Source organism: Eschscholzia californica, unplaced genomic scaffold (assembly GCF_041429995.1).
Source record: "Eschscholzia californica isolate CP2 unplaced genomic scaffold, dmEscCali1.0.p SCAF_4, whole genome shotgun sequence".
Lineage (NCBI taxonomy): Eukaryota > Viridiplantae > Streptophyta > Magnoliopsida > Ranunculales > Papaveraceae > Eschscholzia > Eschscholzia californica.
The window spans coordinates 19,293,877-19,363,715 of record NW_028238461.1 but is presented as its reverse complement, the minus strand read 5'-3'; the positions used below and the strand labels follow the sequence as shown (position 1 = coordinate 19,363,715).

The following is a 69,839-nucleotide window of genomic DNA, read 5'->3' as shown; positions in this document are numbered from 1 at the left end:
TCCTCATCGCGGCGTGTTGTGAAAGCACTAGCTGGTTTGGAGAAGAGCTTCCGAGAGAGGCTTTTCACCTTCTCCATATTCTCTCCGGCTGCTCTTTCCCTCTTAATAGACTCTACCTCCTCCTTAGGTTTGCAGAGGTCCTCCCAAAGGCTCCGCGTGTCTCCATCGCTGCAGATCTTTTCGGCTTTGAGGCGCTCAACCTCGCTATAAATTCCTCTAAAGGGGAACGTTCAGCCTCGTGCCGATTGGGAGTATCTTCTTGTGAAGACATTGTCAGAACAGAAAAATAGTAAAGGTAATTCTGAAAAGAATTAAGTAAGGGTCCGGGTTACAAAATTGATGATATTTACTGGAGTTCAGCCCCCTTCTTCTAGCGCCAATTACTGATGTCAAAAATGGCAATTCCGGTTATCATTTAGGGAATAGAGACTTTGATGTTGAATCGCATCTGGATGAATCTGACTGAATGATGCTCCGTCTGGATGAATAATACTTCTCCTTTAGCTCCCGCCCATGAAAACCTGAGGTAAAAAACTACAAAGAATTCAGAAACCTCTCCGACGCTCAATACAGTCAGATTGCCACTTGCAGTTAAAGTATTGAGTACTGATTGATCCTTAGGGATTAAGACTACTCTTTGGTAGATAGGGTTTTGTTTTGAGATTATCTCGTATCTAGGATAATTAGAAGTTCCTATGTTGAAGGATACTTCGTAGATATCATGCCGATACAGTAGATATTCTTGGAGATGTTTCCTCTTTTAAGACTCTTGAAGGCAAAGTTTACTCAAACACTTAAGGTCGTAGCCAACTAAGATCTTTAGAAAGATTCGGGATTAAGTCGGTAAGCGTATGATGCGGTTCTGCCTCCCCAGGTTTAGGGTGTGAGGGATCGACCTTGCTTACGTGGGCCCCTATAGTTCTTGCGAATCCGAGGGCATATCTGGTTGTGTTTTAGACGGAACATGGCTGAAACTCCTTAGATGATCTTGCCTCCCCTCCCGATTCTGGGCGTACGTGGCCCATATCTTTGGGCCCAACTATCATGTTTCTTGATGTCAAAAAATGGCCTTCCGTTTTATCAGCATGAAACAAGGAGTTGATGCATGACAACCTCCGTTATGATCGAATATTCTGTTATGTTAAGTCAGATTCTGTTGAATGTTCCTGTCTCAGCTCTGTTTCTCTGCCTCTGTACTCCTGCTCCTCGTTCCTAGCTCCTGCTCCTTGCTCCTGTTTCTTGCTCCTCACTCTTACTCCAGCTCCTGTCCGTCTATTCCCAAGGGGGAAAACCTGTAAAGGGTTCGAAAACCGCTCCGACGCTCAAGACAGTCAGGGTGCTCTTTGCAGTAAAAGAATGATATTGATCGATCGTTTTGGGGGCGAGTTGTGAGAACTCATAGTTTCTTGTGATCTTTTACGATTCAGAAATCGTGTCCTTTGAAGGACGATTTGGGGGTCTTTTATAAGCTTAAGAGGCGGCGGTGATTGTCGTGGAGGGAAGTTTTACCTTTGTCTTTATCTTGTATCCAGGATAGATGGAAGTTCTTAAGTCCAAGGATCTTTCGTAGATATCCTGCCGATGTGATAGATCTTTTGGGAGAAGTTTCCTCCCTTGGACGCGTGAAGTCCAAACTTGCTTAAACACTTAGAGATCTGTAACCGACTGAGATCTCTGTGGAGATTCTGGGATTAAGTCGATAGGTTGCTAGTGCGCTTTTGTCTTCCCAGTTCTGGGCGTAAGACATCGACTGAACCTACGTGTACCCCCCTCATTCCTTTAGAAACCCCAGGGCTGATCCGTTCATGCCAAGGGTGATACATGGCTGGTTTCCTCTAGCCGACCTCCCAGTTAGGGGAGTACGTGACAGATCGTTAAGAGTTCAACTGACCTGTTGCCTTAAGCCGGGTTGATCCGATGGACTTCAGGTCTGATCTTGACTCTTCAGACGTTAGTCAATGTCTGGGCATTTTATGCATCATCAATGTTGTCTTGAGACGGGTTGACCAGTTGGGCTTCTGGTCTTTTCTTGACTTCTTAACGTCAGTCAACGGTTGACCATTTTATGGTGTACACTGTGAAGAACGGATCAATCCCAGATGTTCGGTGTTAAATGTCTTAAACTCAAAAGATACTGAAATTAAAATTAAAGACACCACAATAATTAACTGACCGAGACTTATTTCTTGCACAAATTCGTGATTCTGTACGAACAAAACATTCTAGAAATAAAATAGCATACTATTATAGGGAGTAATATAACATATTATTATAGTATACATTAGGTTAATACCATATTATAAATTTTATTATAAATTTTACATAGAAAATATTTATTAGTTTTAAGTATATTAGCGTTAAAAAACTAGAATGAAGGTTAAATATGTATTAATATGTGACATTTATATATACTAGGGTGTTTCCCGTGCCCTAGGGCACGGACACTTGAGAGAGATTTTAATTAGGTATTATTTTATTGATGAAACAGAGATTTTATTAGTTATCACAATTTTCTTTTTAACCCTAGGGTATATCCCGTGCCCTAGGGCACAGACACTTGTATCAATTGAATGTTACGAAATTTATTGTCATATTTTATTGAGAGATAGAATTTTATTAGTTATTATTTTTTTGTTTCTTTTCTCTTAAATTAGTTATTATTTTATTGAGAGAGAGAAATATTTTAATTTCTTTTTTTAATCCTTGAAATTTATTTTGTTTCTTTTTTTCTTAAATTAGTTATTTTATTTCTAAGAAAGAAAGGATTATTGTTTTTTAAATATGTAACTTTATTTCTACGGAGGACTATATTTTAAATTTTGAGAAGGGCTTCTAGACAATATCTATTATATAAAACAGAAGGGAAAACGATGACTGGGACAAACATCCTTATTTAATTATGCATATTGTCTAGAAGTCCTTCTCAAAATTTAAAATATAGTCCTTCGTAGAGATAAAGTTACCTATTTAAAAAACAATAATCTTTTACTTCTTAGAAATAAAATAACTAATTTAAGAAAAAAAGAAACAAAATAAATTTCAAGGGTTAAAAGAAGAAATTAAAATCTCTCTCTCTCTCAATAAAATAATAATTAATTTAAGAGAAAAGAAATAAAAAAAATAATATAAAAAAATAATAACTAATAAAAATCACTCTCTCTCAATAAAATATATAATAAATATCGTAATATTTGTTTAGCAATCCTTCCTTAAATTTATAATATGGTCCTTCGATTTAGAATTGGAAACAAAATTAGAGAAAAACTTACCGAATATCAGGAAGAGTTATATTAGTCAATAAGATCTAACCTATTTAAGTAAAGAAAAAAAATAACTAATTCACAAAAAAAAATTATAAAGGTTAGAAAACAAATTAAAATCTATCTCTCTCACCAAAATAACTAATTTTTACAATACAATCCTTTTCTATTAATAAAAGATATTGTCTAGAGACCCTCAGATTTTTACAATACATCCTTTTCTATTAATTTGGACAAATCCATCATACAAAAAGATAGATACCAATTTCTCATACTTAGTACCAACCGATGGAAACTAATTTGGAAACAACTAATTAGGAAACAGATAAACTTAATACACATTGCCATATTATGGAACACAACAATTTGGAAACTATAGAATGATGTATATTGCCCGAGCAGTATTAAAAAGGGTTTTGGTATAGGAAGAGCATTTTTTTAGCAAAGACAGTGCATTAGATAGGGAGAGCACTCTTTTTAGAATAGGGAGGGATAAACATTTTTTTTTTAAATATCCCAAATTTATACTTTGGTCCCTCCCATAAAACTATTTTGGACCAAAAGAGAGAGAAGAGAGTATCCTCCTGTTCGACTAAAAACCTTCGAGAGAGAAGACAAAATCCTGTTCGACCTAAAACCTTCCATCAAATCAAAGAGAGAGAAGAGAGATGAACATCCTGAAAAGGAGAAAAGCCCTAAATCTTTTTGATTCTATCAAACAGAGAGATATAGAGATAGAAACCTAAACTCTAGAAACATCTATTTCCATAGAGAGTTTGTAATTCTTGTTATTGCTTGATTTCTTCGTAGATTTAGAGTTTTAACAGAAGTAACTTTTGAAGATTTCAAGTATCAATATTGCAATGAAGAATACAAACAAGGATGTAACTCGAAAAATATATAATCGACATATACATAAAAGAAATTTCGCTTAGCATAAATAAAAATTCATGAATACCAACTGAAAATTTTAAAAATTCGGCCAGAGCGGTTGAAAAAACAGACTAATTTCAGCAATATCAGCCGAAATTTATTACTATTTTCAGCGGGATCGCCCGAAATTTGTTATCTTTTTCAATCGACCCAACCGAAATTTGTCATCTTTTTTAGCCGTTACGACCGAAATTTGTTGTCTTTTTCGGCCGACCCTACCGAAATTCGTTGCCATTTTCCGTCGATCCAATAAAAAATTCTTTACGAAAAAAACGACCTAAAACCCTAAAACGTTTGTACAATCATAGAGGAAGACAAGAAAATGATACTCCGTTTAAGTCGATGCCCTTATTTAAGTCGATGTCTCCGTTTAAGTCAATGTCTCCGTTTAAGTCAAAGGAATCTTCTTTCTTGATGTAGGTTGCCTCCTTCATTAACGGTGGTTCCTCATCCATGAGATCTTGAGGCACCATTAAAAGCTCGAAACTAAGACTATGGTGATGGTAAACTTTGCAAGTTTTTTAATACTAATGGTGATGTTGATAGTAGTGACGATATTAGGGTTTTGGTTGTTTATGTGAGAGAAACTACAAGTGAATAAAATATTAGATTTATTATTAATTTTTGTCTAAGTCCTTCTATTTTGGCACTATTTATTAAATGATCCTTATAACGCCCTCCTTAAACTAATTTGGTAAAGGAAGAGCAAATACATAAATTGACCTTTCTAGCGCACTGTCTTTACTAAATAGTGCTCTTCCTATACCAAAAGCCTATTAAAAATCATACATTAAATATCTTCAATTTTGTTCTTTACACTTTATCATAATGGAAATTTCATATGGAAATATATCGTGGATGGAAACAATTAATTCGAAAACCAAATTTCAATTAATTTGGAAACCAAATGTCTACACATTAGGAAATAGCTAATAAGTAATTCGACAAATCTCTTTCTATTAATACTTATTTTCAATTTTGTTCTTTACACTTTATCTCTCTGTTAACTGGCGGAAACTAATTTGTAACCGTAAGTTCATGCTAGCTTAGTTTGTCCCTCAAATCAATTTCTCGACAAATTGTCATTCAAAAGTAGAGAAATTAATTAGATTTGTATGAATTACTTCCCTCTTAATATTGTTGTTTTCGAATGTGGTTGTTTAGCTTTCCCGAATTTCAAGACTTGCATGAGAATTCTTCTTTCTAACTTGATCGAGCACCATGCTTATTGTCCATAGATTGATCGTTTTATCGTTCGATTTGTTTTCTTACGTGATGATATTAGTTTTTTTCTTAGTTTTGTTAGTCACTCTGATTTGTTAATATTTTGTCTATAATAAGACTTTTTATATGTTTATATTACTGAGGATGATCAGGAGTTTGATTATTTTGTCTATAATTACCTTAATATAATGGATGAATTGAGTTTATATTTTATTTTTCTAGACCTTGCCTCTTTCTTTTAGAGAGGAAAATTATAAGGCCCAAAATCCGGGTCAAAATATCAAATGAAGCCCAACCCGGAATAATAATGCAAAAAAAACCCAAAATTTAAAATTACAAAACATTCATTAAAATTTCTGAACAAAACACAGATTGCTCTCAACAATTTTGTATTTGCTCTCAACAATTTTGTAAATGTATGAACAAATTTGTTTTTGTTCACACATAATTATATATGTTGTCACAGTTTCAAAAGTGTTGTAACAGTTTCAAAAGTATTGCCAACAGTTTAAAAATTGGGTTTTTTTTACATTATTATTCCTGAGTGGGTTTTTTTTTCGTATTTGGGCCCAAATCTTGGGCGTTTCTAACATAGTTCCTTTCTTATACTTCTTTTTCAATGATTGGGTTCTTTGTGTTCAATTTTGAATCAAAATTGATCCTGTGTTGGCTCTCTCTAACTTTCATGTTGATCGTTGTGGTCCTTATATTTTACGCTTCAGGTAATTGTTAAAGTATCTTCAGGATGGATTACAAGGTATTTTCTATTTAATTTACCTGACTAATAAATTGAACTCAAATTATTTTTCATAGATCTATATTTTAAGTTATTCGTTTTGTATTTGGTATAGAGTCCCGAAGAACGACTAGCCACAATTTCAGAAAAAGAAATCAACCAAGAGAAATGCTCTTAAATTTTTGTAGATTCAATTTTAGTTAGTTTTTAAATTTATTTATTTAGATTGTTTTCACGGATTTTTGTATTAATTTTTTTCCACTTCATGAAATATATTAGAACATATTTTCTTTCCTTTAAAAATTTAGATTTACTTCCTATTTCCATTGATCTATCTGGTTTGATTGAAAAGCTGGATCTTCTAATAGTCTTTGATTTCTTCCTTACTTTGTGAAACAATCAGAGAAAGTTTCGGCAAACATTCAAAGAGGAAAAACGTAATAATATATCATTCAATGATGTAAGATCTTAACTTCATAGCGGAATTTGGACCTTGAATCTCTCTTTATAATCTTCATTGGTGATAATAGACATGCTTTGAGTTAAAAAAAAAAATTAAATCTTTGTTCTACTTCACTTCCAACACTTTCTTTATTCATGCTTGGAGTTTTTCAACTGATTTACGAGTAGCAAAGGCTGACCGTGTGAAAAATGGAAATTGATGTCTTAAACCTTATGCTCATTCAAGATATAAATGCAGGATACGCCAATTTGTTATTTTCCTTCTTCGATAGTATGTAATGCACGAATACAATTTCATCTCTGGTTAGTTTTCCATTAAGACTTCCTACGTAAATGATGTAAAGAATAAATTTTTTATCAAATGCTTCTTGATTTTTTTTAATAAGTTCATCCTTTACAGACTTGAAACTCAAACCACATAGCAGTAGTAGTTAATCAATTTTATCCACTTAACACTTTATAATAAAGTATATCTCTCTATTTTCTTTGATAAAAGTTAACCAAGTAATGTTTTCTATTATCCCAAAGTTCGAGTTTTCAATACCCTCTGTAAAAACAAGTAGATTTTAATGAACCTTTTAGGAAAGTTATTACTCAATAGTGTGATTTGCACTTAATTTGATGCTTAGTTATCTCACTACTACATGTTCTAAATATGAAATGAGAAATGTTTGAATTTCTCAACATGTGATATCTTTCTTGCGATATTATTGTGCATATCGGTGTCCTCCACGAATAATAATTTTTGTGTACGTTTTTCTTATAAATTTGTGATTTATTATATCAAATTAAATTTTGTGAATTTAAGGTGTTTACCGACTTCATTTCGATTCTAAACTATTTTAGTTTCGGAATAAATTTTACCCCATACCCGTTGTAATTAACCAAATTTTCCGTGCCTTGGGCACGGGTTATACCTAGTGCATAATTAAATAAGGATGTTTGTCCCAGTCATCGTTTTCCCTTCTGTTTTATATAATAGATTTATACATATGATATAAATATAATATTTTATATAGATATATATTAGGAGTTTAGACAATAGATCGGTTTAAAGGTCATCCAAAGAACACTTAAAAGTATTTGTGTCGTAACAAAAACTATTTTGAAATAGAGCTGGTCTTTGTTGATCCACTAATTGTTAAGGAGGAAAACAGATAAAGCTAGAGGTCTACAGAGATAAGTGTGAAAAAATACGAGACAATATAAAGAAAGTTAAAGAAACTGATGATATTATTAACAAAATTGTCGAGATTATCGACAAAGGTATGTTGTCAATCAATATTTATTACATCATCCACGCATTTCGTTATAATATACATAAAAAAACCAACTATTATTAGATAAAAATTAAATAAAAATACTAAAAAGTTATTAATTATGAAAAAATTAAAATAAAAAACTTTAAAAATAAAATAAATAAAATACCTAAAAACAAAAGGTAATTAAACTATAAACAAAATTTATATAAGAAAATAGTCTTTTTATATTTACATTCACTATAACATATATAGGTAATGTACTTGTTAATAAACAAGGCTTATATTTCAGAAATTTATCAAGAAATCCATTTTATTATATAAATTATTATATGTAATATATAATATTTACTTATTTCATCATTTTGTAATGTTAAAGTTAATTTTAATATACATTTGATATTATATAGAAAATATTTATTAGTACTAAGTATACTAACGTTTATAAAAATGTACAAACTAGAATGAAGGTTAAATATTTATTAATATATGACATTTATATATATATTTATATTATATATATACTAGGTGTCCACCGGATCCCTTCTACTAACGTTGTTGTAATAGATCACGTCTCAGTCTTACACAAGTTACATGTCATTAATCTCTGAATTTGTGCATAACGTGATGTCTTACTCACATCATCTAACGTCACGTTGGGTCGAGCTTATAAACAAACTGCATGAACAACGTGCTCATTTTCACACCTTTTGGCGACATGTGTTTACATGTCATCTGAAATCAGTACGTGATTTCATTCGAAATCAGTACATGATTTCAGATGACAGGTACTCGCGTGATCCCACATGATGTGAAAATACGCACCTTGTCCATGCAGTTTGAGTGTAATCTCGACCCAACGCGACGTTAGACGACGTGAGTAAGACATCACGTTATGCACACATTCAGAGATTAATGACATGTAACTTGTGTAAGACTGAGACGTGATCTATTACAACGGCGTTAGCCAAAAGGGATATACCGCGCCCGTAGGACGCGGTGGACACCTAGTTGAGTAATAACTTAGAAAGTAATATATTTTCTTTCTCAAAAAAAAAAAAATCATATGAACGGAGTAACGACAAAAAAATAAAAATAAACTCATACATATGAAGGAGAAATAATTTAAAATAATATGAGCATTAGTAAACCACTTACATTTCTAAAATAAAAGAGAAACAATTTAACTGAAGAATGAAAACTACAGTAGAAGTCGGAGAAATAGAGATTAATACACTAAAAGAATTATAAATCAATAAAAATGTATCAAATAAAAATTACTCCTAAATAAGATTGTACATGAAAAAAGGCAAAAAAAAAAAAAACAACCACTAATCTTTCAAGTTCTCTTTCGTATTTGTCTCATTATTTTAGAATTTAGAGCTGACTTGGTATTCGTTTGACGTATCATATACTCCTGTAAATATAAAGGAACATAAAAACAAAACATCAAATTAGATATATTGCCACCTATAGGATCTCAAAGATATAGAATTTTGATTGAGATTTATGCCGAGAAAGAGATACATACATTTCAATACTTTCTTAACAAAAAAAAAAAACTCAGAAGGAAACCAAGCTTCCTTCTTATTGCCATCGAATTGTTTCCATCTTTTTCCCGCGATTGTGAAGGCAGAAAACTTGCAAACAATGAATAACATTGGGTTAAACAAAACAGTGAGATCACTTATTACTTTGAGATATCTTCATCCCTATATGAACAGTGACACAGGTGAGAGATATCTTCAACAAAAAAAGATAGAAAGAATACTTTGAGAGGTTAATTACCTATTAACTCTATAATAGACTGTGAATCAAGAATTACCTACCACCACGTTACCCCATTGTTCACCTTTGTAGCAGAAATTAACTCGGGAAAATCCATCACTCACAACACATACTCTATCAGCTATCAAAAGATAAGAAGGGTTTAAAAATACAAAAATGAATGATTTTAGTTTGATTAAATAATTTCGGTTGAGGAAACATAATAAGAGAGTGGGTGAGATGGATTAAATCAAATCATAAGATAAAATACAGAGAGATGAAGAGATGGATTGAAATATATAATCTAACCTTTTTCAAACTTGAACATCTTTATGCATTTTTAATCTGTAAAAAATGGAGAGGAAGTGAAATATATATTAGATTGTCATTTCTCTACAAAAAAATTAATAAATAGAGCATAAATAAAATACAAAGAAAGATTGAGAGCCATGAATTGAATCAAACCATAGAAAAAGGTGGAAACGAAGAAGAAATAATTTTTAACCGAGAGATATTAGTTGATGGAGGATATAAAAAGAGGTCGTTTCGATTTTCATTCCCACTAATATTTAACCCTCCCACGATTTCCTCCCATAATTCTAGGGTATCACTTAAATGTCAATAATGACCTTGCAGTTTATTTGCTAAGAGTTAACCAATGAGGGTAAAAAAGTCCAACTGTAGTTTCAAGAAGTTACGGGTTGATTTTATGAGAAAAACCGAAATTAAATATGTGGCTACATCTCCACCGTTTGATGAGAAGATCTCGCAAGACGATCCGAAAGCTACGAATATCCGAAGATAAATCAACGGTCGAGCTCCAAAAACACCATTGCGTTTTATATAATAGATACATACACTAGGAGTTTAGACAAAATATTGTTTCCGGATTATCGAAGGAACACCTGGAAGTATTTGTTTCGTCGTAAAAGCTATCTTTAATAAGAGTTGGCCATAGTTAATCCACCAATTGCTAATGAGGAAAAGAGTTTAGAGGAGGAGGTCGAAAATCAGATAAACGATACTGTTTTTCAATGAAAATGGAAGCTTGGAGGAAGTCGATAATCATGTGGAAGGTAATCGAATAACTGCTGATTGGGAAGATGATATAAACCATGGAGCTCGGAAGATGAAATGTAGGCTTAAAAGAAAAGTAAGAGCGAAGGTAATCGAACAACATGAAGAAGACGTTCAGTGGTGCAGAGTTGACGCGAAGGAACTGTTTCTTATCGTGGAGGACATGAGATTAAGTATAGGTAGAGTTAGATGTAAAAATATACTGGACATTATAAAGGAAATTAAAGCAACCGAAGATAGTATTGGCAAAATTGTCGAGATTATCGACAAAGGTATGTTCTCACTTTTTTATTTTATGCCATTACATCTTTTTTTTTTTTAAAAAAAATTTGAATGAATATATTGAAAGAGAAGAAGAATTTACAAAAGTGATCAAGTCAATCGGGATTTGTTACACCATCCATGCCTACCAATTGACTACCATGTCTACAAAAGCCACATCTTTGAAATCTTTCATAGCCCTAGACCAGGCATAAACTGTTCCTTTGACATCCTCGATATGTATCCTGCTACTAGTATTACAATCTTTAAATATTTTGTTGTTTTGTCTTTCTATAAATTCCAAACTATGGCTGCCGGGATGATGTTCCAGGTGCTCCTTTTGTTCTTCCTAACAGGGATGGAACCTCACTGTCCAGAATCTTTGCTAGGTTGGCAGGGAAACACCACCTTACTTTAGCTGTCAAAAGAAAACAACCAAAGGCTTTCGACTAGAGGATAGTTGATGTACAAATGGCTTATGGTTTCCTCATCTTGTTTGCAAAGACAACATCTGTTTACTAATATCATAGCTTTCTTCTTAATAATGTCCACTGTAGGGAGCCTATGAAGGGCAGCTGCCCACACCGTGAAACTGACTCGAGGAAGGATTGGGGTTGTCTAAATCTTCTTAATATCTCCTCTGCTCAGGATGTCATTCTTCTGGTTGGACCTCCTATAGAAATTCTTTATAGTAATCGGATCTTTTTCCTTTGTTCTGCAAACTCTACTGTCGCACAGGATTGAAGGTTTCTTAGTTTCGGTCAGAGCTAACAACTCAGCAACCCTTAGAATCTCCCAATCATTAAGGTTCAGGTCAGGGAATGAATCGCAAAGGCTCTCATTACCAACCCTAACATCAGACCAAAATTTGATCAATTTGCCGATCCCCTGTTTCCATCTCGTCAGATCCAAAAAAACCTTCTAATTTGTTCTGAACGCCTCTCAAAACTCCACAACCATAAGTGTTCTTCTTTCTAGAGTTGTTCCAGGCCGTCATATCCTCCCCATATACTTTTCTTTAATCACTGTGGCCCATAGTTTGTCGTTTTCTGATTCAAAACTCCATAACCATTTCGACAAGAGGGCCTAATCTTCCTAACAACTCAATTTCCTCTTTCGCAGACGACAATGTTGTTTGCCAGTAGCAAGAAAATAGAAAAGCTGTCTGACGACTATATAACATAACACAAAGGAGAGGCGAACCTCTCAGAGAGTACGTGGGAAGATCAACAGGGAAAAGGTGTCAATCCCATCTTGCAACACAGAGACAACTGTGGATGCCGTCAGAAAAGGACTCCATCATGATGGAGAGTTGTACAAAGAACTGACCAAGTTCAACTGTACAACCCTTGATGACGTATTGTCCAGAGTCTGGTTGGAGATAAGGTGGGAAGAAGGCAAGACCCACCGTGACAATTGATATTCCTATGACTGTCAGTCTAGTGATTGACAATCTAGGAGATCTGATCGAAGGCCAGAACACAGAGGCACCAGAGACGCATACCCACCAAGGCGCTTGAATCCGATCGAGAACATGAGGCCTCTGGATCCTCCATCTAGACGACCTGATGAGAAGGTTCATGCTCCTCTCAGGGCGAGGCTTCCTGAGTACAACCTCAATGTCGAACCTGCGAGGTAATAGCCGTAATGAATCCGAGGGAGAACAGAGAGGCACCAGAGACCCATACCCACCAAGGCGCCTGAATCCAAGGGAGAACATGATGCCTCTGGATCCTCCATCAAGACGACCTGACGAGAAGGTCCATGTTCCTCTCAGGGCGAGGCTTCCTGAGTACAACCTCAATGTCGAACCCTGCGAGGTAATAACCGTAATGAAAGGTATGGGCAACACAGTAAGGTGGCCAGGTAAGATCAAAACTCCAAGCGACGAAAGGGACAACTCTAAGTGGTATGAGTTTCATTCGGATCACGGACATACCAATGGAGATTGTATAGTCCTGAGGTTGGAGGTGGCAGAGCTCTTGAAAAGAGGGCACCTTACGGACCTGCTGACAGACAAAGGCAAGCAGACACTAGCGTTTAAGGATGAACAACTGAAATAGCCAGAACAACCAATCTCGACAAGGACATGTTTGATGATCACTAGAGGTTTGGAAGTAAGCGGAGTCAGGCACTCAGCTGCCAAAAGAAGCGCGAGGATAACTCACAGCCCTGGAACGCACTCAGTCGATGCTCCGTGATCAGATCATCAGCTTCGTAGACAACGAAGTCACGGGGCTCGTCAACCCTCACCATGACGCTCTTGACATATCTCTTACTATTCCCAATGTTTTAGTTAAAAAAAATTAGTTGATAACGGGTCATCTACTAATGTGTTGTTCGTAAATGCTTTACAGGGCATGGAGTTAGACGAAACAAGCATTTGTTGTCGGTCAACCGTGCTCATTGTTTTAACGGTGAACAGAAACAGACCTTGGGAAAAGTATTTTTGTTTGTCTATGCTGGAGGACTCAACTTGTCTACCACATTTGTCGTATTGGACCCGTCAACATACAACATGATTCTAGGTATGCCATGGATACATGTTATGTGAGCGATGCCATCAACATTTCATTAGGTAATACAGTTCCCAACACCTTAGGGAGTCAGGGAGATTAAAGAAGACTAGGGGACCTCCCGAAATTGTTATAAAAACACGATGAAAACTCTCAGGGCCCCTTTTAGCAACCACAGACTAGGCAGTCACATAGTGCTGACCCTGACCAACCAAGTATAGAAACCTAGATGAAGCAAAAATCCATCCAGGCTACCCTGACCATAAAGTACAAGTAGGGTCTAATTTGAGTCCTGCTCTTAGAAAAGAGTTGTTAGACTTCCTTATCACACAACACGATTTTTTCGCATGGTCACACGCCGACATGACAGACATATACCCGTCCATTATAACACATAGACTACACTTCGACTCGGACCACCCACCTGTCAGACAATACCCAAAAAATGGGAATTCATAGTTATAAGGCATTAATCTTTACTTCACACTATCACATTCATGATATTTTTGAGATTAAACTTGCTCGGTTGCAAACCAAAGTTTAACATCTAAACTAAGATTGATTTTCATTCTTGTTTATGCTATGAATCAAACAAGTGCTTTGTGGGAAGTTGGAATATACCTATCTGCATGGAATAGGAAGCCTCGCTAGGAATTTGACATGGAAGATATCTGGTGAGCGGTAACTAAGATTTTATGTTATGATCAGAATATATAGATTAGTAGATCATTATACGTGATGACAAAACAATTCTTGTTTCCCAATTCTCAGTTGTGTTATTTTACAAGTTTTAAATAAATTGAACATAGTTCATGTTAAATCTGCCATATGATAAGTATGTAGTTTAACAAAAAAAAATGGGATATTTAGTAAATGCCCCCCACTTATTTAGCAATATTAGGACTTCACCCCTAAAAATATTATCGTTTAGGCGTTAACCCCCATTGTCCCTTTTTCCGTCAAAATCACGTTATTTAGTGGGTGTGCGAGGCACTTGCTTGTCATTGGACCAAAAAACCCCCGTCTTAATTTTTAGTATAAGACCCCCATTTATTTAGCTATATTAGGACTACACCCCCGACCAAAATACCTTAGTTAGTTGTTGAAGGAGAATCTGAAAATCGATTTAACATGGATGAACTTCTTCCTCAGTTTCTTTTTCTTTGATTGATTCTCCTTCTTCTTCTTCTTCAATTTCTTCTACATCTATTCTAGATTTTAATTCTTCTCTAGCAAAATCTTCTAAGATTTCATATTTTCTTCGAAACCCATGTCTAAGAAATGGGCAACTCCTTAAAACAGGACTAGAAGATTCAATATTAGATTTTTGTGATAAACAATTACAACAGAAAGATTTTTGAAACCAATTACACCATTTTTGGGTACAACTACTACTAGTTGTTTTTCCATTCTTTTTCTGGTTCTGTTTGGTGGATATTATAACTTGAACTTGACCCATACAAGTAATTTTTTGGTACAAATACCCCGGACTGGTAAAGACTCGATCCACCCTACCATCGGAGTACAAGTGACACCTCGGCCAGAGTCACTCGCTGATTGGCTCTAGCTCGGGGAGAGTATGACCGAATCTATAACCGAACCTCAGACTTATGAGATAGAGAACGTAACAAGGGTGAACCAACCGAAGTCACTCTTGGATTGGATCTAGCTCCGGCCTTTGGATAGGGGTAAGCATGACCCATTCTATGGGCGAACCTCGGAGTTAGTGGTTCGACTTGTAACTAGGGTGATTCAACCGATCGTGAGATGGGAAGGTATTGGCTCGGGATAAACTATTCGACTGGACAAGGTATTTAGGTCGGGGGTGTAGTCCTAATATAGCTAAATAAATGTGGGTTATATACTAAAAATTAAGACAGGGGTATTCTGGTCCGATGACAAGCACGTGACTCGCACGCCTACTACATAACGAGTTTTTGACGGAAAAAGGGGCAATGGGGGTTAACGCCTGAACGATAATGTTTTTAGGGGGAAGTCCTAATATTGCTTAAAAAATGGGGGGCATTTACTAAATATCCCAAAAAAAGTATGATAAGTAAGTATTAGTAGTGAAATCTACTTGGTGTTTGATAATTTGTTCTTTTTAGGTAACGTGTGAAGTTCTGTCGAAAGCCTAGCCTTTCAAGGTTCTATAGATTGACCAAAGGAAATGGAAAGTCATCTAATTGTTGCAGTGGGAGATTTGAACACAATTTTTTTTGTACCCTAGAAGAACAATGTCCCAGAAGGTGATTATAAATGGTAATCATAGGCAAAGAAGCTCACACTACCGTCTTTGAGAGTTATTACTTCTGAGGAGCTTCATGAGTTGATCTCCTCGACAAAATAACAAAAATATATTAAAACAAAAAATGAAAGCTAGCTAATATGTTCTTGAGTGAAGACCAAAAGCAAAATAATTTTTTGGTTTATGGTCCAAAAACCTACCCTTAAACACACATTTAGTGCTCTTTAATCCTAAAATGGGTTCGTAAACCAAAATATTAATGTAAATGGATATCTAGTCCATTTGTATCCATCTCGAGAGAAAACACAAATCCATAGAATACATATTAAATTGTAATACCTAAACTAACCTTCTTTATATATAAAAACTGATTCTCCTTCAAAATCTCCAAATATCCGTTTTCATTTTTATCTCCCACCTTCTCTCTCCAATCACAATTCTATTAAAAGCAACCATTATCTTCATTCTTCTCCAAAAGGGAAACCATTAATATTTTCTCACTAAAACCGAAGCCTCTTTTCAACCTCCATTATTGAGTCTCGAAATCTGCTTAATCTTCATTAGACCAGCTGAAAACTCCACTGTTTATTTCGATATCCATCATCAAAGATTCAGGTTCGTACCTTTGTTAAGATCTACAATTGCTTATGAGGTTAAAGTAACAAGTTTAATCTTTCTTTGTAATGATTTTCATCATCTTCTTTAAAAATATTTATGATTTTCATTATAATCGATTTCATCTCTGTATCATATTTTCAAATATTCATCATTTTCATGATTTTTTTTCTCTTAGATCTTTATAACCGATTTATGATGTTAATGTTAAATCCTTGTTTACTAATTCATTATCTTAGATTATGTTATGTTTGTATCCATGTACTATTTTTCATTTGATTTAGGTTACAGATCTTGATGTTTAGAACATTTCTTGATATCAGATCCGGCAACGATACCATTTCTGATCCAGAAAAGATTTGATACGTTTTTTTTGTAACAGAATGTAAACGATGTGTAATTTATACGAAATTATGTGTACTTTATTGAACATAACACATTTTAACCAGATAACATTCCGTACAATGTTATTGTAACAGAATGTAAACGATGCATAATTTACATGAAAGTATGTGTATTTATTGAACATCACACATTTGAACCACTGAAGATTCCGTACAATGTTACTGTAACAGAATGTAAACAATGTGTATTGTGCGAAAAATTATAGGTAATTTATTGCACATTATACATATTTGTTCACATTACAATGGCCTTGTGATTCAAACCAAAGTTTTGTTTGTCTCCCAACACATTATGAAGTTTAACAAACAGTATGCATAATTTACTCCATTATACATGTCGTTTCTAGTAAATTATATGTTTTGTTGACAAATGTATATGTTTTTCTTTTTGTAGTTTTGCTGTTACTTATGGATTTTCTTACAAAATCATCCAATCTAAGTAAGACCACAAAACTAAAATCTGATGGCTGGGATAAAATATTTATTAAAGTTGGTCAGTTGTTTCCTGTTGGTGCAAAAGCATTTCGATTTGCTCTTCGTCGATATAATACAAACACAAGGCATGATTTCAAATTCATCAAAAATGATTTAAAACGTGTAACTGATGCGTTTCTAGTAAATTATATGTTTTGTTGACAAATGTATATGTTTTTATTTTTGTAGTTTTGCTGTTACTTATGAAATTTCCTACAGAATCATCCAATCTAAGTAAGACCACAAAACTAAAATCTGATGGCTGGGATAAAATATTTACTGAAGTTGGTCAGTTGTTTCATGTTGGTGCAAAAGCATTTCGATTTGCTCTTCGCCAATATAGTACAAACACAAGGCATGATTTCAAATTCATCAAAAATGATTTAAAACGTGTAACTGATGTTTGTCCTGTTCAAGACTGCAAATGGAGAGTACATGGATGGGCACCATTTCTGAACCAGAGAAGATTTTGTACGTTTTTTTTTTGTAACAGAATGTAAACGATGTGTAATTTAAAACAAATTATGTGTAATTTATTGAACATGACACATATACATTTGATAAATTACGTTGTATACATGACATATGATGGTTTCCTCATCATAAATAACACATAATTTACGAACTTGGTTCATAATTTGTATTCCATGTGTGGTTATGTATGAGTAAAAAAGAAAACAAATGTTGTTGTAATGTTCCCAGAAAAATATACTCTTTCCATATCTGAAAGTCAAGTGAAAGAGATATATACGTTTTGTATATTAACCCCCAAATCACGCTAATTGATCTCAGGAAATATACTCTTTCCAAATCTGAAAGTTAAGTGAGAGGAAGTGATATATACGTTTTGTATATTAAGCCCCAAATCACGCTAAATTAATCCCAGAAAAATTCGGTTTTTGATCTGATTCGGAAAGAAGGAGATTCGATTTGGTTTCCAAATTTGAAAGGATGAGAGAGAAATTTTATTTTCGAAAATATCTATTTTCCTATTTAATTCGCCAAAATCACGCTAGAATGTTGATGTTTCAAATTTGGTTCGATCCCAATTTCAAATTAGCAGGAAATCTGTTGGGGACATGGACGGAAATGTTAATTATATAGTAAGGGTTTTTAGGTCCAAAGTGCAACAGGACTAAAAACTCATTTTTTAGGAAGATTGGATCCTAAACCCTTTTTGAACATTATCTTGGACCTTATACCCATGGACCCAAAACAAAAATGATAGCCAACTTATGTCTTCCTCAATAACCACTCGGTCAAACTCAGTTTCGCTTATGGACCAGGTAAACCCAATGATGCCGGTTTTATAAACTTCAAATTTGTTTGAAGGCCAAATAAGAACCACCTCAATTTCATACTATTCAAACCCTAATAAATCTCATCTCCTTAGGAATGACAAGAAACAGAGAATTCCCCCGACAAATGGGATTACAGAGTTGGTTGATTGGGATAAAGGCAAACTGTTCTCTTATTAATAGTTCTTTATCTCAGAAAAAGATTCCCTTCGATCAATTCCTCTCATTCATGCATTTTAATAGCTTCATTAGTTTTCAGCTTGGTCCGATGAGCCCGGCTACGTCACTAGTCGGGCCACAGTTGGACGACCACTGGGCCAAGCAGCATTACTCATTAAAAAGGGCTACAGTTTAGGTTTGTAAGAGTGTAATTCCTCTTAAAAGTGAAAGACGAAAGACCTCATGAAGTTTCTTAACATGAAAAATATATAAAATTTCTAAAAGGACAACATCAATGCATTCAAGTTACATGTTGGAGGATACTTTCTTCAAAATGCTTCATCTGCTTCCGCATATCCATTGCTCATAATCAACAGACTAGAATACTATAACTTCATCTTATTTTTGAAGAAATTTCTCCAAGAGCTTTCAATGAAACAAAACTATTCATATGAGGAATTGTTTCAATCAAGCGTGAATACGTACCAAAATCTTCAATTTTCTTTACAAGCTTTTCTAAGCTTTTGCTTTCTGGGTCATAACGAACGAGTTTCTTATAATTAGAGCGTAACAGAACTTCATTCCTTCTTGTAACGGCAAGCGGCCAATAAACATCAATAAATACTCGAACAGCATAATCTGCAATATTAAACATGTCTTCCCATTCACAACTCTTCTTCTTGAAAGACCATATGTGTAAACCTCCAGAATGATGTGTTTCGAAAGCACATATACACCCTCGTAACACACGGATTTCAAAATAGTTATGACTACCAGGACGACAGAATGGTGGTGGCGGAAGCAAGCTGAATTCCTCATTCGCCAAATCGAAGGCAACAATCTCCTTTTCCTTAAAATCGATCCAATGAAGAGCTCCATTGGCAAGCAAACCTCGTGTTAAACGACTACTATTGTTTGCAATAAATGAGTATGTTACTTCTCCTTTCTTTCTCCACCCTTTTCCATCACCCAAAGTATATACTTGAACTCGCCCAACGGAGTTGATGTCATAGTATACTATTCTAACAACCTTGTACTCCTTAGTATAAGGATCGTAACCAAAACCACTAACCATTCGACCAGCCCTCAAAGACGAGTCTTTGTCAATAGCAACACCTTCATAATCTCGAACAATGTCGAGTTTAGGAAGATTTGTGCATTCATTTACAATGGGATTACAAATATAGACAGGATCATCGATTCCGTATTTAGTATGGGGTATCGAGAAACAAATCAAACCATTACATGAACCAACAACAGCAATCATGAATTTTCTTTTCTTAATGAGTGGATGAATGATCTTAGTAAGAGTCTTGTAACATCTCTCATTCTCATTATACTCTAAATAGTAAAGTGGGCTACTTCTCTCTAGAGTCAAGAAAAGGAAACCTAATGACTCAAAAGGAGGAAGGGTAGGAGGTGATTCATTAGTACAATGTTTATCTGAATCTTGATTGTCATCAAGCTGTTTTTGCTGAAGTAAATTGTATTGAATATGCATATCAATGAAGTAAGGAAGATGAAGAAGAGATTCCCAGGATTTGCATACTTGTCTGCATTTTAAGATTGACTCAGTGGGTATGCGAGAAAATATGTCAATTTTGATCTCTTGTTGAAGATACTCCATTCAGATAAGCTTAGAGGTCTTTAAACCAAAACCCTAAAACAAGTACAAGACAGAGACTTTTGCTCTCATCAACATTTTCTGGAAAATTATTTTTTGTGAACAATTTGATCAAGAGAAGTTACCTACTTCATGGTGGCGTTTGCAAGGATCTTCAGACTTACCATGAGCTATTTGAAGGAAGGTGGTGAAAGAGGAAACGACAGTACCGACACCATTTCAGACCTTGAACTCCAACGGCGACTAGGGTTTCGCTCTTGTTTGGTATTGGTAATAAGGGCGATACTCATTCGTTTAGTAGGGAGCGCTCTCGTCCAGCAAAATTTTGGGAGGGAAAGAAAAGTGGGAAATGTTATATACACTCACCGTTTTTACCCTAGACACTCACGATTATCTACTCTCACCCCTTGGACCCATTTTTACCCAAATACACCCACTTATCACTTACACTCACATTTTGATCAAAACCCTTGACCAACTTATTTTGCTTCCCCTTCTTCTTCTTTATCTGAATTCGGGTGAGGATTCATCCATGAGTGCAGAGAAAAGGATAAGATCATATGTAATTAAAACTAAGAAACTCTCTTACGTGACGTTCGATTTTACGATTTTTTCACCTCATCCAAGTAACTTCTTCAACTTCTCTAAATCTGAATAAGTTTTACAATCTTATTAATACAAAAATGTGAATCCAGGTTTTGAATTTTAAACCATTCTTAATTTTTCTCAGTCATACTTGCGATTTCAGTCCATGAACAGATTGGGAGATATGGACACTCCATCCCAAAATTGAGAGAAACTTTCTACGTGCAATTTCAGTCCATGATCATCCTACATTATTTAGGAAAAAAAATAAAATAAAAAAATAAGTAGTTACTCGACGTTACAAAATTCCAACATTGTTGTATGCATATCGATAAGATCCATCCGACAAATTACACAACACATCGACATTGTTGTATGCATATCAGTAAGATCCATCCGACAAATTACACAACACATCGACATTGTCAAACCGAGTAGTTCCATTACATGTCGGTGGCTTCGTGTCGACTTGTAGTGCAACGTATCGGTCTGATACCTCCGATAGATTACATTTATTTTATTTTTTTTTGTTCTTCAAGAATAACACAACTTTCACTTAAGAAAAACTTAAAACGAAGATTCTGAAAGAGTTGAAGGAGATGTCCTTCGACCAAGATGGCAATGCGAGCAATATGTCGGCTACGACAATTGATGAAGAAGATCATCAAGTCCGATTGATTTAGGGGTCGTAGTGTTTAGCTAGAAACCAACTACGATCGTCGAATTACGAAGTAATTCGCGGCTAACTTCGATCGGATCCTACATCGGGTTACACATAAGAATGGGTATTTAATCGGATGATATGACTAGTGGGAGTGTGATATAACATTGGGAATGTCCCATAAACATATCTCACAGGTCTAAATAGAATTTAGGCAAAAGATAGCAAAAAGGCCCGAAATAAGAGTTTTGGGCCTAGGCCAGTTCGGGTATTTCCAGGACTCGGATTGGCTGAATTTTGGAGGGTGAGTTGCTGACATACCCAGTAGTATGCACGCAAAATTTCGTGGTGTTGGACCTCCTTAGGGAATTGAGAAAATATCATTAATTGTTGTTTTCGACTATTTCCCTAAATCTTATTCTAAAGGGTGTTTTAGGAAACCTTTGAGGAGGTGTATTCTCATTAGGGTTCTATATAAACACTCTTAGGGCAGAGAATAAGGTGTGGAATTTATCTCTAAGCTTTCTTACTATACCACATCAAGTAGAGAGGAGAAAGTGAGCTAATTCCCCAGCTATCTTCTAGTCAAGCAAGAAGAAGGTCTTCTTATTATCAAACCACCATTGGAGTGCTAGCGAGCTTTCAAAGAGGGAGATTAAATACACCGTTCGGTGTCCCAAGTAGAGGAGCTACGTTTGAAGCTCTTGGTCTTCTTTAATCTATTCAATTAGTTCGAGGGAAATAACGATTAAGGTAATCTACTATCTTCCTATTAGGTAATTACTAGTTTTGCATGATGATCTTGGGGATACTAGTGTTAGACATTAGATGTCATTATCCGCTATAAACACTAGTATAAGGGTATAATACCCTACAGATTCATGGATGTTTACATACCTTTTTAGTGGGTGATTCTCCAGTCTTTATGGTTTTGTTTGGATCAAAATAAGGATGTGAAGTTTCTCCGTTTTCTATTGCTTTCACCATTGAAACACCAATAAAAACCTTTAATAATTTGAATATGACTTTAAAGGAAGATAATTGTTTGATTTTTTTGATGTTATTACTGGCAGAAAAACTTAAAGTGGAGGAATATAGAAGTGATTAATGAAATCAGTAATGGAGGAATTCTTAGGTTTTGGAAGTTAGTGAGGATTTTAGGTTTTTTTAATGAGCTTGACCAATATTGACTTGGTGAGTGTGAGTGAAATTTGGCTTGGTCATCCAAATTGACCAAGTCAACCCTAATGTGAGTGTGGCGGGTAAAAACGGTGAGTGTATATAAAATTTCTCTGGAGCATAAAGACTTCGGTAAACAAGATTTGATCTAAGAAGCATATTTATTTTGGGTGAAAAAATTGACTAGATTGATGTTTGACCCGTAATCTTCATCTACTTCTCTCTTCTTTTCTTTTTCTCTTGTTGATCAATATCTCTCTCTCTCATTGTCGCTCATGTCTTTCTCTCGCATTGTCACATCTCTCTACAAAAGAACTAATTCAAGTGTTATTTTCTAGAGAGAGAAAGAATAATAAAGAATTTAGGGGTTAAAAACAATTCTTTATGTCCAAAGATTTTTCTTTATGCCCCAAAGCCTCATCATGAGGAAAATTTCGGTATAAATGACCAACCAAACAAATCGCCTAGGATCAACTTTTAAAAAGGGCATCTTCCTCATATTCCCGTCAAGTAACTTTAATCATTGATAGCCCTCATGTCAATGTTAATTCCCTTATTAGAAACTGGTTGTTTGGGTAAAAAAAAATTAGGTTAATTTTATTTTGGCCCCCTAAAGATGACCAACTCACCCAAATAGCCCCTAAAGATGGCCAGCTTCTAAAATAGCCCCCTAAATCATTGTTTATTTTTTTATTACCAATTCTACCCTTCTGACATTACATGTCCAATATTTATTGTCCCAAAAACATCAATTATAAGTCTTATCAATTCATTACTTACTTTTTTGTTTCTCTTAACAATTAATTTTATTTATTTAATTTATTATTTCCAAATCTTGAATTATCAAGTTTATTTCTTGTTTCCCCAAATCTTCAATTATCAAAGTCTTCAACATCTCTTACTATATCTTCATATTCATTCAATATGTACCTTATCTTCACCATCGCCATCTTCAACATTTTCTTTTAGATTTTTTCTCCAAATCACTTTTTCTAGGGTTATTTCCCTAATGGCCCCCCAACTTTGTGACCAGCTTCCCGTCTGGCCCCCTACTTTACGAGAAATACCCATATGGCCCCCTATTACCATTAACTTTAACTTTCCGTCACTCTCTCTCCTCCATCTCTTTTTCTCTCTCTGCCATGTCACGCCACTTCATCTGTTAGGCCACCTCATCACCTTCTCCGGCAGAGGTCACCGGCCGGCCAAATTTCCGGCCGGCGACCTTCAAACTAAAAAAAAATAAATTTTTTTTTTTGATCTCTCTCTCTAAGAACTCCGGCGAAGGGTTCCTTCGCCGGAGTTCTTAGAGAGAGGAGAGAGATCAAGAAATTTTTTTTTTTTTTTTTTTTTTTAGTTTGAAGGTCGCCGGCCGGAAATTGGCCGGCCGGCGACCTCTGCCGGAGAAGGTGATGAGGTGGCCTAACAGATGAGGTGGCGTGACATGGCAGAGAGAGAAAAAGAGATGGAGGAGAGAGAGTGACGGAAAGTTAAAGTTAACGGTAATAGGGGGCCATATGGGTATTTCTCGTACAGTAGGGGGCCAGGCGGGAAGCTGGTCACAAAGTTGGGGGCCATTAGGGAAATAACCCCTTTTTCTAAATTTATTTTATTTCTCATGAATCACCAATACTTGAAGATGGATCAAATTTAGGTGAAAAAAAAGTACAGATTTGTTGCTTGAAAACCCTAATCTATAGAGAGAAAGTACAGAGAAGCAAAAAAATAAATCTAGAGAGAAGATATTGTTAGACAATTTGTCTTTGGAAACACAAATAAGAGGGATAGAAGAGGGATGGAGATTAGAGGCTTGAAACGTGTACTAGGTACACTTTCCTTAAAGCATTATTTGCCCCCTCTCACTAGAGATTACTTGAAGGGTACAAGGCAAATTGCTTCCCAAGATATGACAAGCCTTTGTGAAACTACACCAAGTAACTTGTGGAGATTTCACTAAAGGAGCATTAGAACATAATGAAGATGGCAAAAGTTTTCCGACATTGTTTCTACATGTTGGTTCATAAACATCTAGTTTGTGTAGAGAAAATCTTATTTATAGAAAATAAAAAGACACTTCTCAATAAGTAAAAGATATAACCTTCCATAATATTTTTAATCAAAAGACATAACTATTAGAGATAAAATTCAAATTCAAATGTTACAAAATATGTTTCAATTTTATAAAATAAAGTTATTAATTATTTGTCCAAAATTTCCAACAGATATAGATAAGCAAATGGGTTCATCTCTAGAGATGATGTTGATCAAGGAAAAAATAAATGTTGAAGATGATAGTGATGAAGGTAGAGAGAGAAATTACAATGAAGCAAAAAAAAAAAAAACTAATCTAGAAAGAGTATAGAGAAGCAAATGGGTTCATCTCTGGAGATGCTGATGATGAAGATAAAAATATACCCAAAACTTGTAGATTTTTTTCTCAATTGAAAATAATAAGTTTTCGAATTAAAAGCTTCTACAGGTAGGAGAAGCTTTAGTTGGAAAATATTAGGACGGTAATATAGCAACATCATATACTAAGTTTAGATTCATCAACGACTTACGACTTCTTATGGTTAAATTAAATCAATTTTCTCTTATTACTCCACGTACGCACGTATAAACTTTTTTCTTTTTGTTCGTACAAATGGACTTCGACTAAAATTTAACATTGGAACCCTAATTTTTTGTTGTTGAATGTTTAGCGCCCTAACTTGCCTGTCGCGACCCCCAGTCCATCTCTGGGTAAACATAATCAAGTAATCTCCTAGAGTTTCAAAGTTGGTGCAACTTGATTGAATATTTTTGTTACTAACTTGTGCAGAAGTGCTTTTGAATTTAAAAAGAAAAAGTACGGTAAAGAAAACAATTGAACTAGTTCTAAGCTACATCCTATATGAGTTTCATACATTTCAATGAATGAACAGAATAGCACCCAAATAAACAATATCTAGCTCCGAAATTTGTTCATTAAACTGACTACATTATCACCGGTTCATCTTATATTTCTACAAATTTCTCCAATTGCTTTAAGTGAAACAAAACTGTTGGTATGGTGAATTCCTTCATAGAGCAATTTCATGCTCACATCATTATCTTCAACAAGGTTTTGAGTAGTTCCAGTTTTGACATCACAACGAATGAGACCCTTTGCGCGTCGTCGTAACAGTAGTTCATCCGTCATTGTGAGGGTGATAGACCAATTTTCGTCTATTATCCTTTTGAAATTAAATGGGAAACTACAAATATTCTCCCACTCGCCACTGTTCTTGAACAAACATATGCTTAAAAGACCGTACGGAAAAATTTGACAAGCACATAAACAACCTCCTAACACCCGGAGTTGGTAATCGATAAACCAGACAAAAGGTGGTAAAGGGAGCACGCTCCACTCCTCATCAGCCAAATCAAAGGCAACAATACGCCATTCTTTGAAATCTATCCAGTGAAGAGCTCCATTGGCTAGGATTCCCCGAGTTGGTGCAGGAAGAAAAGTTCGACTAATGAACGAGTAAGCTATTTCTCCTTTGTTTATCCAACCACTTCTACTACCTAAAGTGTAAACTTGGACTCGTCCAATACTTTTTCTATCATAGTATATTATTCTAACAATCTTGTATTCTTTAGTCAACGGATGGTACCCAAATCCGCTAACTGTTCGACCATTCCCATAAGAAGAGTTTTTGTCAATAGGAACTCCCTCGTAGTCACGAAGAATGTTAAATTTTGGAAGATTTGTGCATTCTTTCGTGAGGGGATTACAAATGTAGATAGGATCGTCGATGCCATAACGAGGGGAGGGTACAGAGAAGCAAATCAAACCATTGCATGAACCAACCAAGGCAATCTTGTTCTTTCTCTTCTTAATGGGAGGGTGATTGATTGTTCTAAGATTTGAATATGACCTTTTACTCTGATCATATTCTAAGTAGAAAAGAGGACTACTTTTTTCACAGGTCAAAGAAAGAAAACCCACCTTATGAGAAGTCTCACAATGGTTCGGATATAATTGATTATGATCAACATTTGCAAGTAGTTGGTGACGAAAGTGCATATCGCCAAAGTAAGGAACATGAAGGATAGAATTCCATGATTTGCATACGAGTTTGCAATTTAAGACTGACTCAACAGGTAAGCGAGAGAATATTTGAAGTTTGAGTGGTTCATCAAGATAATCCATTTTAAACTATATCAATTCTAAATGAAATTAATAAGACAAGAATAATCTAAATGGGACCAAGAGAGAAACTCGAAAGAGACGAAAATTGAACTCCCCTGTTTGAGAAAACTCTCATCCCGGACCTCCGACTCCAATGTTGGTTTCTTATCAAATTCAATTGTAAAAATATCATGTCTAGGTTTCATATTATATAGTTTTTGAATAATATTTTGATATCTAAATCCTAAAGATACGCCAACATTAGTTATTTTCCTTTTCTTTATGCTCTATTTTCTTTCATTATTTTTAGATTTCTTAAGGGATCTTGTTCTTTTAATTCTCCTCATATTTACACTCCTTAATGTGGGCACTATAAATGATTCTCCATATTAGTGTTTAATTTATCCCTCTTTTTGTCAAAAAAGATCACAGAAGCAAAGTAAGATTATACAATCAGAATAATATGTCAATAGATATCTGAAAACTCAAATCCTAATTTGACAAGGAGAAAATTAGGGGTGAGCAGCGGTCGGTTTTTTTCGGTTTTTGTTCGAGCCGGAGCCGAACCAATAAGTGGCGGTTTGACTAAATCATCGGCCGAAGTCGAGCCGATCATTCGGCCGGCCGACAAGGTTCGGCCCGGTTTGGTTCGGCTCGGTTGAGTTCGGTTGATCGGTTTAACCGAACACAATTTAGAGAAAATGACAAACTAATGTTATTCATTTCATTTGATATGCGGAAAATAAAAATTAAGAGTCCATCGTACTTTTCCACCATTACATATACGGAAAATAAAAATTAAAATTCATCGTACTTTTCGACCATCACAAAAAAAGAAAGTAGAAGTGCGAATGCAAAATCTACATATTTAAGTTACTAACTAAGAATGAGTTGTGGTACATAGAACATTAATGAAGACTTACCTCTAAAAGCCTTTCAATCAAATTGAATAGGTTGTGGTTGACGAAGCCGACAACAACAACTGAGAAAGAGGACAAATTTAGACTTAGAAGATTTGATCATGGTTTTCCTAATTTTTTCCCTTATTAACTTTACAAAATTATTATTTCCTCTTTGCAAAGAGTTCGGTCGATTCGGTTTGGGCGGTTTCTAGAAACCCAAGCCGAGGCCAAACCAAGTCGATTTGGGTTGTTCGGCCGAACCGAGTCGAACGGTGATCGGTTCGGTCCAAAAATCGATCGGTGCGGTTCGACATGGTTTCGTTTGGCTGATTGGTTCGGTTTTTGCTCACCCCTAGAGAAAATTATCTCAAATTTAGGATATTAGAAAATTATTATCCAATATATCCTTATAAGGAAATGAATATGACAATATTTAGTGGGATAGAAAATTGTCCCAAATATATAATACTGTAATATTATTATTTAATTTTTTTTGGGGTTATTTTGCGAAAGGGGCGTAGATAAGTACCGGGTTTTGCGAAAGGGACATGACTATTTGTTATTTTGCGAAGGGGTCGTGGACTAACATTGACTGTTAAATAAATGTTAAATTTAACATCACATTACATGAATAGTTAACATTTTTCATCTTCTTCTTTTTTTTTTCTTTCTTCCACCTTTGATTTTCATCGGAAATTAAAAGAGGTGTTGTCGCTTGAGTTTTACAAAGAGATTGTGCCGACTAGAGAAGAGTTTAGGGTTTTTTTTTTTCGTCAGTTTTTTGGTCTTTTTTTTAATTCTTTTTTTTTTTACGAATCCTCATCACACTTCTTAAATTCTTTTTACTTTCTAACTCTTTAAATTGAGTAGACAAAATAAAGTTTAGATTTATATTCATGTGCTTTTAGATTTTTTTTCTCTCTTGTTTATGCCGGAGTTGAAATTTTGCTTCCTTTTTTTATATTTCACATAAATATATTTTGATTATATCATTTATTCATCATGTATTAGATTATGAAATTCATTATTTAAATATGTAATGCTAGAAAATCTAGAAAAATAATGTTTTTCAAGGTGGATGTCTTATTTTTCACCTTTGCGAATTTAGTGTCAAAATTGCATAAATTTCTTAAATGTAACAATATATTTTTTTAAGTAATGGATTTAGATTAACGGTGTTAGAACTTAACTGGTCAACACTAGTCCACGACCCTTTTGCAAAAAAATAAAAGGTCATGCCCCTTTCGCAAAACCCGGTACTTATGTATGACCCTTTCGCAAAATAACCCTTTTTTTTTTAGCAAATACTGTAATATTATTATGTGATATATGATTGTAGGGTTCAAATATAGATTGTAAAATCCACTAACTCACTAACATTCCCACTACTTTAGGACAAGAAGGGACGGTACTCTGTGACCTTCTTTTGCTGAAGCTTAGACTGTTCTTCGCGCTCTTTTTGTAGCTTTTCTAATTTTCTTTGTTTTTTCCTCCTTACTCCTGTTCATCGTTATTTCTTCTTTCTTTTGTTGAAGTTTCTCCATGACTTCCAAATCTCTATCATTAGCGACTGAAGCGATTATAATTCTAGAAGCCCCTCCAGAAAGTGTTATCGGCACCCCTTCCTAACTGTCCCTATGCTTGCAGGGAAGGCCTTAACACTTTGGAGGGGTGTTTTTAAAACCTTAAAACTAATTATTATTTAACCCCTAAAAAATTTCTGAAGTGAATATGGCCCCTCAAATTAACAGAATGGTTAAAAATTAATTCAATTTACCCCCTAAACTCATATTAGCCTTCTAACTTCTATTTTATTGCAATTAGGCCTCTAAGATACTAACATTTCATAGTAAACAAACGTTAATAAAGATAATAAAATTTCGACAAATTTGTAAAATTTCAACACAGACCGAAACATTTCCACAAAACGTTTCCACTTTAGACAATTTTTATCGAAACCGAAATTTTATTCTTTGGTGGTACCACAGGAGAATATTATTATACCACTGTCAGAGCCCTAAATTAGGCTCGGTGAACCAGCGACAAAAACCGCACCAGCCTCGGTCAGTTTAAGTGTTGATAAATACATTTTTTTCTTAAGAGATGGAATTTGAGGTTTCACTGGCAGTCAGACATATATCTTCACCAGCTTTCTATATTGTACATCTGACGGGGTGCATACCTACAAGTTCTATATAGCTTGGATTTCAAATTAGCTTAGACTCACCTCCCTTCTCTCTTCTTCTCGGTTGGGCTGCATATATTTGTTTCAAAAAAAATTGGTGCACAATTAGAACAAATACAACTATCCACGGATTCAATATGATTCTTTTTTTTTTAACTTTGAATGAACAAATACAACTATCCACGGATTCAATAATTGCAATCGAAAACGTTTTGAGAGGAATTTTATTATTTCATTGCTTCACGATTCTTATCTTCATCTGGACTCCAGATAAATATTTCTTCTCTCGATTTTGATTTTAGTTATGCCCCAATAGTTTAAGCCAATACATGAGCATGTAAACTACATGAGTATAGACAAAGGATAAGAAAAGGTTGTGGATACTAACAAAAAACTGTTCAAGATGAGCTTTTTGAGTAGCTCAAGATGCATGTTTCCTCAGCTAAGAAAAAATAAGGTGCGCATATGAAAAAGGGTAAGCAGCTGCAGCTACGCCTCTAGTGGAATAACAGAGACATTGAGATTTGAGAGCAGGAGCAGGACCCACCTACACGACGAATAAGAAATAACTTATTAAACTCACCCGACGACACTCGAATCATTTTCATCCAAATGCATGAATTGAACGGACAACATAATCCAAAAAGTATGTTACCAAGGGATGATGCGTAGTCGAGATGATACCAAGGTAACAACTGCAGCAAAATTGGAGTTTCTTCCTTCAAATCGTAGCAACATGAAATTCTTGGAAACATAACTACAACAAATCTAATAATTGTCTCTTACATGAAGTCATAACTAGGACTGTCATATCATAAACCATCCGAATTCAGAATTCAGAAAATTGTGATTACTTGATGAGCCAAAATAATGTGAATCTGTAATAAGAGGAGCAATAACTAATCTATTCAATACATATGCTCAGGTTAAATCCAATCTTCTCCGTCAAGTCAAGTAACTACATGCATAAACTAGAAAATAAGACTAAAACATTGGATAAGCAGATAAAGAAATGGAATTGATGCTAAACCATAACTTACATGGGTGGCATATTTATCTACTACATCACATTCTAACCACATTGTCCCTACAGATACAAGTTTATAAATTTTGATACTTCAGATTTTTTTTTACGCCAATTGGTAGATGATTTCCACAACTTTTGATGGCAGATTATGGCTAAAGCCTTTTCATTTGTTGACGGTCTGAAAATGAACATTTAAGAGAACATATGAAAGAAGAAATATATAATTTTGCAAACAAATCTGAATTTCAAGTTGATAGGAAATCATTTCTTATGAGAAAGACGCTAAATAAAGCACTTCTATCGCGAATACAAAAAGCATGTTAAAGAAAAACACAGAAACAATTCTAAACTTATTTGAGTTTCGGACATATCTTCTATAAAATGAATTAAAGAAACAATTCTAAACTTATTTGAGTTTCGGACATATCTTCTATAAAATGAATTAAAGAAACAATTCTAAACTTATTTGAGTTTCGGACATATCTTCTATAAAATGAATTAAAGAAACAATTCTAACCGTATTTGAGTTTCACATTTCCTGCTACATCTGCAACTAAGCATTAATCATTTCTAGTGTACTATACCTTCAACTGGTCGGATTATCATCATTTCTTATTTTCCTAGAAATTTCACCCATGGCTTTCAGTGATACAAAGCTGTTGGTGTGGTGAATTCCTTCGTACAAGTGGAGATGTGTACCAAGATCTTCGATCTTTTCAACAAGTTCCTCAATAGTTTCAGTTTTCCTGTTGTATCGTAGGAGACCCTTTTTGCGTCGCAATAGTAGATCACCCGTAAATGTGAATGTGATAGGCCAATGAGTATCCAACCTTGAATGGCCATTACATGGGATACTGAAGATATTTTCCCACTTACCGCTCTTCTTAAATGAAAAAACATTTAGAACTTTAAATGGGACCAACTGCAAAGCACATAAACACCCTCCTAACACCCGAAGTTGGTATTCTCTGTACGCACCATCCCAAACAAAAGGTGGTAAAGGGAGCACGCTCCACTCATCATCAGCCAAATCAAACGCAATTATACGCCATTCCTTGAAATCTATCCAATGAAGAGCTCCATTGGCAAGGATTCCCCGTGTTACTACTGGAAGAAGCATAGTTCTATCAACCAAAGAGTAGATTATTTCTCCTTTATTTATCCAACCACTTCCACTGCCTAGAGTGTAAACTTGGACCCGCCCGACGCTCTGAACGTCGTGGTATATTATTCGAACAATCTTGTATAATTTAGTTAACGGATGATAACCAAATCCGCTAACCGTTCGACCAGGATCATATGAAGAGTTTTTGTCAATAGGGACTCCCTTGTAATCTCGAAGAATGTTAAATTTTGGAAGATTTATACATTCGTTTGTGAGCGGATTACAAATGTAGATAGGATCATCAATGCGGTATCGAGGGGAGGGTACAGAGAAACAAATCAAACCATTGCATGAACCAACCATGGCAATTTTGGAGCCACGCTTCTTAATTGGAGGATGGTTGATCCTTTTAACCATTGTGTAAGACCTCTTTCTCTCATCATACTCTAAATAGCAAAGAGGGCTACTCTTTTCCGGGGTCAAGAAAAGAAAACCCACATTATCAACCTTTAGTAGTAGTTTGTGGTGAAGGTGCATATCAGCGAAGTAAGGAAGATGAAGTAGAGAATACCATGATTTGCATGCTAGTTTACAGTTTAAGACTGAATCAATGGGTAAGCGAGAAAATATGTCAATTTTGATCTCTTGTTGTAGGTACTCCATTTCAACTTATATAGCAATTCCAAATCCCCAACAAGAACTTGTCACCAAAATAAGGAAAAAAAAAAGAATGTTAAAAGGGTTATCGTTTTGTATAATTGTCAAAACTCTATCATTTTGCATCTCAATTAGCTCACTGTCTTGAACAATAAAAGTTAAATATGAAAATGTATCAATCATATGCTAGAAACTGTTGAGTTACTAATTAATACTTTAGAGAAGGCAAGATAAATCTGGGAGAGGAAAAGAGACCTGTAGGAGAGGGATATAAGGCTACCCCCGTTTGGAAGAGACGACTCCTCTCTAGACTTCCGACTGTCACCACCACAATTAGGTTAAGTAGAGCAATTTCCGATGATCAAAGATTCAAAATGGGGGTTTTTTAGAGAATGACCCCCGTTTATTTAGCTATATCAGGGGGACACCCCTAAAAACATTTCCGTTTAGGCGTTAACCCCCCAATGTTCATTTTCCGTTCAAATAGCCGTGAAGTAGTGGTCGTGCGAATCACATGCTCGATCTCTGACCAAAATACCCCCGTCCGTATTTTTAGTATATGACTCTCATTTATTTAGCTATTTTAGGACTACACTCCAACCAAAATACTTTGTCCATTCGAATAGTTTATCCCGAGCTAATACCTTCCCATCTCACGATCGGTTGAATCACCCTAGTTACATGTCGAACCACCAACTCCGAGGTTCGCCCATAGACTGGGTCATGCTCACCCCTAGCCAGAGGCCAGAGCTAGATCTAATCCACGAGTAACTCCGGTTGGTTTATCCTTGTTATGTGCTCTGTCTCATAAGTCTGAGGTTGGGATTTGGATAGGGTCATACTCTCCCCGAGCTAGAGCCAATCAGCGAGTGACTCTGGCCGAGGTGTCACTTGTACTCCGATGATAGGGTGGATCGTGTCTTTACCAGTCTGAGGTAGTTATACCCAAAATTACTTGTATGGGTCAAGTTCAAGTTATAATATCCACCAAACAGAACCCAAAAAAGAATGGAAGAACAACTAGTAGTAGTTGTACCCAAAAATGATGTAATTGGTTTCAAAAGTCTTCGTTTCATAATTGTTTCTCACAAAAATCTGATCTTGAATCTTTTAGTCATGTTTTAAGGAGTTGGTATCCATTTCTTAGACATGAGTTTCGAAGAAAAGATTTTGCTAGAGAAGAATTGAAATCTAGAATAGAAGTAGAAGAAATTGAAGAAGAAGGAGAAGCAATCAAAGAAAAAGAAACCGAGGAAGAAATTCATCCATGTTAAATCGATTTTCAGATTGTCCTTCAACAACTAACCAAGATTCAGAGCAAAAAATAGAACCCAAGTTGACAATGAAGAAGAGCAAAAACAAGAAATTGGTGAACTCCAGATAGAAACCAGAATCCATTTGCTTAGATTCAGCAGATCCACAAACTGGAGAAAAATCTGGATTTTATAGTGAACATTTTAATATTAGAAGCATCACTTATTCGAAAAGAAGAAGAAGATACTACAGGTTGTGAAGTTGATGGTTGAGAGGAAGAAGATACTTGAGTAATAGGTGTTTGTGAAGCTCCAAGTGGTATTTTGGTTGGGGGTGTATTCCTAATATAGCTAAATAAATCGGGGCCATATACAAAAAATTAAAACGGAGGTATTTTGGTCAGTAGGCGAGCATGTGATTCGCACAACCACTACTTCACGGCTATTTGAACGGAAAATGAGCTTTGGGAGTTAACGCCTAAACGAAAATGTTTTTCGGGATGTCCCCCTAATATAGCTAAATAAATGGGGGTCTTGGCCTAAAAAACCCATTCAAAATAACAGGTCTTAGGTTTGGGTTCCTCTTTGCCCTAAAACTGGTTTCATATGAACCCGTTGATTCAACTCAACGTCCAGATTAGATGAAGACCTACGGGTTTTGCAAACGACATGGAACACACAAGATATTTACAAAGCCCAACATGGATAAGGGCCACACTAGCTTTTTTTGTTGCAATGGGCACACTAGCAGCTTTTTTATTTTATGAACAAGGCACACTAGCAGCTATTACATCTGAATATTGATCTGTTTTTCACAATATATTAGGTTTCTACGGCGTTTTACAGACGCGTCAGATCTTTCTTGGCTAATGCAGCTAGATCATATTTAATTTTGATTTGGGTTATTTAGTGTATAGACCCCAATTATTTACCTATATTAGGGACCCACCCCCAAAACGATAATGCTTTAGGGGTTACCCCCATTCTCTATTTTTCCGTCAAAAGCCCGTTAAGTTGCGAGCATGCCAGTCACGTGAGCTTCCTTTGACAAATTTGCCCTCTCCATCAACTATATTGTTGGGGGTCCTTCCCTAAATAGTTGTTTTACAGTGGGGGTCCTTCACCATTTAATACTACTTCCTATCTTTTCATAAGAAAGCTGTGATTTTAGTGAAAACAAAGTTCAACTCTCTTCTAAGTGAGTAACTAGGTCGAGGTTTAACTTGGGTTTTGGAGCTCAGCTACGTACAATGGAGTTTAGAAAAGAAGGTTTCAGATAAATGCTAGCTAAAATTGGAGATAATTGTTAGGTTTGAGTCATTATGCTCAATTTTAATGTTTAATTTAGTACTTGATCTTAAATTTGAAGCAATTAAGCAAAAGTTTTTTGTTTTTGAAAAAAATTCAAAAGTTTTTCAATCTTTTTCTCTTTTTCTCAAGATCAGATTGTTATTCTTGTAATGTAGTTGGTATTTCAATCTTTTTCTCTTGATCTTGATCTTGAACAGATTGAAATACCAATACATTACACGAATAACAGTCTGATCTTGAGAAAAAGATTGAAAAACTTCTGAATTTTAGCTGGCATTTATCTGAAACCTTCTTTTCTAGAACTCCATTATAGCTGAACTCCAAAACCCAGGTTAAACCTCGACCTAGTTACTCACTTGGAAGAGAGTTGAACTTTGTTTTCACTAAAATCACAACTTTCTTATGAAAAATAGGAAGTAGTATTAAAATGGTGAATGACCCCCACTGTAAAACAACTATTTAGGGAAAGACCCCCAACAGTAAAGCTGATGGAGAGGGCAAATTTGTCAAAGGAAGCTCACGTGACTGGCACACTCGCAACTTAACGGGCTTTTGACGGAAAAATAGAGAATGGGGGGTAACCCCTAAAGCATTATCGTTTTGGGGGTGGATCCCTAATATAGGTAAATAACTGGGGTCTATGCACTAAATAACCCTTTTGATTTACACGGACGGGTTGATGACGGACGCAGCAGATCCCTCTACAATTCAAAATTTTATTTGTTGGATGAAGAAGAATGAGAAACCATATAAGGAGAGGAAAGTAATCCAGCAAGTCAGTCCCTTGGTAGACAGGGCCGGCCCTGATAATTCGGTGGCCCGAAGCCATTTAAGAAAATGTGGCCCAGTAAAAGCTTGTGCAAAAAATTTCACAAAAAACATTAAATTATTGTGTAAAATTTGGTATTTTATAAGAATCCACTGGTGCTCCTAAATGTGTTAGCTTAAGATTATTTAGTAATTCGCAGAAGACGAAGAAGTAGACCAATTGATGGTAATTTTCTCATATTTTCACTCATGTCTACTTAACTAAATCATCCAAATTGATGTGTATCTCTAATTAAACAAAGTATTTTTTGAAAATTAATTAAACAAAGTAGGGATGTTGAGTATTTAGTTGACCTCTTGGTACTCTTGACAATATTAAGCGCAAATAAAATAGTTAACGGATCTATAGATTTATCATTTACTCTTTTGATTAGTTCAACAAAAAGTTCAACAAAAAAATGTAGTCTTTTAATTTATCTTTTATTCACAACCCTATTTTCTAGTCCAATTTTCGTTCTATTCGTTGTATTTAATATGTATCGAGATATGAATAAAATATAAAATTAAATCATGATTAGTCCTATTAACTACCATGAATCAAAAATATTTTGATCCTGAAAGACATGTAAAAGACCGTTCAGGTTGTCTTACATGTTTAAAGCCGATACACACTCTCACTTTATATGTATATATATATATATATATATAAGTCAATAAATGATAAAATCTATTTCGAACAAATGTGACCTCCAAATATGAGAATAAGATTTTGATTATGGATAAATAATTATATATAAATATTATATGGGGAGGTGATGAATGATGGAATATAAATAAGATTGATTTTTCTGTTGAAAGATAAATAAGAGATATTTTTCAAGAGATATAAGATAGATTTGATAAATAAAAGTGCAACGTCTCTGGATGGTTGGGATTAGATTAGATGGACATGGTTTTTGGAAAATAGATGGACATGGTGGGGACTTGGGAGTGGGATTGGAGATGAGACAGAGAGGAGATACGATTTACCATGGAAGGGACCCACACTTTAAAAAAAAAGTTAAAAGAAGTGGGGCCACCCTTAGCTTAGTATTCGTTCGTGGCTGCCGTTACTGATTTTCCTTTTTTAACGCAGTGTTGGGCCGCTCAATTGGGCTAAAACAAATCCTAGAATATACAAACTTTAGAGGCAACTCACGAAAATTGTGGCCCCTAAAATTTTGTGGCCCAAAGCGAGGCTTTGCTCGCTTTGGGCCAGGGCCGGCTCTGTTGGTAGACATAACAAAGTAATTTGCTAGAATTAAAAAGAGGTTGTAACTCGATAGAATATATTGCTACTAAATTTGTGGAGAAGAGATTTTTTAATGCAAAAAAGAAAAAAGGAATTACTGTAAGGAAAACAATTGAACCAATTCTAAGCTACATCATATTTGTTAGACATTTCTTTATAATTGAACAAGAATCACACCCAAGAAAATAATATCTCGCTTCGGAATTTGTTCATGTTTCTTGCTAATATGCAACTACAACTTAATCGATGTTGCGACACTTTAAACTCACTATATTATCACCTGTTCATCTTATATTTCTACAAATTTCTCCAATTGCTTTAAGTGAAACAAAGCTGTGGGTGTGGTGAATTCCTTCATAGGGTAATTCCATATTGAGATCTTCAATATCTTCAACAAGGTTTTCAGTAATTGCAGTTTTCACATCATAACGAATGAGACACTTTGTGCATCGTCGCATCAGTAGTTCGCCCGTAATTGTGAGGGTGATAGGCCAATTTTCGTCCACTATCCTATGGAAATTAAATGGGAAACTAAAAATGTTCTCCCACTCACCGCTCTTCTTGAACGAACATAGGTTTAAAACACCATATGGGAAAACCTGAACAGCACATAAGCAATCTCCTAACACCCGGATTTGGTAATTTATAAACTGTTCTGACCGGACAAAAGGTGGTAAAGGGAGCACGCTCCACTCCTCATCAGCCAAATCAAAGGCAACAACACGCAATTCTTTGAAGTCTATCCAGTGAAGAGCTCCATTGGCTAGGATACCCCGAGTTACATTAGCAAGAACAGTTCGTCTAATCAACGAGTAAGTTATTTCTCCTTTGTTTACCCATCCACATCTACTGCCTAAAGTGTAAACTTGAACACGTCCAATACTACGTCTATCGTAGTATATTATTCTAACAATCTTGTATTCTTTAGTCAACGGATGGTACCCAAATCCGCTAACTGTTCGACCAACCCCATAAGAAGAGTTTTTGTCAATAGGAACTCCCTCGTAGTCACGAAGAATGTTAAATTTTGGGAGATTTGTGCATTCGTTCGTGAGGGGATTACAGATGTAGATAGGATCGTCGATGCCATAACAGGGGGAGGGTACGGAGAAGCAAATTAAACCATTGCATGAACCAACCAAGGCAATCTTGTTCTTTCTCTTCTTAATGAGAGGATGATTGATTGTTCTAAAAGTTAAATAAGACCTTTTACCTTGATCATATTCTAAGTAGGAAAGAGGGCTATTTTTTTCACAAGTCAAGGAAAGAAATCCCACCTTATCAGAAGTCTCACAATGATTGGGGTATAATTGATCACGATCAACCTTCCGAAGTAGTTGGTGACGAATGTGCATATCGCCGAAATAAGGAAGATGAAGGAGAGAATTCCATAATTTGCAAACTAGTTTGCAATTTAAGACTGATTCAACAGGTAAGCGGGAGAATATTTCAATTTTGAGCTCTTCTCGAAGGTAATCCATTTTAAACTACAACAATAAGGCAAGATTAATCTATATGGCACAAAGAGAAGGACCTGAAAGAGACGAAACTCCGAATTCCCTGTTTGAGATAACTCTCCTCCTGGACCTCCGATTCCGACTCCGACTCCGCCAATACAATTAGGTCAGAAAAATTCAGTTGTGCTTTTCAGATTCAATTCGAAAATTGAAATTATGATACAGTACGTCCCATCTTGCCCCAAATAGAACTGAAATAGGAGATATGTTGATAAGTAGATAGCTAAATCTGCGAGTGCTTACTAAATGCAACCTGCCTTACGAACTACAATCATATTCCACAAATTTTATAAACAAAAAAACAAATAGGTAAAGCATCTAGCAATCATTTTTTGAACAATGGAATTGGGTGTAAAAACTCAGGTCAAGGGTTCATGTTATATAGTGTTTGAACAACTTTTTCCTAGTGAAATTCTAAAGATTTTTTTTCTTCTCTATTTTCTTTAATCATTTCTGGATCTATTCAGGGATCTTGTTCTTATAAGTCTCTTCATATTTACACTCATTTGTGTGGGCAATCTAAATGATTCTCCATATTAGTGTTTATTTATCCCTCTCCCTCTCTTTATGTCAAGAAAATCTAAGAAGCAAAGTAAGATTTTAGTCAAAAAAGATCTAAGAATTTTACACCTAGGAAAGTATGTCAGTAGATATTCGAAAAATTCCATCCGAATTTGATAAGGAGGAAATTAGCCCAAATTTAGGATATTCGAAAATTATTATCAGATATATCCTTGTCAGGAAATGGACATGACAATATTCAGTGGATATGACAATGGATTTACGAAATCTAATTCAAATTCGATTTCGAGAAAATTATTTAACATTTATGATATTGTAATATTATTACGTGATATATTATTTTTAGATTCAGATATCAATTGTCATATTCACTAACCGATTTAGGACTTGCATTGAGGTGCTGAACTGAACAAAAGATTTCAAAATTTTTCTAAAAAGATAACGTTTTGTAAGTCAAGTTTAAACTGGAATGATCAATCACTTAGTATTTTCATTAATTCATATTTGGATATTAACAAAATAATCCCCACCACTTAATCTCAAGAGGAAGTAGAAAATATTCCTTCAAAGATAACTAACTGAATGTCACAAGATTCTGGCAAAGAAAAATATAGTATTGTAAAAGTGTAAAAGTGTAAAAGTAGAAAATGGTTTTTTGAGCCCAACTTCGTTGGATCTTTATTCCCTCTCTTATTAATCCACCTCAATTTGAATATGCGGGTGGTCCTTTCAAGGACCCCACTGCTTAATTTCTCTCTGAATTTTCTTAAGCAGAAGAACGAATGAATTTGACTAAAATTTTCTGAACTCTACGCATACTTCTATTTTTCTTCTAATTCGATTTTCTTCTATTACTTTTTCTAAGAGCAAGTCCAATGTAGGGGTTCGGGCTCCCAATTTTGGAAGTTCCTGATATTTTTCAACTCCAACGTCGAGCTCCCAACATGGACTCCCAAATTCGATTTTTAAATTGTTGTAATTAAAAATAATTAAAAAATTTATTAAAATATAAGGGTTATTTCCCTAATGGCCCCTACTTTGTGACCAGCTTCCCGCCTGGCCCCCTACTTTACAAGAAATACCCATATGGCCCCCTTCCGTTATAACATTGTCACTCTCTCTCCTCCATCATGTTTTCTCTCTCTGCCAACTCACGCCACATCATCTATTACGCCACCTCATCACCTTCTCCGGCAGAGGTCGTCGGCCGGCCAAATTTCCGGCCGGCGACCTTCAATTTTTTCTCTCTCTCTCTAAAAAATAAATTTTTTTTTTTATTTCTTCTCACATCTCTCTCTCTCTAAACTCCGGCGAAGGGAAACCCCCTTCGCCGGAGTTTAGAGAGAGAGATGTGAGAGGAAATTTAAAAAAAATATATTTTTTTTTAGAGAGAGAAAAAAATTGAAGGTCGCCGGCCGGAAATTTGGCCGGCCGGCGACCTCTGCCGGAGAAGGTGATGAGGTGGCGTAACAGATGATGTGGCGTGAGTTGGCAGAGAGAGAAAACATGATGGAGGAGAGAGAGTGACGGTGTTATAACGGAAGGGGGCCATATGGGTATTTCTTGTAAAGTATGGGGCCAGGCGGGAAGCTGGTCACAAAGTAGGGGGCCATTAGGGAAATAACCCAAAATATAATAAAATTCATAGATAATTAAAACAACTAAAATAAAACTTTAAAAAATAAATTATAACTAATCTAAATCTCATTCACCCAATCTTCCATCAATTTCCTATGAATTACAAGTTGTGCGAGACACATGTTTGAAGTGTCTTTGTTTATCAGTTCTACCCTAATTTGCATTCACACATTTTCTTCTTTTTGGTTGACAACTATATTTTCTCTTTGCAAGTCTATACATTTGTTCTGAACATTTATGGACTCTTGCAGAAGTTTAACTCTAGACTGATGATTTGCGTTCTCTCTTTCTAAAATTCAGACGTTAAAGAATTTTCACCACTTTTGACTTTATTTTTTTCCTTGCTTGCTTTTCTTCCAAGTGGTCTTTGTTGGGTTGTATAAGGAGATCCTTCGTCGAAAGAAGGTTTTCTTTTGTTTGATGACCATTCGGGATGGTCTTTCAAAATTTTATAACAATGTTCGAACTTAAAAGTTTTGCCACCAATGTCATGTTCAAACAATTCATGCGCAGACTTCAACTGCAAATAAAAAAATTTAAATTTCATAATGTTGTCAAAAATAAAAAGTAAAGACACTAGGCTAAAAAATGTAAAATCAGAGTAATTACCTAATCATTATCATTTTCTCCTCTCTTTGGGTTCCTTTGCAACAATGTCAAATGACCACAAAACTTCGAACATTGCTTGTTAATCTCGCTCCAACGATATTTAAGACCCTCCAGAGCACGAATTTGGTTTGTACGTTCGTTGAAATATTCAGCAATCTTGTTCCAAAAAGTACCCGCTCTTTGATCATTTCTAATAATCACATCGGTGGCGATATGTAAATAAGCATTAACGAGCATAATATTATCTACATGACTATAACGCTTAGTAGAAACTGATGAGTTTGGGTTTTCCATTAAAATCAAAAGTTTCTTCGACCCCATGATTCGATCAATCAACTTTCAGACAATTATTTAACAAGTATAAAAAGCTTTCATTATTATTATATTCAGAATTTGGACTAGCCACTGAAGTGAATAAAGAAAAAAAAAGAAGAGATTGATTCAATAGAGAGAAGATAGTTTGAGATAGATGAATAGTTTGAAGATAGAAAAAGAGAGGAATGAAAAATCAATTAGGGTGGATCCCCTTTAAATAGGGGATCCACCCGAATTGTGCCGTTGGGGACTCCCAACGGTCTGATTTGGAGGTTGGGAGCTCCCCCAGCTCCAACTCTCATTTGAGAGCCCAACCTCAGGACTCCTGGGTTGGAGAGCCCAAAGGTTGGGTTCACCCAAGCACCTTAAACTCCCTCTAACAATTAAGGGAAAATTTGTAGAAAAAAAAAGGAGATGATCTAGTTCGAGTTTTCCACTTCTTTAGTTGGGGTATATAAGAATCTACATCTACTATTTGAAAATGAAAAGACTGAAAAAGGTTCAAAAGCAAGAAAAAGAGTTTGAAAAAGACTTGACAAATTGCAAGACGTATAATTAATATAACTAACGACCAGCTTAGTTTGAGGGGGGTTGTAAGTGAGATTAATATCTATAATAATTTTTGGATTCCTAGTCCAAAAATCTACACCTTAACACACATTTAGTCCACCCTAATATTAATATAGGATTTTAAGTTAAAATAATAATTAAAATGGATATTTAGTCCAAATTGACCTATCTCTATAGAAAAAACAGATCTCTATCATTTCTATTTAATCATAATACCCATTATAACCTTTTATATAAGAAAAACCCCACTTTTGAAAATCAATCCCCAAAATTCTCTTTTTTTTTCCTCAGATTTTTTCGATTGATTTCAAACATACTATCTGTTTCTCAATATACAAGTTATCTAGTATCAATTACATATATTTTTGCAACAAAACATTTAGTATAGTTAAAGTATGTCTAGATGTCAAAGTTACTGTATTTTTCTGTTTATTGATTCTTATTTTATTTCATAAATAACGTGTTATTTTTTGTTAAAGTTTCACACTATTTCATTTTTTTATATGTGTCATACATAACACACTATGTATCAACAATGTTTCTTCCAAAAGGGAAAATGAGTAAAATACTATTTTCTGAGAAGATTGGACCTTTATTCCTTTTTTAATTTTATTTTGGGCCTAAAACCCGTGGACCCTATCTATAATTGGATCATGATAACATCAACCACATGTACGTTTTACATGATGAAGACTTTACATAATATTATTTATGTATCTTTCAAATATATTATTAACTATTGTATCTACGAAAGATATATCGTAATATTGAGAAGATATCTTAATTAGTCTTTTTACTTAACAAAATGATTGCGAGACTCTACATATATTTTGGTTGTAACCAACAATGATCATGGAATAAGAGTTATCTCTTTATCACTGATTCTATCAGTTTGCGATATTAGGATGGGGACCTTATAAGACCCATGGATACGTGACAAGTCCCTCTCCCGTTGCATTAGATTCTATGTATTCATTTATGTTAATCTACTTATAACTTCTCTATATATAATTCTTACTGATATGAATGAAAAGCAAGAGTTAACAGTTTCTCTCCAGACTTTGTTGTTTCTTTGTCACATAACATCAAAGCAATCGACACAACTCATAAACCCGTATATATATAATTGACAGAGAGAGAGAAGAGAGAGTATTGAACTCCCACCCAGGCGCCCACCAAGTCGTAATGAGCAAAATGTTGGCCCCATGGTTCTCAAAGCATTGTATTGACACTATTGAGGCATTATTTTTACAGTTTATGACTTCATCCTGAGAATGAAGCAAAAAAAATGAAGATTGTTTTATGTGTAAGAGGCGGTTTGGTTGTGTTTTGAATTGGCGGTTTAGCAACTACAATTGGCGGTTTAGCAATTGCTTAGAGGCGGTTTAGCAATATGATATAGGCGGTTTGATGGGTTCTAAATTTTAGAAATCAATTGCCTAAATTGTCGGTTTATATTATATATAAATAGGGGAGCCAATCAACACATCTAAATCAATCACCAACACAAGCAACAACAACTCTTCTTTAGAGAGCTAGAGAGAGAGCAAGAGTGAGAGAAATTTTTCATAGTTTTTGAGCGGTGTTAAATTTCTCGGTCGTCGAAGATTTAGTATAGAAGGTTATTACTATACGGTACCATCTTGGGACGAACTTGCGGGTTGTGTTAGTCGTCTTCATCTATCCTTCAATAAAGATTTCTTGTTCGCCCGAGGACGTAGGCTTTAAAGCCGAACCTCGTTAAATTCTGTTCGCATATTTGATTTTGACTTAGCTTTTCGATTAATCTTCATAATCGGATCAATTTCTAGGATAGGTTCGATAGCTTCCGCGACTTTTAGTTATAACAATTGGTACCAGAGCCTTGTTGAGATTGAACGAAGAGAAGATGGGATCGAGAAGTGGTACGGTCAAATCAGGGAAATATGAGATAGAGAAGTTCAATGGGAAAAACGATTTTTCTTATTGGCGGATGCAGATGAAGAATCTGTTAATCTCGCAGAAATTACACAAGACGTTGACGGGAAAGAAACCTGGAGATATGTCAGATGAGGATTGGGAAGAGTTAGATCTCGAAGCACGGGCTACCATTATGTTGTGTCTTGAGAGGGATGTGGCGTTCCTAGTAGACGAAGAAACAACGGCGGCGGGTGTGTGGTTAAAGCTAGAAACCAGTTTCATGACGAAAACTTTAACGAATCGGGTCTATTTAAAATCCAAATTATTCACATGTAGAATGGAAGAGGGTTCTTCTATTCAGGAACATGTGAATAGGTTTGACAGGATTATCTCAGATTTGAAGGATATTGATGTTAAGGTTGAGGATGAGGACCAAGCCCTCATATTGTTACTTTCATTACCTAAATCCTATGAGAACCTTGTTCAAACTTTGATGCTTGTTGGTGATAGTCTAAGCATGGAAGAGACGAGAAATTTGCTATTAGCAGATGACCTTCGTAAGGTTGCTACTAGCAGTATGGCGTCAGGTGGAGTAGACAAGGATCAAGCACAAGGGTTGTTTGTAACGAGGGGGAGGAGCAATGAAAGGGGAAAGGGAAAGGGCGGGAAATCTAGATCCAAATCTAGAGGCTCTTTCAAGAAAACGTGCTTTAGTTGTGGTGAGCTTGGCCACTTTAAAGCGGCTTGTCCAAAGAGAAAGTTGAAGCAAAAGAACGAAGGCTACAAGGAGAAACAAGAGATGCAAGAGGCGGGATATGTGTCAGAAGAGGCGGACGAATGTTTCTCGGTGACAGAGGTGTCTGAGAAGATCTTCGATAAGTGGATGCTTGATTCAGGAGCGTCACACCATATGTGCCCAAATAGGGAGATGTTTACTACCTATAGGAGTATAGATGGTGGTACAGTTATACTGGGTGATGATAGTATATGTAAAACTGTGGGACTCGGAACAATACGGATCAAGATGCACGATGGAGTGGTGAGAACATTGACGGACGTAAGACACATACCCGATTTGCGGAAAAATCTAATTTCCCTTGGTGTGTTGGAGCGGAACGGTTGTAAGATAATTATAGAGAATGGCTCCATAAGAGTCGTTAAGGGTTCTTTGGTGGTAATGAGAGGTACTCGTTACGGTAATTTATACAAACTTTTGGGGACAACAATTACGGGAGATGTAGCAGTAGGAATCAGTGGAAGGGATCCAACGGCTAGTACGAGGCTTTGGCATATGCGCCTTGGGCATATGTCAGAAAAGGGTCTATCTTTGATGTGCGGGAAAGGCTTGTTGAAGGACATGAAGAAGCCTTGCATGGAGTTTTGTGAGCATTGTGTGTTCGGGAAGGCACACAGGGTGACGTTCTCTACAAGCAAGCACAGGAGCAAAGAGGTATTAGACTACGTACACACCGATGTCTGGGGACCGGCAAAGTTACCTTCCAAGGGTGGTTCCAGGTATTTTGTTACATTCGTTGATGATCATTCGAGATTTGTCTGGCTTTATTTTCTGAAGCATAAGAATGAGGTATTCAACACATTCCTGGTGTGGAAAGCAATGGTTGAGAACAAAACTGGTCGAAAGCTGAAGACGTTAAGGTCGGATAATGGGACCGAGTACACGGATGGGGCATTCAAGGAGTTTTGTAATCAGGAAGGCATTGTGAGGCACTGGACAGTAGTAAACACACCTCAGCAGAATGGAGTCGCAGAGAGATTGAACCGTACACTACTTGAGAAGGCTAGATGTATGCGCTCCAATTCGGGAGTAGGCGTAGAATGGTGGGCAGAATCTGTTGCTACAGCTTGTCATATTGTGAACAGGTCTCCACATTCTTCTTTAGATGGCGGCATACCTTACGAGGTGTGGTCAGGTGAACATGCAGATTACGGGAGACTTAAGGTTTTCGGTTGTACGGCCTATTACCATGTTAAAGGTAACAAACTTGACAATAGAGCAAAGAAGGCAATTTTCTTAGGATATGCTACAGGAGTCAAGGGTTATCGGCTATGGTGTACGGAAGACAAGAAGTTTGTAATCAGCAGAGATGTGGTGTTTGATGAGTCATCTATTGTAGCTATGGCGAAAGCTACGGTGCCTAGTTGTGGTGATGTTGGGTCTACTAAAGCTCAAGTAGTGGAAGTAGAAGCCGAAGACCAACGGGTTTCTAGGAATCATGATCAGGTGGAGCATCAGGATAATACTCAGGATGAGGAAATTGATGAACCCGATCATGAGGAGGTTCAAGGGCAAGGTACACAAGTTTTACAACAACAACAGCAGGATGTTTCGGTACACACTAGGCCGAAACGGTTATATAAGCCGGTACAGAGGTTAGGGTCAGACAAACCTCTTAGGCATTATGGGCAGGCAAATCTTGTTGAATATGCACTCTCAGTGGAAGACGACGAGCCGGTCACCTTCAAACAAGCTATTACCGCGGAGGAAAGAGAGAGTTGGTTGGTTGCTATGCAAGAAGAGATGGAGTCTCTTCACAAGAACAAGACATGGGAGGTTGTCCCATTGCCCGAAGGTAAGTCTGTTATTGGTTGTAAATGGGTGTACAAGAAGAAAGAGGATTCTTCCCAGATCAAGGGTACAAGGTATAAGGCAAGACTAGTGGCCAAGGGTTATGCACAGAAAGAAGGGGTCGACTACAATGAGATTTTCTCACCGGTCGTGAAACATACTTCTATTCGGGTGCTATTGAGTATTGTTGCTCACAGGGATCTTGAGCTGGAACAACTCGATGTTAAAACCGCCTTCTTGCACGGAGATTTGGAAGAAGAAATTTATATGGCTCAACCTGAGGGATACAAGGTTGAGGGCAAAGAAAATCAAGTATGTCGTTTGAGGAAATCTCTTTACGGATTGAAACAATCCCCTCGCCAATGGTACAAACGATTTGATTTTTTCATGCTAAAGCATGGTTTTCGCAGAAGTGACTATGATTGTTGTGTATACATCAAGAAACTTCGCGAAGGTGACTTTATTTATCTCCTTTTGTATGTGGATGACATGCTTATTGCTTCTCGAAGCATGGTGGAGATAGATAAGTTGAAATCTCAACTCAGTCAAGAGTTTGAGATGAAAGACATGGGCGCTGCAAAGAAGATACTGGGAATGGAGATTAAGAGAGAGCGGTCAAGTAAGAAATTGTACTTGAGTCAAAAAGGTTACATCGAACGAGTAGTTTCTCGATTCGGGATGCAGAATGCGAAGGCGGTGTCAACACCTTTGGCACCACACTTCAGGCTCTCGGGAAAACAATCTCCCACTACTACGGTGGAGAAGGATCATATGGATCGTGTACCGTATGCTAGTGCAGTTGGCAGTTTGATGTACGCTATGGTGTGTACTCGTCCGGATATTTCACAAGCGGTCAGTGTGGTTAGTAGGTTTATGGCAAACCCCGGGAAGACACATTGGGAAGCTGTGAAGTGGGTCTTGAGGTACTTAAAGGGTACCGTTGATACGGGTTTGTGCTTTGGTGGAGACACATGTCAGGTAAGCGGTTATGTTGACTCGGATTATGCTGGCGATCTAGATAGAAGACGATCTACTACTGGTTATGTATTTAAGGTACATGGTGCTCCAGTTAGTTGGCGATCGATGTTACAATCTACAGTTGCGTTATCTACTACGGAGGCCGAGTATATGGCTATGGCCGAGGGTGTGAAGGAAGCATTGTGGTTGTGGGGTCTTCTGGATGATCTAGGGATTAAGCAGGAGTGCGTGGATGTATGGTGTGATAGTCAAAGTGCGATCCACTTGGCGAAGAATTAGGTCCATCATGCTCGTACTAAGCATATCGATGTCAGGTATCACTTTGTACGAGATGTCATAGAGGAAGGTGATGTTTCTCTCATGAAGGTACACACAGATGAGAATCCCGCGGACATGTTGACTAAAGTGGTGACGTGTAGCAAGTTTCAACATTGTCTGAAATTGCTACAAATCGGCTCGTGTTAAGTTGCCCGAAAGGGCGTAATGGCGACAAGGTAATCTCTATGTGAAGGGTTGGTAGAACTACGGTAGGCTTGATCCTGTAAAAGGGTACGTAGGCAGCCATGGTCATATGGCGCAGTCGGATGAAGTTACAAGAAGCAGATATATCTTACAAGGAGTATCCTGGTGTTCGTCCAAAATTTGAAGAGTATCAAATTGTGTACGAGGTGGAGAATTGTAAGAGGCGGTTTGGTTGTGTTTTGAATTGGCGGTTTAGCAACTACAATTGGCGGTTTAGCAATTGCTTAGAGGCGGTTTAGCAATATGATATAGGCGGTTTGATGGGTTCTAAATTTTAGAAATCAATTGCCTAAATTGTCGGTTTATATTATATATAAATAGGGGAGCCAATCAACACATCTAAATCAATCACCAACACAAGCAACAACAACTCTTCTTTAGAGAGCTAGAGAGAGAGCAAGAGTGAGAGAAATTTTTCATAGTTTTTGAGCGGTGTTAAATTTCTCGGTCGTCGAAGATTTAGTATAGAAGGTTATTACTATACGGTACCATCTTGGGACGAACTTGCGGGTTGTGTTAGTCGTCTTCATCTATCCTTCAATAAAGATTTCTTGTTCGCCCGAGGACGTAGGCTTTAAAGCCGAACCTCGTTAAATTCTGTTCGCATATTTGATTTTGACTTAGCTTTTCGATTAATCTTCATAATCGGATCAATTTCTAGGATAGGTTCGATAGCTTCCGCGACTTTTAGTTATAACATTATGATTAGCAAACAAGACGAATTAAACGTTGGAAATTAGAAAATGATAGACATTAATGTCTAGGAGATGAGATGATCCTTGTAAAAAGAATGAACCAGTTGTCACGCAATCCACCCTCTGTGGATGAAATCTTAGCTGGTATAACACCTTTTCGGAACACTTAATCGAGAATATCACTAATGTGTAGTACTAACTCAGCTTATAGCCCTATACTGGAGCATGTAATGTACATGAGTATATATACAAAGGAAAAAAACTGTTGAAAATGAGCTAGTTGAGTAGCTCAAGATGATGTTTCCTCAGCTCAGAACAGATAACTAAAACCAAGAGAAAACACAAGGTGTGCGAGATTAAAGAAATATGATTGTGCAAACAAATCTGAATTTCGTAATCAAACAAACAAATTTGCTAAGTTTACAAACACTGTCTAAGTTGATAGGAAATTATTTTGATGAAACTGAGGGTAAATAGAGCACTTATATTTTCACGAATACAAAAAGCATGTTAAAGAAAAACACAAAAACAATTCCAATCTTATTTGTATTTCCCTTTTCCTGCTAAATCTGCAACAGCGTACTATACCTTCAACTGGTCGGTTAATCATCATTGTCTTATTTTCGTAGAAATTTCACCAAGGGCTTTCAGTGATACAAAACTGTTGGTATGGTGAATTCCTTCATTCAAGGGGAGATCTGTACCAAGATCTTCGATTTTTTCAACAAGTTCCTCAATAGTTTCAGTTTTCCTGTTGTAACGTAGGAGACCCTTTCTGCGTCGCAATAGTAGATCACCCGTAAATGTGAGGGTGATAGGCCAATGAGTATCCAACTCCAAATGGCTATTACATGGGATACTGAAGATATTTTCCCACTTACCGTTCTTGTTAAATGAACATACATTTAGAACTTTAAGTGGGAGCAATTGAAAAGCACATAAACATTCTCCTAACACCCGAAGTTGGTAATCTCGCCACGCACCATCCCAGACAAAAGGTGGTAAAGGGAGCACGCTCCACTCATCGTCAGCCAAATCAAACGCAACAATGCGCCATTCTTTGAAGTCTATCCAGTGAAGAGCTCCATTAGCAAGGACACCCCGCGTTACCGAATAGAAAACAGATCTAGTAATCAACGAGTAGATTATTTCTCCTTTATTTATCCAACCACTTCCACTGCCTAGGGTGTAAACTTGGACGCGTCCGACACTGCCAACCTTGTAGTATATTATTCTAACAATCTTGTATTCTTTAGTTAACGGATGATAACCGAATCCGCTAACCATTCGACCAGGAGCAAGTGAAGAGCTTCTGTCAATAGGAACTCCTTCGTAGTCACGAAGAATGTTAAAATTTCGAAGTTTTGTGCATTCATTTGTGAGGGGATTACAAATGTAGATAGGATCGTCGATGCCATAGCGGGGGGAGGGTACAGAGAAACAAATCAAACCATTGCATGAACCAACCATGACAATCTTGTGGCCTCGCTTCTTAATAGGAGGATGGTCGATCCTCTTGACAGTGGTGTAAGACCTCTTTCTCTCATCATACTCTAAATAGCAAAGAGGGCTACTCTTTTCGGAAGTCAAGAAAAGAAAACCCACATTATCAGCAGAAGTACAATGACTAGGATACTCTTGGTTATGGTCAACCTTCGGTACTAGTTGGTGACGAAGGTGCATATCGACAAAGTAAGGAAGATGAAGGAGAGCATTCCATGATTTGCAAACTAGTCTGCAGTTCAAGACGGACTCGGCGGGTAAGCGAGAAAATATGTCAATTTTGGTCTCTTGTTGAAGGTACTCCATTTCAACTTATATAGCAATTCCAAATCCCCAACGAAAGTTGAACTGAAAATGTATCAATCATATACTAGAAGGTGTTGAGTTACTAATACTCTAGAGAAGCAATTCTTGACTGAACAGTTTAAAGATATGTTTTTTTGTTGTTGAAATTAACAAGGCAAGATTAATCCAAATGGGAGAAAGAGAAAGACCTGTAGGTGAATCGGTGATGGCTATAAGGCTATCCTCGTTTGGAAAAGAAGGCTCCTCTCTGGACGTCCGACTGTCACCACCACAATCAGGTTAAGTAGAGCAATTTCCGATGATCAAAATTTCAAATAACAGGTCTTAGGTTTAGGTTATTCTTTGCCCTGGAACTGGTTTGACATGTATATCTCAAATTGGATATAAATTTAAATTTTCACTTTCAATCAAAAAGACGTGATTCCAACAATCTCTGCCGAAGAGAAACACAGACGTTGACTTGGAATTCTATAAAAAAAAAAAAGACATTGACTTGGCAAATGATGCCGCTGGTCATGCTAAGTGGGTACGATTCCCATAGGAGGTGGAATCGTGGAGATCCCAGACCATATAGTGCAATTGCCTAGTGGTGATTCGTAGAAAATTTGACGACATTATGGCATAATGATGTGGCAAACTCCTTCGAAAGTTTGACTAAATCTGGGTTGTTCTTTTTATGGGTCTCTCAACTTTTAGGACATACGCCAAGTGATCTGTTTCTTGATCAAAATACCAAATGTTTTTTTTTTTGTAAAACAAGACTTTGATCAGATCAACACACTGGAAAAAGGGCTAGAGGTTGAGGTTTGTAAGAGTGTTGTTCCTATTAAAGTTGAAAGACAAAAGATCTCATGGAGCTTCTTAACATGAACAATATATAAAATTCTGAAAAGATAGCATCAATGCATTCTAAGTTACATTTTCTTCAAAATGCTTCATCTGCTTCTGCATTTCCATTGCTCATAGTGAATATACTAGAATACCATAACTTCATCTTACTTTTGAAGAAATTTATCCAAGAGTTTTTAGTGAAACGAAACTATTTGTAAGAATTCTCTCTTCACTCTATTTTATTTCAATGAATATCTCAATTACAATCTTTAAGTTTTATACTAGATTAGAGAAGGAAAAACAGAATTAACAACTAACTGAAAAATAGTTTGTTATGAAGTTAGTTGTATAACTAACTTCTATTATTGTTGTAGGTTGCCTGTAGAGAAAACTTCTATCATCTTGTGGCTGCCCTTAAAGCTTCAACAGTGGTCAATTCCTTTTGACTGTCGTGGGTGTCTTCAGACAAAGACTTAGGTCATATCAGACTAATGACCTAGGTATAAAAGGGAATGAAACCCTAGTTACCTCTTTTCAGCTTAATCGAAAAATCCCCAAATTATTTGTTCTTCATCAAAAACCCTAACTTCACAGTCTTCTGTTCTTCATCTAAAACCTTCTTCTGTTCTTCATCTAAACCTTAGTTTTACAGCCCCCCTCAAACAGATGATGAAGTTTTATGAATCATCAGTTTGTTGCGAAAGTAATCAAATAGATCAAGCGGAATACCTTTTGTGAAAATGTCCGCGATCTGTTCCTTTGTTGGAAGATGGTGAATGATAATAGTTCCATTTGACACCAAATCTCTAACATAGTGGTAATCTACCTCTATGTGCTTCGTTCTTGCATGGAAGATGGGATTCGAAGCAAGAAACTTCGCACTAATGTTGTCACAGTATAGTACGAAAGGTTTCTTCAGAGGAAACCCTAGTTCATCCATAAGGTAAGATACCCAGACCATCTCTGTTGCAGTATTCGATAATGACTTGTATTCTGCCTCTGTTGAGGATTTTGCAACTGTTGCCTGTTTCTTTGAACTCCATGAGATTAGACTTGAACCGAGAAATAAGCAGTAGCCTCCTGTTGATTTTCTCGAATCAGGGCAACCAGCCCAGTCTGAGTCTGAATAGGCTTTTAGAGATGATAAATCTCCTTTTTTTATCTTAATACCAGAACCCATTGTTCCTTTTATGTATCTCAGTATCTTTTTCACAAGTACTAAATGAGCTGTTGTTGGTTTGTGCATGAACTGTGCTGAGTAATTCACTCCAAATGATATGTCTGGTCGAGTCAATGTGAGATACTGTAAAGCACCAACCAAGCTTCTAAACTCTGTTGGATTTGAAAGCTCATCCCCTTCTGTAAGTGAAACTCTTTGGCCAGTAGATACAGGCAATTTTGATGGCTTTGATTCCAATAAATTTGCTTTCTGTAATAGTTGTAAGGCATACTTGTTCTGAGTTAGAAGCATATTCTTCTGTATTGGATCATAAGATACCTCAATACCTAGAAAATAAGACAAGGATCCCAAGTCTTTCATCTTGAAAGCAACACTTAAATCCTTGATCAGAGAATCAATATGAGTAATTGAGCTGCCTGTGAGGATGATATCATCCACATATAATAATAGAATCAAAGACCCTGAGGAGAAATGATAGACAAACATTGAATGGTCTGTCCTACTTTTATGAAACCCATATTGATAAAGAAAAGAGGCAAACTTGTTGAACCAAGCCCTAGGAGCTTGTTTCAACCCATATAAAGCTTTATGGAGATGACAAACATGTGTCTCCTTGCCTGATTTTGCAAATCCTGGTGGCTGAATCATGTAGACATTTTCATCAAGAACCCCATGTAAAAAGGCATTTGATACATCAAGTTGCTTTATGGGCCATGAATTTGTGACTGCAATTGTGAGTACAATCCTAATAGTGTTTGCTTTGACTACTGGACTGAAAGTCTCATCATAGTCAATTCCTTCTTGTTGGTGAAAACCCTTAGCCACAAGTCTGGCTTTGTACCTTTCAATGGTACCATCACTCTTCTGTTTGAGCTTGAAGACCCATTTGCAGCCTAGTACATTCATAGTTTTCTCATATGGGACTAAAGACCATGTCTCATTATCTAATAAAGCTTGATACTCATCATTCATAGCCTTTGTCCATTCACTATGCTTAGCAGCTTCCTTATAAGACCTTGGTTCAGTAGGTAACTCTAGAATGGACAAATAGGCAACATCTAAAGTGTGAGATGATGTATAATGAGCCACAAAGTCTGATGGTAGTTGCTTACTCTTGATAATTCCATTTCTGCCCCTAGTTATAATCTGACTAGGCTGTTGAATAGACATTGGAACAGGAGATGTTGCTGGTGTACTAATATTATTATTAGAAATGCCCAAGTCTCTTGAACCATACCCTCTGGAACCTGAATTAGCTGGTGAACTATTTATAGGTGTCCCTAATTCAGTAGAGATAAGTTGTCTATTTGATATAGTTGGCAGAGGTAAGCTAACATGTGGAATCTCATTCTGATCACCACTAGACATGTGCTGCTGGATGTTGGAATATGGAAAGTTTCCTTCATCAAAAGTGACATGTCTAGAAATATAGACCCTCTTGGATGTAGGTTCATAGCACTTGTACCCTTTATGTTCATTGCTATATCCTAAGAATACACATTTGAGGCTTTTGGGACTTAACTTGTCTTTTCTAAGTACTCCCAAGTGTGGAAAACATGCACAGCCAAAGATTTTAAAATGGGAGTAATTTGGAGCAATATGAAAAAGAACTTCATATGGTGATAAGCCTTGAAGTGTCTTAGTGGGTATTCTGTTAATGATGTATACTGCTGTATTGAAGGCATCAAACCACAAAAATTTAGGTAGAGAAGCATGAAATGATAGAGTGTTACCTAGTTCTGTGATATGTCTATGCTTTCTCTCTGCCTTCCCATTTTGTTGTGGTGTATAGGGACAGGAACTCCTGAAAATAATCCCATTCTTGTCCAAAAAACATCTGAACTCCCCTTTCATGAGTTCTGGAGCACCATCAGATTGGAAATACACAATTTTCTCTTTGAGGAGATTTTCATTTGTTGCCTTAAAGTGTGTAAAACACTTGATACTGTCTGATCTTGCCTTCATAGGATAAATCCAACTAAATTTGCTGAAGTCATCAAGAAATAATATATAGTATTTAGCTCCATTAGGTGTGGTGACAGGGGCTGGTCCCCAAACATCACAATGAACCAAGTAAAGTGGAGTATTGGTGGTTGTAGAAGAATCCTCAAAAGGAAGACATTTGCTCTTGCCCATTTCACATGAAGAGCAAAAAGACTTCTCTTTTGTGATTGAAAAATGTATCTTATCATCCTTTAGTAATTGTTGAAGTACACCATGATGAGAATGACCCAATCTAGCATGCCATATGTCATAATGAGTTGTAGTTTGAGCTAGATTTGCTGAATAAGTCCTATCTTGCAGTATACTGTTGTGAACTTCTATAGGGTATAAATTCTGTTTCATTGGACCTTCTGCCAATAACTCTTTAGACCAGATGTCCCTAATGGTATAACCCCAAGGCAGAAATTCAACTGAGCAGGAGTTGTCTTTAGTAAATTTTGATATAGACAATAAGTTCCTTTTTAGATTTGGAACACATAACACCTTATTTAGCTCAAAAGTATGGTTGGAAGTAGATAATTTTGAAGAACCAGTGCTAGTAATTGGTAAAAACTTACCACTACCCACCATAACTGCTTCTGTGCCTTGATAAGACTGACTAGTTGTGAGATTTGAAGCAGTGTGAGTCATATGGCTGCTGGCTCCTGAGTCAGCTAGCCAGGCCTTATCCTTTACTGAATTTGCTTCTGTGACTACATGACACTCATCAAAATCTAAGACACAATCTGAAAAGATATCATTATCCTGTTCATGTACAATAGCAGTATGACATTCTTGAAAGATATCATCATCATCATTTGTCTGTTCATATTCATATAGCATGGCATTATTACATTCAAGTAAAGCTTCATCCTCATATAAGTAAGACTGTGGTTCTAATGTAGTATCATGAGTATTTTCTATGTTAGAATCATTTGTCTCATGCTGATTTTGAGATTCTGAATGATAACCCATATGAGGCTTATTTGGTGTATACCTAAAGTAGCAAACCCCAGCAGAATGTCCCCATCTTTTACATATTCCACAAGGGACAGTGGTGAAATCAAAATCATCAGCCCTAATACCTACTTTGGATTGAGAACTTGATGATGGTTTGACATGATTTTGTGAATTTGTAGAATCCTTCTTTATTTGACCTTGATTTCTATAAAATGTGGGTGATGGTTTATATCCTGGTTTAGTATATTGTCTTTGATTATACCTTTTGACATAGTAAGCTTCTTGATCAGTGTCTCTTGATAACAGCCATTGCTCATGTTGAACTAATCTTGATTTAAGTTGAGCAAATGATAAGTGTTCATTATTTGCCCTAATAGCAATGGTAAATGGATCATAGTCTACACTTAACCCTTGAATTGCAAATCTTATTAACTCAGGTTCACTAATTCTATCATTTACAGACATTAAAGAGTCTGAAATTTGTTTCAGTTCTCTAAGGTATTCTGTTATGGAAGAGTTTCCTTTCTTTATTGTCTGTAACTTTCTTCTTAATTGGTCTTTTTGAGATTCAAGACCTTCATTGTTAGTAAGATAGAGATAATCCCAAATCTCTTTGGCTGAGTTCAGCCCATATGTGTCATAATAGACAGATTTGGAAAGGGTACTTTTCAAGTAAGATTTCACAAAACTCTCCTTACTTCTCCACTGTTGGAAATCTGGGTTAACTTGTTCAATACCATTTATGATTCTAAGTTGTGGTGGTGATTCAATGGTGCCTGTGACAAATCCTAGCAAATCATAAGTGCTAAGAAGGGTTTCAACTTGATCTTTCCACATGAGAAAGTTAGAATCATCTAACTTCTCAGTTATGAAGTTAGTAACAGATGAAATTGGAGGTAAATTACCTTGAGGTGAAGCCATTTGATGAATGCTTGGAAAGAAGTCCGAAAAAAAAGTAATATTCTAACCTTTTGAAAACTGAATTCTTCAATTTCCTTTTTATTTTGATGATAATGAATGTTAAATTTTCTGAATTTTGATCTTGATGTTGTTTATCTTGCGAGATGATGATTGCTTTTGAGCTATTGAGAGAAAACCCTAGTTTTGGATCTACAAAACTAGCTTTGGATCTTTGAAGAACCCTAGACTGATACCATGTAAGAATTCTCTCTTCACTCTATTTTATTTCAATGAATATCTCAATTACAATCTTTAAGTTTTATACTAGATTAGAGAAGGAAAAACAGAATTAACAACTAACTGAAAAATAGTTTGTTATGAAGTTAGTTGTATAACTAACTTCTATTATTGTTGTAGGTTGCCTGTAGAGAAAACTTCTATCATCTTGTGGCTGCCCTTAAAGCTTCAACAGTGGTCAATTCCTTTTGACTGTCGTGGGTGTCTTCAGACAAAGACTTAGGTCATATCAGACTAATGACCTAGGTATAAAAGGGAATGAAACCCTAGTTACCTCTTTTCAGCTTAATCGAAAAATCCCCAAATTATTTGTTCTTCATCAAAAACCCTAACTTCACAGTCTTCTGTTCTTCATCTAAAACCTTCTTCTGTTCTTCATCTAAACCTTAGTTTTACACTATTTTCGTTTCCTTATAGTTATGCCTACTAACACGACAGAATGTTCCTGAGTGGAGCAAGCTGAACTCTTCAATTGCCAAATTGAAGGCAACAATTTTCGTTTCCTTGGCAAGCAGACCTCATGTTAAATGGCTACTACAGTTCCCCACAGTATATACTTCAACTCGCCCGACAGAGTTGATGTCATAGTATACTATTCTAAGAACCTTGTACTCCTTAGTATAAGGATCGTAACCAAAACAACTAACCATTCAACCATACCTCAAAGATGATTATTTGTCAATAGCAACAACACCTTCATAATGTTGAAATATCTTTCTATATATTAAGATATCCCATATAATAGATATTAGGAAATATCAAATATTAGAAACTACTAAGAATTAGGAACTAGTAAATATATTAGTATAAACTATTAAGAAACTAGTAAAGTTAGAAACTAGTAGTATTGAACTCTATAAATAGAGTCTTATATTTCTGTTGTAATCCATCAAGGAATAAAACAATTTCTTTGATCAATTTCAACTTGGTACCAGAGCCAAAAGTCTTAAATTTTTTGTTTGAGAATTTATATTGATTGAAAGAGAAGAGCCTTTCATCTTCGTCTTGTTTTTCCGGTTTACCTAAAGTGAAGGGCAACTGATGCTTCCGCAATAATGACTCTCAATAAGGCAAATTCAAATTTTGCTAAAGTTGTTGGTCAATCTGACAAAATTACTTATAAGTGTACTCACTGCAACAAAATTGGTCATACCAAAAGTCATTGTTATGAACTATTAGGCTATCCAGAATGGTGGGATCATAATCGAAAGAAAAACTCTAAGAAGACCCTTGTAGATCCAATTGTTAAGCAAGCTTCATCGACGGTAGCCACTACAGGTAATGTAGGCAAGACTTTAAATATGTCTACACAATTTTCGAATAGTACTTGGATAATTGATTCTGGTGCTACAGATCATATGACTTTTGATTCTAGACAGGTCTCAACCATAAACCAATCTTCACATAAATATGTCTCTACTGCCAATGGCACCCCAACCACTGTTGTAGGGGAAGGACCTATAACTCTAACGAACACGTTGAACTTAGACTCTGTTTTAGTTGTCCCATCTTTAGATCATAATTTATTATCAGTGTCTCAAATAACCACCACTCTATTTTGTGTTGTCATCTTTTGGCCTGAATTTTGCGTCTTTAAAGACATCCGGACAAGGCAAACAATTGGTTATGGTGTTAGGCGAGGAAAGTTGTATTATTTGGATTTAGTATCTGAAAGCTCTAATAAATTGCGTAAGGCATTAGTAGTGAACAATTCTGAAATAAAAAATAAAGATGAAATATGGTTATGGCATCGCCGTCTGGGGCACGCCTCCTTTGGTTACCTTAAGAAATTATTTCCATCGCTATTTATTAAATGCGATGTTTCAAGTTTTCAATGTGATGTTTGTGCACTTGCAAAAAGTCATCGTGCATCGTTTTCGTTAAATTTAAATAAAAGTCCAACTCCTTTTATGATCTTACACTCTGATGTCTGGGGTCCATCTAAGGTTTCTACTTTGGGTGGGGCACGGTGGTTTATTACCTTTATTGATGATTGTACTAGGATGACTTGGGCGTGTTTGATGAAATCTAAAAGTGAGGTAAAGTTATTGTTTCAGAAGGTTCATAAACTGTTTAGTACTCAGTACAACGCAAATATTCAGATACTCCGTAGTGACAACAGAGGAGAGTATATGGATCATGAACTTCAAACTTATTTGGTTTCTCATGGTATTGTTCATCAAACTACTTGTCCAAATACCCCCTCAACAAAATGGGGTCGCTGAAAGAAAGAATCGTCACTTGTTAGAAGTTATCAGGGCTATGTTGATCGAAGCACATATGCCATTATCTTATTGGGGAGAAGCACTTCTTGCTGCAACCTATTTAATTAATAGAGTACCATCTAGTACTATTGAGTTTAAGACTCATTTTCAAGCTCTATCGGATGTTACAACTTCTCCGACAGTTTCAAATTTACCTCCCCGTGTCTTTGGGTGTGTAGCATTTGTTCATCTTCATGAGCACCAACGTACAAAATTAACTCCAAGGGCATTAAGATGTGTATTTGTAGGGTACGGTCCAAATCAGAAAGGGTACAGATGTTATCATCCTCCAACTAAACGAATGTTTGTTACATTGGATGTTATCTTTCATGAAGATTCTAAGTATTTTTCACCTAAGTCTGAACTTCAGGGGGAGAAAACTAAGCAGGAAGTTCTGACTCTTGATTATGAAGAAACGGATAATCATGTAGAAGAAAACAAAATTGGATCTAATATTGAAGTAAATTTGATTCCTGAAGAAATAAGTAGAGCTGAAATTGAAATTCCAGAATTACCAACACCTGAATCGGTAATGGAAGAAAGTGTTAATGAAATTGTGGAACAAATTGTGGATTCACCTCCAATTGAAGTCGTTGAACCAAGGGTTAGTAATACACCAAACCAATTAGTTGTCGAGGATGTTCCTGAAGCACCTTCCGAACCACCTAGGAAAATATTACCGTCGCGTCAAAACAGAGGTATTCCTAAACCGACATATGAACCTGAGCTGTCTAGTAGAGTCAAATATCCTATGAGTCAGTATGTGTCAGATCATCGGTTGTCAGAATCAAATAAGTCGTTTGTAAATCAATTATCTACTGTATATATTCCTAACAATGTACAGGAAGCCTTATCTGATTCAAAATGGAAAGCAGCTATGAATGAGGAGATGAAATCCTTACAAAAGAATGACACTTGGGAGCTAGTTGATCGTCCAGAAGATAAAAATCCAGTGGGATGAGTGAAGTATAAAGCAGATGGTACAATTGAACGTTACAAAGCGAGACTAGTGGCAAAAGGCTACACTCATACTTATGGAGTCGATTACACAGAGACATTCGCTCCAGTTGCAAAAATCAACACTGTTCGCGTCTTGTTATCGTTAGCAGCAAATTTAGATTGGCCACTACAACAATTTGATGTAAAGAATGCTTTTTTGCATGGGGAACTATTAGAAGAAGTCTATATGGACCTTCCACCGGGATGCAAGATACCACAAATACATAGCCAGAAGGTATGTAGATTGAAAAAGTCATTGTATGGATTAAAACAATCACCAAGAGCGTGGTTTGGAAGGTTTACAAAGGCTATGAAGGAATTTGGTTATCACCAAAGCAATTCTGACCATACCTTATTTACAAAAAGGCAGAAAGGAAAACTCACATCACTTATTGTATATGTTGATGACATGGTGGTTACTGGGGATGATCCTGATGAAAGACCTTGGTCTATTGAAATACTTCCTTGGAATTGAAGTATCTCGATCTAGTAATGGAATTTTCTTATCCCAAAGAAAGTATACTTTATATTTGTTACATGAGGTGGGTATGTCAGCGTGTGAGCCGATTGATACACCTGTCGAAGAAGGATTAAAGTTGTCAGTGGAGCCTAATCAGATACCGGTTGATAAAGGAAGATATCAACAACTGGTTGGAAGGTTGATGTACTTGGCGCACACGAGGCCAGATCTTGCATATGCGTTAAGTATTGTTAGTCAATTTATGCACAATCCCGGTGAAAAACACATGAATGCTGTTTTACGCATTTTGAGATATTTGAAGGCCGCTCCTGAAAAAGGTATTTTGTTTACTAAAAATTCGAGTTGTCGAACTATTGATGTATATACTGATGCAGATTAGGTCGGGGAAGTAAATGGTAGGCGATCAAATACAGGATATTTTACCTTTGTTGGTGGAAATCTTGTTACATGAAGAGGTAAAAAAAACAGAACGTTGTTGCACGTTCAAGTGCAGAGTCTGAATTTAGAGGAATGGCTGATGGCATATGTGAAGCGTTATGGTTAAGACTCCTGTTGGATGATTTAGGATATCCTTCTGAAAGACCAATTCAATTATATTGTGGCAATAAAGCAGCATGTCATATTGCTCACAATCCAGTCCAGCACGACCGCACAAAGCATGTTGAGGTGGATCGATGTTTTATTAAAGAAAAGTTGGAAGAAAACATTGTAGAGTTACCAAAGGTCCGATCTGAAGATCAATTGGCTGATGTTCTTACCAAAGCAGTTTCAAGTCTAATATTTTCGAAAATGGTAGACAAGTTGGGCATGTGCGATATCTATGCACCAACTTGAGGGGGAGTGTTGAAATATCTTTCTATATATTAAGATATCCCATATAATAGATATTAGGAAATATCAAATATTAGAAACTACTAAGAATTAGGAACTAGTAAATATATTAGTATAAACTATTAAGAAACTAGTAAAATATTAGAAACTAGTAAAGTTAGAAACTAGTAGTATTGAACTCTATAAATAGAGTCTTATATTTCTTTTGTAATCCATCAAGGAATAAAACAATTTCTTTGATCAATTTCAACTCATAATCTCGAACAATGTCGAATTTCGGAAGATGGGTGCATTCATTAACAATGGGATTACAGATATATAGAGGGTCATCAATTCCGTATTTAGCATGGGTATCGAGAAGCATATCAAACCATTACATGAACCAACAATAGCAATCTTGAGTGTTCTTTTCTTAATGAGTGGAGGTTTGATCTTAGTAATAGTCTTGTAACATCTCCCATTACACTCTAAATAGTAAAAAAGGGCTACTTCTCTCTAGGGTCAAGAAAAGGAAACCTAATGAATCAACAAGAAGAATAGGAGGTGTCTCATTAGTACAATGTTTATTGGAATCTCAATAAGCAGATAAAGAAAAAGAATTCATGTTGAAAAATAATCTACAGGGCCAGCATCCACATATACTACATCACATTCTACATCTTGTCTAAATTTTGATAGATGATTTCTACAACATTTAATGGCTTTTCATTTGTTTCTTTTTTTTTGTTTTTTTTTTTTCTGAAAATGAACATTTAAGAGAACATATGAAAGAAGAAAATTATAAACTTATCTGAATTTTCTAATCAAGCAAACAAAACGCATGTTAAGGAAACCACTGAAACAATTCTAAACTTATTTGAGTTTCGGACATATATAATGAATTAAAGAAACAATTCTAAACATTTCCTGCTAAATCTGCAACTAAGCATTAATTGTTTCTAGTGTACTTACTATACCATCAACTGGTCGGATTATCATCATTGTCTTATTTTCGTAGAAATTTCACCAAGGGCTTTCAGTGATACAAAGCTGTTGGTGTGGTGAATTCCTTCGTACAAGGGGAGATCTGTACCAAGATCTTCGATTTTTTCAACAAGTTCCTCAATAGTTTCAGTTTTCCTGTTGTAACGTAGGAGACGCTTTTCGCGTCGCAATAGTAGATCACCCGTAAATGTGAAGGTGATATGCCAACAATAATCAACTATCGTAGATCCTTTAGATGGGATACGGAAGATATTTTCCCACATACCACTCTTCTTAAACAAACATACGTTTAGAACTTTAAACGGGTAGAACTGAAAAGCACATATCCTACCTCCTAAAGCCCGAAGTTGGTAATTCATATACCATTTAAACCAGGCAAAAGGTGGAAAAGGGAGCACGCTCCACTCATAATCAGCCAAATCAAAGGCAACAATACGCCATTCTTTGAAGTCTATCCAATGAAGAGCTCCATTGACAAGGACTCCCCGCGTTACTGCAGAAACAATAGTAATATTAATCAACGAGTAGTCTATTTCTCCTTTATTTATCCAACCACTTCCACTACCTAGTGTGTAAACTTGGACGCGTCCGACACTTTGAACGTTGTAGTATATTATTCTAACAATCTTGTATTCTTTAGTTAACGGGTGATAACCAAATCCGCTAACCATTAGACCAGGATGATATGAAGACTCTTCGTCAAAAGGGACTCCCTTGTAGTCGCGAAGAATGTCAATCTTTGGAAGATTTGTGCATTCGTTAGTGAGGGGATTACAAATGTAGATAGGTGTTATAACTGAAAGTCGCGGAAGCTATCGAACCTACCCAGAAATTGATCCGATTATGAAGATTAATCGAAAAGCTAAGTCAAAATCAAATATGCGAACAGAATTTAACGAGGTTCGGCTTTAAAGCCTACGTCCTCGGGCGAAAAGAAATCTTTATTGAAGGATAGATGAAGACGACTAACACAACCCGCAAGTTCGTCCCAAGATGGTACCGTATAGAAATTAACCTTCTATACTAGATCTTCGACGACCGAGAAATTTAACACCGCTAAAAAACTATGAAAAATTTCTCTCACTCTTGCTCTCTCTCTAGCTCTCTAAAGAAGAGTTGTTGTTGCTTGTGTTGGTTGATGTTTAGAATCACTCTAAGACCCCCTATTTATAATTATATAAGCCGACCATTATGCCACACAAATTGAATCCAATTTGGAAACCATCCAATTTGGAAACCATCCAATTTGGGAAACCAAATTGAAACCGCCATCAAGCCTAAACCGCCAATAGCCATCTTTTGGAAACTACCCATTCTAAACCGCCTATAATCTTGAAACCTCCTCTCACAATTCTCCACCTCGTACACAATTTGATACTCTTCAAATTTTGGACGAACACCAGGATACTCCTTGTAAGATATATCTGCTTCTTGTAACTTCATCCGACTGCACCATATGACCATGGTTGCCTACGTACCCTTTTACAGGATCAAGCCTACCGTAGTTCTACCAACCCTTCACATAAAGATTATCTTGTCGCCATTACGCCCTTTCGGGCAACTTAACACGAGCCGATTTGTAGCAATTCCAGGCAATGCTGAAACTTGCTACACGTCACCACTTTAGTCAACATGTCCGCGGGATTCTCATCTGTGTGTACCTTCATAAGAGAAACATCACCTTCCTCTATGACATCTCGTACAAAGTGATACTTGACATCGATATGCTTAGTACGAGCATGATGAACCTGATTCTTCGCCAAGTGGATCGCACTTTGACTATCACACCATACATCCACGCACTCCTGCTTAATCCCTAGATCATCCAGAAGACCCCACAACCACAATGCTTCCTTCACACCCTCGGCCATAGCCATATACTCGGCCTCCGTAGTAGATAACGCAACTGTAGATTGTAACATCGATCGCCAACTAACTGGAGCACCATGTACCTTAAATACATAACCAGTAGTAGATCGTCTTCTATCTAGATCGCCAGCATAATCCGAGTCAACATAACCGCTTACCTGACATGTGTCTCCACCAAAGCACAAACCCGTATCAACGGTACCCTTTAAGTACCTCAAGACCCACTTCACAGCTTCCCAATGTGTCTTCCCTGGGTTTGCCATAAACCTGCTAACCACACTGACCGCCTGTGAAATATCTGGACGAGTACACACCATAGCGTACATCAAACTGCCAACTGCACTAGCATACGGTACACGATCCATATGATCCTTCTCCACCGTAGTAGTGGGAGATTGTTTTCCCGAGAGCCTGAAGTGTGGTGCCAAAGGTGTTGACACCGCCTTCGCATTCTGCATTCCGAACCGAGAAACTACTCGTTCGATGTAACCTTTCTGATTCAAGTACAGTTTCTAACTTGACCGCTCTCTCTTAATCTCCATTCCCAGTATCTTCTTTGCAGCGCCCATGTCTTTCATCTCAAACTCTTGACTGAGTTGAGATTTCAACTTATCTATCTCCACCATGCTTCGAGAAGCAATAAGCATGTCATCCACATACAAAAGGAGATAAATAAAGTCACCTTCGCGAAGTTTCTTGATGTATACACAACAATCATAGTCACTTCTGCGAAAACCATGCTTTAGCATGAAAAAATCAAATCGTTTGTACCATTGGCGAGGGGATTGTTTCAATCCGTAAAGAGATTTCCTCAAACGACATACTTGATTTTCTTTGCCCTCAACCTTGTATCCCTCAGGTTGAGCCATATAAATTTCTTCTTCCAAATCACCGTGCAAGAAGGCGGTTTTAACATCGAGTTGTTCCAGCTCAAGATCCCTGTGAGCAACAATACTCAATAGCACCCGAATTGAAGTATGTTTCACGACCGGTGAGAAAATCTCATTGTAGTCGACCCCTTCTTTCTGTGCATAACCCTTGGCCACTAGTCTTGCCTTATACCTTGTACCCTTGATTTCGGAAGAATCCTCTTTCTTCTTGTACACCCATTTACAACCAATAACAGACTTACCTTCGGGCAATGGGACAACCTCCCATGTCTGGTTCTTGTGAAGAGACTTCATCTCTTCTTGCATAGCAACCAACCAACTCTCTCTTTCCGCCGCGGTGATAGCTTGTTTGAAGGTGACCGGCTCGTCGTCTTCCACCGAGAGTGCATATTCAACCACATTTGCCTGCCCGTAATGCCTAAGAGGTTTGTCTGACCCTAACCTCTGTACCGGCTTATATAACCGTTTCGGCCTAGTGTGTACCGAAACATCCTGCTGCTGTTGTTGTAAAACTTGTGTACCTTCCCCTTGAACCTCCTCATGATCGGGTTCATCAATTTCCTCATCCTGAGTATTATCCTGATGCTCCACCTGATCATGATTCCTAGAAACCCGTTGGTCTTCGATTTCTACTTCCACTACTTGAGCTTTAGTAGACCCAACATCACCACAACTAGGCACCGTAGCTTTCGCCATAGCTACAATAGATGACTCATCAAACACCACATCTCTGCTGATTACAAACTTCTTGTCTTCCGTACACCATAGCCGATAACCCTTGACTCCTGTAGCATATCCTAAGAAAATTGCCTTCTTTGCTCTATTGTCAAGTTTGTTACCTTTAACATGGTAATAGGCCGTACAACCGAAAACCCTAAGTCTCCCGTAATCTGCATGTTCACCTGACCACACCTCGTAAGGTATGCCGCCATCTAAAGAAGAATGTGGAGACCTGTTCACAATATAACAAGCTGTAGCAACAGATTCTGCCCACCATTCTACGCCTAGTCCCGAATTGGAGCGCATACATCTAGCCTTCTCAAGTAGTGTACGGTTCAATCTCTCTGCGACTCCATTCTGCTGAGGTGTGTTTACTACTGTCCAGTGCCTCACAATGCCTTCCTGATTACAAAACTCCTTGAATGCCCCATCCGTGTACTCGGTCCCATTATCCGACCTTAACGTCTTCAGCTTTCGACCAGTTTTGTTCTCAACCATTGCTTTCCACACCAGGAATGTGTTGAATACCTCATTCTTATGCTTCAGAAAATAAAGCCAGACAAATCTCGAATGATCATCAACGAATGTAACAAAATACCTGGAACCACCCTTGGAAGGTAACTTTGCCGGTCCCCAGACATCGGTGTGTACGTAGTCTAATACCTCTTTGCTCCTGTGCTTGCTTGTAGAGAACGTCACCCTGTGTGCCTTCCCGAACACACAATGCTCACAAAACTCCATGCAAGGCTTCTTCATGTCCTTCAACAAGCCTTTCCCGCACATCAAAGATAGACCCTTTTCTGACATATGCCCAAGGCGCATATGCCAAAGCCTCGTACTAGCCGTTGGATCCCTTCCACTGATTCCTACTGCTACATCTCCCGTAATTGTTTTCCCCAAAAGTTTGTATAAATTACCGTAACGAGTACCTCTCATTACCACCAAAGAACCCTTAACAACTCTTATGGAGCCATTCTCTATAATTATCTTACAGCCGTTCCGCTCCAACACACCAAGGGAAATTAGATTTTTCCGCAAATCGGGTATGTGTCTTACATCCGTCAATGTTCCCACCACTCCATCGTGCATCTTGATCCGTATTGTTCCGAGTCCCACAGTTTTACATATACTATCATCACCCAGTATAACTGTACCACCATCTATACTCCTATAGGTAGTAAACATCTCCCTATTTGGGCACATATGGTGTGACGCCCCTGAATCAAGCATCCACTTATCGAAGATCTTCTCAGACACCTCTGTCACCGAGAAACATTCGTCCGCCTCTTCTGACACATATCCCGCCTCTTGCATTTCTTGTTTCTCCTTGTAGCCTTCGTTCTTTTGCTTCAACTTTCTCTTTGGACAAGCCGCTTTAAAGTGGCCAAGCTCACCACAACTAAAGCACGTTTTCTTGAAAGAGCCTCTAGATTTGGATCTAGATTTCCTGCCTTTTCCCTTTCCTCTTTCATTACTCCTCCCCCTTGTTACAAACAACCCTTGTGCTTGTTCCTTGTCTACTCCACCCGACGCCATACTGCTAGTAGCAACCTTACGAAGGTCATCCGCTAATAGCGAATTTCTCGTCTCTTCCATGGTTAGACTATCACCAACAAGCATCAAAGTTTGAACAAGGTTCTCATAGGATTTAGGTAATGAAAGTAACAATATGAGGGCTTGGTCCTCATCCTCAACCTTAACATCAATATCCTTCAAATCTGAGATAATCCTGTCAAACCTATTCACGTATTCCTGAATAGAAGAACCCTCTTCCATTCTACATGTGAATAATTTGGATTTTAAGTAGACCCGATTCGTTAAAGTTTTCGTCATGAAACTGCTTTCTAGCTTTAACCACACACTCGCCGCCGTTGTTTCTCCGTCTACTAGGAACGCCACGTCCCTCTCAAGACACAACATAATGGTAGCCCGTGCTTCGAGATCTAACTCCTCCCAATCCTCATCTGACATATCTCCTGGTTTCTTTCCCGTCAACGTTTTGTGTAATTTCTGCGAGATTAACAGATTCTTCATCTGCATCCGCCAATAAGAAAAATCGTTTTTCCCATTGAACTTCTCTATCTCATATTTCCCTGCTTTGACCGTACCACTTCTCGATCCCATCTTCTCTTCGTTCAATCTCAACAAGGCTCTGATACCAATTGTTATAACTGAAAGTCGCGGAAGCTATCGAACCTACCCAGAAATTGATCCGATTATGAAGATTAATCGAAAAGCTAAGTCAAAATCAAATATGCGAACAGAATTTAACGAGGTTCGGCTTTAAAGCCTACGTCCTCGGGCGAACAAGAAATCTTTATTGAAGGATAGATGAAGACGACTAACACAACCCGCAAGTTCGTCCCAAGATGGTACCGTATAGAAATTAACCTTCTATACTAGATCTTCGACGACCGAGAAATTTAACACCGCTAAAAAACTATGAAAAATTTCTCTCACTCTTGCTCTCTCTCTAGCTCTCTAAAGAAGAGTTGTTGTTGCTTGTGTTGGTTGATGTTTAGAATCACTCTAAGACCCCCTATTTATAATTATATAAGCCGACCATTATGCCACACAAATTGAATCCAATTTGGAAACCATCCAATTTGGAAACCATCCAATTTGGGAAACCAAATTGAAACCGCCATCAAGCCTAAACCGCCAATAGCCATCTTTTGGAAACTACCCATTCTAAACCGCCTATAATCTTGAAACCTCCTCTCACAATAGGATCATCAATGCCATTACAAGGGGAGGGTACAGAGAAACAAATCAAGCCATTGCATGAACCAACCATTGCAATCTTGGACCAACGCTTCTTAAAAGGAGGATGGTCGATCCTTTTAAAAGTGGTGTAAGACCTCTTTCTCTCATCATACTCTAAATAGCAAAGAGGGCTACTGTCTTTCAAGGTCAAGAAAAGGAAACCCACATTATCAACTTGTGGTAGTAGTTGGTGATGAAGGTGCATATCGGCGAAGTAAGGAAGATGAAGGAGATCATTCCATGATTTGCAAACTAGTCTACAGTTGAAGACAGACTCGGTGGGTAAGCGAGAAAATATGTCAATTTTGATCTCTTCTTGAATGTACTCCATTTCAACTTATATAGCAATTCCAAATCCCAAACAAGAACTTGTCACAAAAAGAAAGAAAAAAAAAAGAATGTTAAAAGGGTTATCATTTTGTATATTTGTCAAAACTCTATAATTTTGCTTCTAAATTAGCTCACAATTTTGAAGAACAAAAGTTCAATTGAAATTGTATCAATGGTATACTAGAAAGTGTTTGTTGAAATAAACAAGGCAAGATTAATCCAAATGGGACAGAGAGAGAGAGAGAGAGAGAGAGAGAGAGAGAGAGAGAAGACGGGAAATCACACTAGCCACGTTTGGAAATAATGGCTCCTCTCCGACTTCCAACTGTTACCACCGCAATTAGGTTTTAAGTAAGCAATTTCCCAAGAACCAAATTGAAGTTCTGATAGGGTGAGGTTTTCTCTTTGCTCTGGAACAGGTTTAAGGGAACTGTGTTTGTTTTCTTATTACAGGGAAGCTCTCTATTGGCGACCCGCATTACTAGGCGTGTTTTCT

General features: G+C 36.6%; 6 protein-coding genes across 10 annotated transcripts; all 6 read right to left on the bottom strand.

Annotated features, from left to right (window-relative positions):
- Positions 1–18,890: 18,890 nt before the first annotated feature.
- LOC147543458 (F-box protein At3g07870-like) lies at positions 18,891–20,597 on the bottom strand. Its single transcript, XM_086637826.1, has 2 exons — positions 20,482–20,597; positions 18,891–20,353 (listed from the first exon to the last, which is right to left on the bottom strand). Exon 2 carries the CDS (start codon positions 20,318–20,320, stop codon positions 19,088–19,090), a length of 1,233 nt encoding a protein of 410 aa, XP_086493952.1. The 5' UTR covers positions 20,321–20,353; positions 20,482–20,597; the 3' UTR covers positions 18,891–19,087.
- Positions 20,598–25,734: 5,137 nt separating this feature from the next.
- Positions 25,735–26,919, bottom strand: LOC147543457 (F-box protein At3g07870-like). The gene has a single exon (XM_086635444.1). The coding sequence runs from the start codon at positions 26,917–26,919 to the stop codon at positions 25,735–25,737; it is 1,185 nt and encodes a 394-aa protein (XP_086491570.1).
- A 2,733-nt stretch (positions 26,920–29,652) lies between these two features.
- Positions 29,653–33,133, bottom strand: LOC147543456 (F-box protein At3g07870-like). 5 transcript variants are annotated; one of them, XM_086638101.1, is made up of 4 exons: positions 31,597–33,105; positions 30,641–30,753; positions 30,374–30,532; positions 29,653–30,054 (listed from the first exon to the last, which is right to left on the bottom strand). In XM_086638101.1, the coding sequence occupies exon 1, from the start codon at positions 32,778–32,780 to the stop codon at positions 31,599–31,601; it is 1,182 nt and encodes a 393-aa protein (XP_086494227.1). In that variant the 5' UTR covers positions 32,781–33,105; the 3' UTR covers positions 29,653–30,054; positions 30,374–30,532; positions 30,641–30,753; positions 31,597–31,598. The 5 variants fall into 5 exon arrangements, with proteins under 5 accessions (XP_086494227.1, XP_086494225.1, XP_086494224.1 ...); XM_086638099.1 differs by lacking the exon at positions 29,653–30,054 and adding an exon at positions 30,785–31,417 and having other exon boundaries at positions 30,196–30,532; positions 30,641–30,742; positions 31,530–33,114; XM_086638098.1 differs by lacking the exon at positions 29,653–30,054 and having other exon boundaries at positions 30,196–30,532; positions 30,641–31,412; positions 31,521–33,133.
- Positions 33,134–36,906: 3,773 nt separating this feature from the next.
- Positions 36,907–38,878, bottom strand: LOC147543455 (F-box protein At3g07870-like). The gene is made up of 2 exons (XM_086635443.1): positions 37,705–38,878; positions 36,907–37,028 (listed from the first exon to the last, which is right to left on the bottom strand). The coding sequence occupies exons 1-2, from the start codon at positions 38,876–38,878 to the stop codon at positions 36,907–36,909; spliced, it is 1,296 nt and encodes a 431-aa protein (XP_086491569.1).
- A 10,708-nt stretch (positions 38,879–49,586) lies between these two features.
- LOC147543454 (F-box protein At3g07870-like) lies at positions 49,587–62,300 on the bottom strand. Its single transcript, XM_086637774.1, has 5 exons — positions 62,274–62,300; positions 62,036–62,238; positions 57,548–57,903; positions 51,247–51,317; positions 49,587–51,100 (listed from the first exon to the last, which is right to left on the bottom strand). The coding sequence occupies exon 5, from the start codon at positions 51,056–51,058 to the stop codon at positions 49,859–49,861; it is 1,200 nt and encodes a 399-aa protein (XP_086493900.1). The 5' UTR covers positions 51,059–51,100; positions 51,247–51,317; positions 57,548–57,903; positions 62,036–62,238; positions 62,274–62,300; the 3' UTR covers positions 49,587–49,858.
- Positions 62,301–62,640: 340 nt separating this feature from the next.
- On the bottom strand, positions 62,641–69,490 carry LOC147543453 (F-box protein At3g07870-like). Its single transcript, XM_086635442.1, has 2 exons — positions 68,963–69,490; positions 62,641–63,564 (listed from the first exon to the last, which is right to left on the bottom strand). Exons 1-2 carry the CDS (start codon positions 69,342–69,344, stop codon positions 62,762–62,764), a joined length of 1,185 nt encoding a protein of 394 aa, XP_086491568.1. The 5' UTR covers positions 69,345–69,490; the 3' UTR covers positions 62,641–62,761.
- Positions 69,491–69,839: the final 349 nt, after the last annotated feature.

Coding starts and splice junctions, on each gene's coding strand:
- LOC147543457 (XM_086635444.1), bottom strand. CDS start 26,919: ATGGATTATCTTGATGAACCACTCAAACTTCAAATATTCTCTCGCTTA.
- LOC147543453 (XM_086635442.1), bottom strand. CDS start 69,344: ATGGAGTACATTCAAGAAGAGATCAAAATTGACATATTTTCTCGCTTA. Junction 63,565..68,962: donor TGATCCTATTGTGAGAGGAG/GTTTCAAGATTA, acceptor CGCGACTTTCAG/TTATAACACCTATCTACATT.
- LOC147543455 (XM_086635443.1), bottom strand. CDS start 38,878: ATGGATTACCTTCGAGAAGAGCTCAAAATTGAAATATTCTCCCGCTTA. Junction 37,029..37,704: donor TTCACTTAAAGCAATTGGAG/AAATTTGTAGAA, acceptor TCCCAACCATCC/AGAGACGTTGCACTTTTATT.
- LOC147543458 (XM_086637826.1), bottom strand. CDS start 20,320: ATGGAGTATCTTCAACAAGAGATCAAAATTGACATATTTTCTCGCATA.
- LOC147543456 (XM_086638098.1), bottom strand. CDS start 32,780: ATGGAGTACCTACAACAAGAGATCAAAATTGACATATTTTCTCGCTTA.
- LOC147543454 (XM_086637774.1), bottom strand. CDS start 51,058: ATGGAGTACCTTCAACAAGAGACCAAAATTGACATATTTTCTCGCTTA.